Genomic DNA, 72089 nt, shown 5'->3' with positions numbered 1-72089 from the left:
CTTCCACCTGTACTAACTCTACTGATCCTTTGTCTGTTTGCTGACCCTATTCCTGCCTGCGGCCTGAACAGACATATATGCTGAAACTGATTATATTCCTGGGCTTAGTGGCTTATATGAACTGGGACTGCTATAGATGACACTATACTAAGCTAAATTCCCTGATCATTTGTATAGAGGTGATCATCACAGTAAATTGGTTTTGATACAGTTGATTGTTTTGTGTGATACACAGGATACAATGTCTGGTATATAATCAGTCTATGAGGTGAAAAGTCTCACACATGTGGTATTATCATACTCAGGAGGAGGAGCAGAATGTGTTTTGGCTTGTAATTCTATGTATGCCCATGTCATGTGAAATATCCTATTAAACTAACAACTTTGTGCAAAACAATTATTTTAATTTTCTTTCTGAATTTTTCAAAAATTTGTGACAAAATAGTGAAGTCTTCAAAGACTCACCATGTCTCTTAGAAAATACTTTGGTGTGTTTGCGTTCCAAAATGTGGTCATGTTTTGGGTGTTTCCACTGTCCTGGTGCTCCAGAGCCTCCAAAAATATGATCTACAAGCCCCTGGAACACCTGAAGGTGCTCCTTGGATTATGGGCCTCTTCATGTGGTTAGGCTATGAAAAAGTCTCACATATGTGGTATAACCTTACTCGGGAGGAGAACCAATATATGCTTTGGTCATAATTATAAGTATATGATGTGTGTTAAAAATATTGTATTAATTAAAAACTTTGTGTAAAAAATACATTTTCATTTACTTTCCTGCATTTTCCAAAAATGTGTGGCAAAAAAAATTAAATTTTCAAAAGACTCATTATGCCTTCAGAAAATACCTAGGAGTGTTTACTTTCCAAAATGGGGTGATTTTGTGGGTGGTTTCACTGTCCTGGTGTTCCAGGACCTCCAAAAATGTTATAGGTAGTCAGGAAATTAGATTTTTAATTTATGTGTAATTTATGTTCATGGAATGCCCAAGGCTGCTCCTTGAATAGTGGGCCACTCTACGCATCTAGATTGTGAAAAAGTCTTACGTAGTATCTCCATACTCAAAAGGCATACCAGAATGTGTTTTGGGGTGTAATTATAATTATGCTTATGCTGTGTGTGAGAAATAACTTGCTAAGATGATAGCTTTGTAAAACAAAATATTTCATTTCTTAATTTTCCAAAAAGTTGTGACAAAAAAATTACAACTTCAAAAAACTCACCATGCCTCCTACCAAGTATCTTGGACTGTCTACTTTCCAAAAAGGGGTTATTGTGGGTATTTGTACTGTCCTGCCATTTTAGGGCCTCAAGAAATGAGATTGGAAATGAGGCTGTCATTACAACAGGATTGATCAATTTTCAAAAATATATGTAGGCTCTACAACTTTCACACAGACCAACTATTTTATATGGACTGGGTTATTTTTGCCAAAGAAATGTAGCAGAATGTTTTTCTTTCAAAAAGTTTGGTATTTTTATCCTTTATATAGCAAAAAAAAAAACAGCAATGTTCTATTTGTCTCAAAATATTATAACAATTTAATTTGGGTACAGTGTTATATAACTGTAATTGTCATTTAAAGTGTGTCAACACTGAAGGCTGAAAAATGGCCTGGACAGGAAGGGGGTGAAATTGTCCGATCTTGATGTGATTAAAGGCTCACTGCATCTAAGACTGACATATCAATTTTACATAAGCTGAATTCAACACTGACTTCTTATATATAACAATCAGGAATTGGATAGATATCCTAGAACAGCCTTTTTCAACCAGTGTTCCTAAACAGATTCTTAGGGGTTCATTAGGAAGTGGCAGACTGATCTCCTTCTTGACAGTGCCTGTACACTGTAGTTCTGGCTCCAGCATCAATCAGCAGAGCTAGAGGCATGGGACCAGTAGAGTTTCTACTGCCAGTTGTCAGATAAGTAATCACTGACACCAATGATTTTCCCAGGCATCTGTAAAGGGAGGAGGTCTTTCCACAGATCCCAATATAAATGGGCACTCATGTAAGATTCATGATGATGTGTGATGATGATTCACTCATGTAAGAGGCATTCTTCTCACTGATCATCCCTGTAGAAGGGCATTATTTCCATTAACCACAAGTGTAAGGGGGGGGGGTATTCTCCACTGACCAACAATGTAAGGGGGTCCTTCTCCCACCAACTATCAATATGATGCCACCTTTCTCCATTGACCACCAATGTTAGCAAGCACCACTCTGGCCAATAATGTAAGGGAACACTTTTCCACTAAACACTGTAACGAAGCACTATTCTGACCACCAAAGTAAGGAGACACTAATTCACTATACACTAGAGTAAACGGTCAATGTGAAAGGATACTACAAATTCCACTAGAAGAAGAAGAAAAGGAATTAATTTTACACCCAAAGGTTTGAGTCGAATGAATATTTATTCCATTAAAATTATTCAACAAAAATCCATATATGCAGCCAACTTATTCTGGGGGTTTAAATATGACCCTCTTTTGTCAGAGCTTGATGTATGTGCTCAAATCAAAGGAGAATTCTGAAAGTTGAGAGGGTACCAAATATAGGTGAGCGGGGAACGTCATTGTTCACACACACTACCCGGCACACAGCGGAGAGAATGGAGGCGGCCGGGGACTCCTCGTGGCTGTAATTCGGGTCAGCTCGCTCAGGAGTATTTATTTGCAGAGCCCGTTTTTGTGATCCAGTTGCCTTACCCAGAGAAGGAAGTTATCCTGTAAGCAAGCAGCCTCTTCTACCTATCCCTTAAAGGGACCTCTGGTTACCTGGATCCAAGTAATTTGTTACCTGGCATTTGCTCACTACTACCCTGAGGGAGGACCACCTAAGCCTTGACCAGTCCTATATCTGATGAGGAAACCACTGGATGTGATACTTAATGCGTATAACTATTACGCATCTGGTGAGTGCGTAGTTCTGCCATTTTTCACGGAGCACCACCATCGAGTTTTAACCAGTCACCTTATAGTGACATAGACTGTCATTTATATCGAACTTTTATTATCAGTTTGTCGTCTAATACCTTCCTTTGTTTTGAATTATAATTTTAGCGCTGCACTGTTTTATCTATAATAACAACCAGCTGCTGAGAAGCATGTCTGTTAATAATATGCTAATATATGGTACCCTCTAAACCCCAAGAGTCCACCTTTGATTAGAACCCGTGTAAGGAAAACAGAACAGTCTAATCTCATCTATGGCTTTTCTTAGCCTCTAGAATGAGGCTGATTTACTAAGGGAGTTGAGAATATTCACACAATAAATTGAATATCCAGTCCAATTATCCAATCATGTGAAAAGCAAATTCCTATTTACTTAGCTCATCTGCAAATGATTGGATAAATGATGTGAATTTTCCCACAATTTATTATGGAAAAATTCTCAACAGTAAAAACAGCCCAATAATGTTTGTGTTCTCTTTATTCCATTTGGGGGTTCTTCTCCCCCTTCCTGTCTGAATGTACCTGCAAAATTTCAGCAAAAACATCATTAAGCAAGCCCACACACCACCAGTGTAAAGGGCATTCTTTTCACTGACCACAAATGAAAGGAGTTTTCTATTTCAAATTGCCAACAATGTGAGGGGCATATTGACTAAACCCCAATGAAATGGAGCAATGTTATAAGTGGGTGCTTTTCCACTCATCACCAATGCAAAGTGACGCTTCAATTTTCACTGTCTTTATTTACTGGCAAACATTATTATGCTTTCATTTTATGATTATTACTGAATATTTATTTGTATGTGGTGACAACATTAATGATCTATTACAATTATTATAATTATTCAAGGCTTAATTACCAATGTGATAAGTTGCTCATATAAAAGTTGTTAGCCTTGGTCTCCCATTGCTGAATATTGATAGTAGAAAATAATCAATTGTCAAAGCAGTTGTCTTGAAACATTGATTAAAATTGAAAATATGTATGTCTACAACAGACTTTCTCAACCAGGGTGTACAGACACCATGGGGTGCCTTGAGGTTTCTTTAGGGGTGCCTTGGAAAAATGTCTAAAAATTGCCCAAAACTTGTATACAAGCCAGTGGGTGGAACAAGCCTGCCTTTTAGTTACACAAAGACACAGGTTTTCATTGTGCACCATTATGACCTTTTAGCCCCCGGCATCCTGACAACCAATGACATCATCAGTTGATAAGGAGGATGTCAGCTGCCTGCACAGCATCCTAGTTTGACCCTCCTCTGCCCCCCCTCCATCAGTGCTGGGGTCACATTAGCTCAGTAATGGAGAAAAACTGAGGAGAAGAGAAACAATGGAATACTATTCAGTTTCAGTGTGAAAAAGTGTATTTGCTTTGGAAGGATAAATCACCTCTAATGTTGGGTGTCCTACATATGTGGATGCTTCTGCATTATATAAACCTATTAGAATAGTTTTTTACATTTTAGAATGGGGTGCCTCAAGACTGTCCATAATTTTAAAGGGTGCTTTGACTGAAAAAAGGTTGAGCAAGACTGGACTACAATATGTATGCTTTATAGAAAATATGCTAAAATAAAATATTTAAAGGTTTTAGGCTCTTAGCAGAACTAAAGGTATCTGGAAAATGTGTTGGCTTTGGCAAGTCTGTAACTATGTGTGATGGGGCCCCACAGTAAAACCTTAAATCGGTATTAAACCCAAAAGCAAAAATGTAATATATTTCAGTTTACCAATCATTAGATGTGGTGGCTGCATTCTTTTCTTTTTTAGGCCTTTTCCCCTCTGTTTTCGCATGGTGCTCTGGCCAGTAACACACCTCCTGGATGAAGGAGCACCTTTGGACAACAGAAATATCAGTCTGGGGGAGGGGAGTTTTAAATGTTCTAGCAGATTTAAATACACTAACAAATTAAAGCCAAACCCAAGCTAATGCTTTGTAAGAGGTTAAAGCAACAGTTTTTTTTCTTTTGGGGTAAGATTTTACATAAATACATTAAAGATGATAATTGTAAGCACCCCCTACTAGGTAAATAGTTTGTCTCACTTCTGTAACTGATACATTCTGCTGGAGAGCTGGTTCTTTTGAAAATCAACAGACTGGCTGGATCACAAGATAAAAATGGAAGAAAGAAAGACTAAATAATAAACAAATACATCCATCACATCTAAGAATTGGTAACATGTAATGTAATCATTGTTTGCTTTTGAGTTTAACACCACTTTAACACAGTATTAATGGATTATATTGCAACCTACCAGCTTTGTGACTGTGTGGTGACTGCATTAGGCTTCATTTTTTAGGTTTTATTTCTTATATTTTCACCTGGTGATCCTGTCAGCAATTCTTTTATTTTTCAAATTCCTTTAACAGACCAAGCTGGCCAAGTGTCACTTAGAGGGATGAGGCAAACCATTTAACACTGATAGGGGTGCTTACAATGGTCAGCTTTTTATTCCTTAATGCTAAGTCTTTATCTAAAAAAACAAACAAACAAAAAACAGTTGTTGTAACTGCATAAAACGTGTTAGTCAAGTCCATCTAAATCTGCTAGTGAATTTAACATTACCCTCTCCACAGATTGACAAAGCTGTTGGCCAAAGGTGTCTTTGTTGCTCTTCCACTCAATGTGGAGCCATCCTAAAACAGGAAGAGTTTTACTGGCCGGATCACCAGGTGAAAACAAATCCTAAAATAAAGAAAACGTATGTAGCCACCACATTGAGGCTGCATGCACACTGCAAATCAAAAATGCCTGTTTTACAGGGGCTTGACCTTTTTTTTCTACCATCATGCACATATAGGCATTTACAGTCTCTTAGAAGAAGGAGCGTTTAGAGGCAGAAAAAAAAATCACTTGTGCATTCTGAAGAGGAGCATTTAGGCTTAAAAAATGCACAAGTAGGCATAATTGCATGTGTTTATGCACATCTACACTTTAATACATTATAATGGCTAAATAAAGCAATAGTCTGACCAATGCATAAGCATCAAATGCATTAATGAACATTCCAAAACACGGCTTTTACCGCATTTTTTTAGCTGCTTTTCACCAAGACATTCTTTGGAGTACAGTTTACATGGAGCCTTATGGATTGGTAAGCTGAAAGTGATTTTATAATCTTCTGTTCAAAAATTACAAGTCAGAAGTTACAAAAACTGTAGCTGCTGACTTTGAGCCCTGGTTCACATGGTGCGGGCTGGTTGTGGATGAGGAAATCAAATAAATGGGCTGCTGTGTCCAAGGAAACACGGCCCACAATAGTGTGAACCAAGCCTTAATAATAGGACACTCACCTGTCCTAGGATTCAGCACTGTCCCCAAATGGACGGTTACTTCACTGGGCTTCAGTCCCCAGCAGCGGCATACTAATTATGGGCAGCTTGCAGCCTCACAGACAGTTGATCATTGCACATGCATGAGCCATGCTCCATCATCGGATTGGTCCCACAACTTTCTGGGATCTGTGAAGTGTTCCAGAAGGCTGTTGGGGAAGGATGGGGGGCCAAGGTGATCCAACCGGAAGTAAGGGAAAAAATGATGCCAATTGTTAAGGAGGAGGGGGGGGGGGAGGAGGAAGAGCAGAAAGTCCCCTTTTGGGTGAAGTTCCGCTTTAAGTATATAAAGGTTTTGGGTTTATAAACACTTTAGGGGTTCATTCACACCAGATGCGGTGAGAGTGTATTGGGTGGCTATTGCAGCACAGTCCCACTACATGACAAGGCAGAATGTCTTGTCACCTGTGTGCCCAATTTACACCATTGCACTGCAGTACTTTTTTCAATGCAGCGCAGTGCAAGGCAATCCACATCTCACACCGCATGATGGTCAATTGTATTTAATAAAAGATGCGTTTAAAAAAAAAGTGAACAGTACAGTGCGCTGAGATCAACGCATTTGCACTACAGGAATCCTGCTGAAGTGCTGCATTGTAATGCAGTGGCTGGTGTGAATTGGTCCTTCGAGCTACTGCCTCTCTAATCTTAATCCCAAAGTCAGTTCCTCTAGTAATGCAGAATACTTAAAATGGAGCTCCATGCAAAAGGGGAAGTTCCGCTTTAAGGATTGGTTCTCCTCGTCCTGTTAAGGATTGGCACCTTTGGGGAGCGGGGGGGAGCGGGTACCCAAAATTGGCAGGTACCCACTCCCACTTCCTCTGCGATTGCCTAGGCGATCAGAAGCAGAAGTTGTACTCTTCCCCGTAGTCTTATGAGACATGTGACAGGTCCCAGAAGACTACGGGACCATTCAAAAAGTGCAGTGCTACTCACACATGCACAGTGAGCACACGGCTGTGAAGCCGCAAGCTATCACAGCTGGGAGCCCACACTGAAGATGCCATTGCCGGTAACACAGGGCTGCCGGTGAAACGGGCTGTGGGGGGGACACCAAGGAATTGAGGGACGGGTAAGTGTCCATTTTTAAAAGTCAGCAGCTACCGTTTTTATAGCTGCTGACTTTTAATTTTTTTTTATTTTCACTGGAACTCCGCTTTAATATTTTTATAGAATAGATATATTACAAACAGAATCCCCTTATACAATTCCTTGTATCCAAGTGTATTTTCCAACTATTGCTTATTGCACTTGCTATTTTTTTTCTTAATAGTCAACATTCAACTATCTTCATTGACCTAAAATAGATTTTTTTCTGTTATGATATTAACCCTAAAATACATTTCATGTGAATTTTATGCAAAAGCCTTTTACATAAAGTAAACCATTTTTATGTTTTAGTTGCCCTTTAAGTAGATGCTTCAAAGTTAATTGCTGATAGTTATAGCGTTTGTTAAGCTAGCGTACATACAGCTATCAATAATCACATTCACTTTTTAGAAAACATGTAAATCCAATACTGTTTTAAGTAGTTTTCAATCGAAGAAATTTGTGAGATGTGCCCTGTAATCTTGATTAAGAGAGTTTAATTACATTTCTACTCCAGATTCCATAAAATGTACTTTATGATGTACAGATTGCTGATTTCCTGCAGAACATACAATTTGTATATTCTGTTGAGAAAGCAGAACTGCAAAATGTCCTTCGATTTGTGTTTGAACAGCAATCTATCTATTAACCTTGTCATAGGCTAGAACAGCTGTAAAATGAGGGAGAAGGACATGCATCCTCATTTTTATAACAGTCTTTGTTGAACTTTTACAAGAATATTAGGTGCTATGCTGTAACAGCCCATAACAGGAGAAAAATATGGAAACAGTGGTGCTCCTTGGATGTATGGAGGTATGACCATGTGTAACCTACACAAAATGTTAGGTGCTGTCCTTTGGACCTCTGAGTTAGATCCTTGAATGCCAACTATACTTTGGTTCCATCTGTTATCCTCCATGCTCGTTTGCATACTATATGCAATTTTTTTTCCCGGACCTAGTTGTGCTTCTCTTCATTTGGGTAAATTTATTTGTATCTAAATTTGTAAGCTTACTGTTCATGTATGCACACCATGCAATGCACTTTTTCTCATTTTTTTATGAAGTATATTTTTTATGTGGCACAGTTTATATGCTATATACTATGTATTATTGTTTTATCTTAAACAGTCATATTCTCACTGCACCCCTTGAACCCCTGAAGAAGTTTATGGGCAAAACCCCCTTCCTGAGACATTTACATACACATTTTGACATTCACTGTATCAGTTTGTATTATCTTAGAGAAAACATACCTTACAAGCTATGAATGGAAGGAAAAAGATCACCTCACTGGCAAGTAAGAAGAGGGGAGCATGAGATTGAGTGATTCCAGTGTCATCCAATACAAGTGAAAGGATCGACACCACTCAGTCGACCCCAGGAGTCCAACACTGAGGAATAGCCTCAGTCACTGCCCTGGCCACACCCTCTGACGTGTTACGCCCTGCCCACCGGGGCTTGGTCACAGAGGTACTGTAGTTTGTATTATTTTATTATACATGTAAGGAGGGTGGTACTTTCTTGAGGGTCTGTACAGCTAATGATAAATCATTTTAAACTGTGTGTTTTTGTTTAGGGGAACTTTGTTACCAAAAAACTTTTAATTAGATTTTTGTAAAACATTTTATGATTTTATATTAATGTGTTTGTGAAAATATCCCTTTTTCTTCTGTTCTCTCTACCTGGTTTTTCATATATCTAATGGAGATGTGATGATTGAGTTTATTAACTGGATCTATACCTTCTTATCACAGTCCTAATAAATACTTATTGTCTGTTGTTTTGCTTGTTTTTGTTCCTTCTGTCTTTTTTCTGTTGCTTTCTGTCTTCAGTCTTATCCTCCTTGCATTGCACCTCAGAAGTCTTTCTCTTCTTCATTTCCATTCTTAGGGTGTCTGCACTGTCTTGCAGGGTCCCCTGAAGACCCACTGTAGCCATCCTTGCATGTGCACTTTAGCATGAGACAGGGTGAGCATGCACTTTGTTATCAAGACACTGTCAAATGAGAATCAGGTATTCTCATAGTTGGCAGTCATGGGATGTCTACAGTGCTATACATGATGTTGTAGGTTGGCATGGTGGAAGTGAATATAAATTTTAAAAGATTGGAGGTTTTGATGCAACTTTAAGTTTAATTAAAGGAAGTATATATATATTTTACTGTATATGTAGAGTGGGTTTTTATTTTTTACCATGTTCCCATTAGGGAGAATTCCCCTTGCTGATGACAGGTTCCACGTGAGACAAAAGGTAAAGGAGGATCTCTCTAAAAGAGAAAAAGGCAACAGTAAAAACATGACGGTGAGTTCTCTATTTTATATAAAACTAAAGAAGTGCACATATTGTGTGAGATATTAGGGGACCTCCATCACCGGAATCCTTCTTGTTGCCTGCTAGTTACCTGGCTGTGTCTGACATAAAAATTTCTGAATCACAAACCAAAAAACCCCAAAACAGCATGCTGTAAAAAAGTGTCAGAAGTTAGAATGACTTATTTCTATACTTATTACAGAGGCTGTGAGAGATAATTAGTACATATTCTGATTAAGCCACAAACAATTCAATCACACAGGTCAGCAGACTGCACTTTCTACTTCGTTAGCCAATCAGCAGCTGTGGATTTAATTGTATATAATGTACCATATTCGAGGTGGGTTATGTTCTTTACAATGATGAGCTAATGGAGAAGAATGGCTAGACACACATTTTCTCTAGAAAAACATGGCTGTAGGCATGGAGCACTGATACATTTCTATTTCAGGAAGAGTCTTTTCATTGTACCATGTCTGTATAGCAAATAGTCTCATGAATTTTGGGTAAACCAAGGCTTTCAAGTACAAAACACTATTAGCCACTTCAGCTCCGGAAGGTTTTATCCTCTTCCTGACCAGGCTGTTTTCTGCTATTTAGCATGTTGCTACTTTAACTGGTAATTGCACCAAATGAAATTTATATAATTTTTTTCACACAAATAGACCTTTCTTTTGGAGGTATTTGATCACCACTGGGTTTTTATTTTATATCATATAACTGAAAAAAGACCAAAAATTTTGAAAAAAAACAACATTTTTTACTTTCTTCTATAAAACATATCCCAAAAAAAATCTAATTTCTTTGTGCAATATATCTTATATTGATTGGTTTGTGTGAAAGATATAGTATCTAAACACTATGGTATATATACTGGACTTTTTATTTAGTTTTTTATGCTTCTAATGGCAGTGATCAGTGACATTTAGTGGGACTGTGATAGTGCGGCGAAAATCTGACACTAATTGACGCTGAGGGGGAACTGATGAAGTGCCTCTTCCAGCTCCAATGACACTAATACAGTGATCAGTGCTAATAATATACACTGTCACAGTAATAATGACACAGGCTGGGAAGAGGTTAACATTTTAGGAGCAAACCAAGTGTTAAGTGTGTGCCTAACTATGTGAAAATGTGTGTAATGTGTGCTGCTTTTACTAAAGATTTCCTTGTTTTTTATTCCTGAAATTGTTCCCCCTGTACAGAGCCCTGTGTCGTTTGTCAGCATAGGGCTCTGGGCTGTGATTGGACACAGATGATCAGCAGATCCAGGCCATGAATCATTGGCCTGCTGACAGACTCCTGTTAAGTACAATTAAACCTGGAAACAGGCAGCGACGCACCAGTACACTGCTGTGCCTGTACAGGCTGCCTGTCCATAGTACATTGCAGGCAGGCAGTCTGGAAGTGGTTAAGCAAAAGCTATCCTAAAGGCTGGGTTCATACCACTGCACATTAGGAACACACACAAAATTGTATGCTTTCCTGACACACACAGAAACGTGCTGCCGTTTAGCAGATGTGCGGCAGTGCCAATTATTGTTATTGGCACTCCCATGCATCTACAAACACTAACGTTTTTCATGAACACCATGCAGTTTAGTGAATTGCATTTTTACAAATGAAACAAGGACTAACTTTCATTTATCACGTGTAGGGTAGCCCATTAGAATAAATGGGTTGCCCTATATTAGATGCAAAGGAACGCACGGAAAACATGTATCATGTGCTCGGTCACCTCTGTATGGTGTGAACCAAGTCTGAGTCTTCATCTATCCACATTCCAAACAACCAAGGAGGCTTACAATAACCTCCCACCTCATCACCTCTTGACCTGGCTGGGTTTGAGATTATCCTAGTGTCTGTAACTATATTGTTTCTCCCTGGGGGATTCATAGATATAACACAGTCTTACAAATATTGAATTCAGCCTAAGTCTATGACAAACTGGGGCAGTAGGCATTTTTGTGGATTGTCACTTAATTGAATAATTTTATAACATAGCACTCATAAATTCAGTTATAAAAAAATTACTTTACTGCAATAGTACTATAACAAGTATTGGCCTACGTTGGAAACTCAACACTACATTCAATAAGAGGAAAACACTATAGTACATCTAGAAGAAAATGCTTGAGTGATTCTTTTCTGCTTTTGCTGTGCTTTTTTTCCAAAATACCCTTGGCGTCCAATTTGGAAGGTTTTAACATTCCTTAAGGGACCAAGGTCAGCATATGGTTCAAAGTGTCCTACTTTCACCATATCTTACACCAAATTCCAATTACACAAAGTAAAGGGATTGAAAGGCTGTTTTACCTTGCAAGTGTCAAAATAATTCAACATCAAATTCATAAACCAGAGGATAGGGAATATTTTTGTCACAGGGGATAGGAGAATCATGACAATAGCAAGTTGTTTTTATATGCCAGGGCAAAAGATTAAAGAGCTGGGAATTATGTACGTAAGAGCATAATCTATGTTTTTTCATGCATGGATTTCCCAGTGTGTAGGCTTCCTCAAACTGTACCTGTTTGGCGTCAAGGTGTGAAATCAGAAGGCAGTGGGTATTTTTGTCTGCCAGTGTAATATCTCTTGATGTAACAAGAAGAATAACAGGGAAACAAAATAACAGAGAAAACATCAGAGAAGGTGTGATAAAAGGATCAGATTTGCTACATAGCTGTCACATTAACCTAACAATTAACACTATTTCTTAAGAAAGTCAATTCTGTTGGTTTGTATGTGTATTTTTTTGTTAGAAATGGCTCTGCAAAAGCATATTATTAATTTAGTGTTTATAACTATATATACAGTACAGTGTGTATAGTATAATATATATTTATATATCAGTAGTTACGTGCCCCCTTACATCGGCAGTCAATAAGAGGTCAATAGACCATAGATATTTACTGTACTTATTTGACAGGATAGGCTTTGCTGCTCTTATGCCACCTGCTCTGACTGAGAAAGAGATGTCAGTTCCAGTATTCCAAAACTATACACATACAGTCAAGCAAAGCTTTTTTATTACCCTGGACTGTCTGCACTCTGGCTAGGAGTCACTAGACCTCTTTTGTCGCACAGCTCTTCACACACCTTTTTCTTACCAGCACCTGGATGGGCACTTTCCCAAACCTGGGGAACAATAAAATACTTATCTGGGATATGTAGGCATGTGTATGTTTAATAGGTAGATTATTATTATTATACAGGATTTATATAGCACCAACAGTTTGCTCAGCGCTTTACAATATAAAGGGAGACAATACAGCAACAATACAGTTCAATACAAGAGGGATAGGAGGGCCCTGCTCCTCGGAGCTTACAATCTAGGAGGGAGGGGTTAGTTGTACAAAAGGTAATAACTGTGGGGGATGGACTGGTAGGAAGAGTAGAAGATTCCAGTATTAGCTGAGGGCAGAATAGGCTTCCGTGAAGAGAGAGGTTTTTAGAGATCGCCTAAAAGTAAGCAGAATCAGTGATAGTCTGATAAATTGGGGTAGAGTTCCAGAGGATGGGGGAAGCTCTGGAGAAGTCCTAGACGAGCATGGGAGGAGGAGACAAGGGAGCTAGAGAGCAGGAGGTCTTGTGAGGAGTGGAAAGTACAGTTTGGGTGATATTTGGAGACAAGATTGCTGATGTAATTTGGGACAGAGTTATAAATGGTTTTATATGTTATTGTTAATGTTTTGAATTTTATCCGTTGGGCAATAGGAAGCCAGTGGAGGGATTGGCAGAGAGGGGTGGCAGATACAGAATGGTTAGTGAGGTGGATGAGTCTGGCAGCAGCATTCATGAAGAGGGGATAGCCTGCGATGAGGTAGGCCAATGAGGAGGGAGTTACAATAGTCAAGGTGAGATATAACAAGGGAGTGAATAAGTTGCTGTATACTAACGGTCAAATTATCATATGATCTCTTTGAAAGCAGCATTTTTCATACGATTTTCTGATTGTGTGTACGAGGCTTAACTGAACTTGTGTAAAACTGGAGCAGAATCTTTTCTCAGGTTTGCAAAGGTATTGATTCACCTCTACCAAAACATTTTCAATGTCTGTTGATGAAGGGTGATGAAAAGTTAGGTCCTCTCATTTTCATCATAATTCCCAGGTTTATACCTTGAAAAAGAGGGAGTGCCCAGAAAAAAGGAAAATGTGGCACATGCAACACACCACAGCACACAGTAGGTGTGACTACACAGCACTTTATATAGAGTTTAAATCGTAGTCATGGTATACACTACACACATATGCCACAGTCCTTGTACCTATAAAATATCCACAAAAGGCACATAAACCTCCTGTTAATATATCATTTTTAAAAAACGTTTCCATTACATATTCCTCCTAGATTGTAAGCTCTAACGAGCAGGGCCCTCTGTTTCCTCTTGTACCTAATTGTATTGTAACTGTAATGTCTACCTTCATTTTGTAAAGCGCTGCACAAACTGTTGGCGCTATATAAATCCTGTATAATAATATGCTTTTCTGTTTGAGTCTACCTCAAAGAAGAACTTCATTCTAACACTTGGGGGCTACTTAGAAACCAGCAACTGTTGAAACAACAAACACTTTGATCAGGAATATGTAACGTACAGTATATCATACAGAATAAAGCGATTAGGAATATGTATTATTATACAGGATTTATAGGCATATCCCTTTGAAAACGTGTGTGCGCATGAAACACTTCAGTGAAGGAGCCTGCGCATTGGCGTCACACCACCGGGGCCGCACGGAGGTCCGACTGCCATCTTACAGATTTTCTCTGGCTCTTTTGTGAGCGAACTCCTTGGGATTTCTCATCACGGTTTGCATGCTGTTTGGTGTTGTGAGATGGGGAACAGCTCTCATTGTTTGAACACTGTTTGTGTGCAGTAAATTAAACGTTCTGGAGTGACATTCTGCGGTTTAATTACAAGATGTCACTGTTTTTCTAACACAGCCTCAGACTGCATAGATATTTCTATATTCAATAAGAGGTGGGGTTTTCACATGGAGTTTAGTGAACAGGAAGAGGAGACTGCAGCCATGTTTTGGACGATGCTGAATGAAAGGGCCGTGTGAGCTTAGAATCCGATGACATCCAGGTGTGAATGCATCCCTCAGTAACCAGAGCTGCGGCTAAGTGAAGCTGATCGTGTCCAAGACCCTGATCCTGTTCAGAGAAAGGAAGATTGCTGCCAGGAATGCTGATGAGAGCAGAAGAACAACGCAACATATACTGCGATATTGCATGCTTGTTGGAGAGACATTTGTTCTGTTCAGAGTCAGTGGATGCAAAGCAGACCCGGGTCAGTAAGATCGTGCACACACCTCATTTCAGTGTTGGCGCCTATAGACTGAGACCAGGCCTACAGTTAGTTAGTCAGGGTCTCTGTTTGTGTCAGGCCACAAGTGTTATTACTGATCATTGGAAGGACTCCATAACTTAAAGTGACATTTCACATTGGAGAGCTGATAAAATCCCACAAACTCAAGCCAGACTGGCGTTTTGCTCAGAAGGAATACTCAGGCACATGCTACAAGACCAGTTATGGGAGGGGGAATACTGTAGATTTGTGTAAGATTGTAAGCTGTTGTGCTGCACCACAGGCTAGCCCATATCGTACACCCATACACTGATTCCTGTTCTTTTAGGGTAATAACAGGTAAGGTGTGGCAGCTTAGTTGTGCCCGCCAGTAGGTAAATTACTACACTTTCTACCTTCATCCATCAGAAGGCGCCGTGCTGTGCAGCACAAGGGTCTCAGCCTTTGGGCTGAGTGTATGTAAATATATTGTATGTTCCCAGCATTTGTGGTTGTGTTTATTTGCCACATCTAAGTAAAATTCTGTTGTGGCAAAAGCTGGTGTTGGGGTTGCTTTCCTCGTTCATAACTTCACTGTAACCTGGGGAGCCCACCCAGGTATACGGCTTACAGTGTCATCATCCCTATCTGAGATCATCCTGGCCTTCATGGTCCTATGACTGATGGGTGTGCTGCCTGACTTACCTGGGGAAGAAATCAGCTGTTCATGCGCATTTTATATGCGCTTCTAGTGAGTACATATAAAGGAATACTTTTCACGGATTCACCAGCACTGAATGTCTCCTGTTCACGGATTTATTTTTCTGGACTTTTTTACAACTATTGTTCATTACAATAGTGTCAATATGTTCACTGTCAGTCACTATTCATTTTATATCACCCAACGCTGACCACTCAGTATCATGGATACCATCACCACACTTATCGGTGTATTAATTATTGCTTTATTCATGAACTCTCACACTTTAGACTTTGTAGCGCTGATCAGAACGCCTCACTGTGTCTGCTTTTTAATATTGCTGCTATTCGCTCTACTGCTGCTTCTATTTACCTTATCATCATTTTATATTTATTTATGTATATGCACATGTTTTAGAAGTATTTCATTTGATTCATTCATTACTTTAGTGCTGCACCTTTTATATTTCATTCACTAGTGAGGAGACCAAGGGCGGTCCTTTAGTGCCAGCAGCTTATACCTTTCTACACACCAATAGCGCTCACTGACACTCCATATACAGGATTTATATAGCGCCAACAGTTTGTGTAGCGCTTTACAAAATGTAGCCTAGTAACCCTACATTTCTGGTCAAAGGTAGAAAAATATGCCCAGCATCATTGGTCAGTGGGAATAAAAAATGCCCAGTATTATTGGTCACTGGGAGAAAAATGCCCAGTGCCATTGGTCAGTGGCAAAAAATGCCTTCTGTTATTGGTCTTTTGAAGGAAAAAATGTCCTGACATTAGTGGGAGAATAAATGTCACTAATGCCAGTGGTAAGTGTGAGGGAAAAATGCCCTGGCATTCATAGCAGGGGAAAATGCCACAGGGATAGTGCCATTGTGAGGAAGAGGTAATTTAGCATCATTGATAGAAAAAGGAACCCCTGGCATTGAGAACATAGATCATTCCCCTGAACATTTAGACACCAGATCAGTACCCCATTAACACCACTCTTTAGACCTCAGATAAGCCAAGACTAGATCAGCCGCAACTAAAATTGCCCTATTCAGGGCGCATGTGCGGCTGGCTCCGGGATGGACATGAACTGACAGGAGCTCGGTCCACCCGCTAGCTGTCACACTCCGACCCCGAGGCTCATAAACCGCTCTCTCGGTACAGCAGAGGGCAGAACCCGATCGCCACAATGCCCCGCCGCAGAAAAGCTCCAGGACAGCCAGGGAAGCTTACAAACTTCTTCCCTGCTGTCACAGCTCCCAGCCAAGATGGCGCCGGCAGCTCCTTAAACGGCCAAACCACCTGTCACAGCATATATGAGGGGAACCACAAAGCCCAGCATCTGGATCCCAGGCTCAGAAATCCTCTCTATCCAGGGGACCTGGGTGAGTCATCTCCCCCTTTATCACCCACCACCAGTAGTCCAGCCAAATCACGGCCCAGACTAGACACGGACCCCCTGCCTGACACTCAGTCTCTCCTTACGCAGATATTACCTCACACTCCTATGCCATCCTTGATAGATTCCTTCCCTGCTGCTGACTAGCCTATCACCGAAATATGCATGAAGAATATGCTTTTATCTCTGCGTCAAACTATACACAGTGACTTGACAGCATCAATTTCCCAGATCTCAAATGTGATACAGCAGCAAGACCACCGACTGCGCCACATTGAAAACAAAATGGGAGAAATGGTTGTAGCGCATGATGATTTGATTGACGCACACGCAGACCACAATGCTGATATTAAAAAAAATAAACCTCAAGTTAGAAGACCAATCCAGAGGCAATAATATTAAATTCAGAGGTATACCTGAAAATATTACCAACGACGCATTACTCCCCTATATCTATCAGTATATGAAACACCTCATTCCGTCACTCTCAGATATAGAGCTAGCCATTGATCGAGCTCACAGGATACCCAAACCATTGTTCCTCCCAGCTTCAATCCCCAGAAATGTTCTGGCACGCATCCACTTTTACTACATAAAAGAAAAATTAATGGCAGCAGCCAGGAACCCACCCCCACTCCCACCATCACATGCAAATGTCAAATTATTTGCTGATTTGTCCAAAGCCACTCTGCTCAATCGCAAAAAGCTGATTACTATCACTAAACCACGGAATAGGCTACCAATGGAGCTTTCCCACAAAACTGACTGTTAAACATCACGGTACAATCTACACAATTAAATCCCTAGAAGCGGGCATCGACCTCCTAAAGACCTGGAATATAATACCTGCAGAACCACAACAATCCACCTGAGCTAATACACAACAAATGGACGCTGAATGGTCCTAACTCACAACTCCCTCAATCCTTCTACACCACAATGTCTTGGGCACTATAATTTCGTCACTTCAAGCTAGCAAACGGCCCTTTACAGAATATTCTCATGTTACAAGAGGTTTTATGGTATGACCTCGTTTACGGTCAATACCTGTTCACACCCCCGTTATACAGTAGCAAGTTCCGCTACTCATATGAGTTGCATTTTAAGAAAGTTTTTCTTACCCCTTCTTACCTTTCCCGCACCACCAGTCGACCGATCAACTCCACTGTTCTAACGGAAATTTTACTACAGCAAGGAAAACAAAACTCACTCCAATGGCCAAACCATAAACGCACTGCCCAACAAACGGAAAGACATCAACCGCGACCACGACCTTTCAACTTTTCTCAACAAATATGGAAACAACTCTCCTACTCAAGTAACCCACATAATAACCTACAAAATGATTAATATATCTCTGAAATAACGGACCCTCAAGGTCGATACCACATCCTGATCTGCAAAATCAACAACATCCCCTATACGTTGGTTAACGTATACGGTCCCAACATCAACCAAATCCAATTTTACAACAGACTTCAATCAACTATATTTTCTCAAAAGCAAGGTAGACTTATTATTGGCGGAGACTTTAATGTTATTGGTAACCCACTTCTGGATTCCTCCACCAACAGGCACTCCTCCAAACAAAATTTCAACCGCTTTTTGCATGACCATGATCTCTACGATATCTGGCGATGTCAACATAGCACAGAAAAGGACTACACATACTACTCCCTTTCTCATCTGTCGTACTCCAGAATTGACTTCTTCGTCACAGATAAATGGACTCTTCAACACATAATTTCTTTTAACATTGGTACTATAACTTGGTCAGATCAAGCTCCAATCAGCATAACCTTAGACAGCAACCGACAATCCCCAATCCCTTGTCTCTTGAGACTGAACTCATCGATACTGAACAACCCTGATGATAAGAAACATTTACTAGAAGCACACAACATATTTTTTGAATGCAATGACACATCTGACATTTCTATAACACACTTTGGTCCACGTACAAGGCATACATGAGAGGTATCCTCATACAGTTAAACTTCCGCATTACTAAACAGCATACCCAACAAATTGACCTCATGACTTCCATAAATCTACAAGAAGAAATGAACAAAAAAAATCCAAATCCCTCCACTTCTACTTCCCTAGCTTCAGATAGAATTAAACTCCGAGCCTTTCTACTTTATAAATATGACCTTAACTTACAAAAAAGTAAAACAAAATTCTACTCCTTAGGTAATAAAGCTAACTCCTTTTTACCAAAATTAATCAAACAACGATGCCTAAAATCTAAAATTTCCTCCATTCAACATCCAACTACCCATACCTCTCTCACAAACCCGCAAGATATAGCTAATGCTTTGGCGACATACTATCAAAAACTTTACAATCTCAAAATGGACCCAAACACAACACAACCAACAACCGCTTCCATACAAAAATTTCTAAGTTCTGCGAAACTCCCCCAACTTACTCCAACACAACTCATATCTATATCCAAACCAATATCTCCTACGGAGATAGAAAAAGTCATCAAAACTTTACCGCACAATAAATCCCCAGGAAACGATGGTTTTACCAACAAATTTTACAAAATTTTTGCTCCTGACCTTTCACCACACTTGACCAAGCTCTTTAACCACGCTGCCTCTACAGGAGAATTCCCCAAAGAAATGTTACAATCTATAATCACTACAATTCCCAAACCAGGTAAAGACCCTCAAATTGTTCAAAACTATAGACCTATTTCACTACTTAACACGGATATAAAACTCTATGCTAAAATAATAGCCCAAAGACTCCTCCAATACCTCCCTATTCTAATACATCCTGACCAAGTAGGATTTATACCTGGTCGCCAAGCCCCAGACGATACTAGAAGACTCATATCCCTTATCCACAACTTAGAAACCACCAAACAGCCCTCCTTATTACTATCCCTGGATGCAGAAAAAGCATTCGACCGCATACATTGGCATTTCATGCAACTAACACTACAAAAATTTGGTACCACAGGATGGATGCTATCAGCTATTCTTTCTTTATACTCTAACCCATCAGCCAGGGTTCTAACGGATGGCACACTCTCAGACCCATTCAACATCTCAAACGGCACTAGACAAGGATGCCCCCTATCCCCCATAATATTTACTCTACTCATTGAACCTTTAGCCTCAATACTCAGAGGCGACTCCACATTTACAGGAATCACCCACCTGAAAACAAAACATAAAATCAGTTTATTCGTGGATGACATTATACTAATGATAACTAACCCACACAAATTGCTACAGATTATCCGCTCACATCTCCAATACTATTTGGAAGTTTCCTACTATTAACTCAGTGAAACAAAATCCTCTATCCTAAACCTCCATATACCTATCCAGACTCAAACAATACTTGCCAAACAATTCCCCTTCTCTTGGGAACAACACAATATCCCTTATCTAGGAATCAAGCACACTGCTATGACAGATCAGTTATATTCCTCGAACCACAAATCTCTACTTGATAACATACCAAGGGAACTCACTAACCTCTGCACAGCAACACTATCCAAACTGGGACGAGTATCAACCCTAAAAATGTATATACTACCCAAAATCCTTTACATATTCCGCACACTCCCCATCCCCATTCCCAATACTTTCTTCTCTAAACTACAAACAATCTTCTCCAAATTCCTCTGGAACTCCAAGAAACCTAGATGCACCACAAATCTCTTAATACGTCCTACATCCAGAGGAGGTGCAGGTCTCCCACACCTAAAATCATACTATATGGCCTCTCTTCTTGACCAACTTTATTTCTGGTGGCATCCAATTAAAGAAAAATCTTGGTCCATCATAGAAACACTCCCTCTCTTTCCTCTCATCCCACGCAACATACTTCTCCTACCAAAAATACTCCAATCCAAACTCTTACTTAAACACCCGTGTATCAAGGCCTACCTTCAAGCCTGGTATGATCTTCAATCGTCTGACTCTCTAGAAACCAAACTGATACCTACTCCACTTAATATATTACACCTCACTACACCCTCCCTAAACCTCCTACAATGGGACAAATGTGGTATATCACATATACAAGATCTATATACAGACCATAAACTAGATAATTTCCCGATTCTTCAAAAGAAATGTAACCTACCCACCACTGAATACTTCACCTACCTAAGAATAACTCACTCCTTACAAACAGTAAAAATCCCGCTCCTTTCAAAAATCTCCACTACCGCATACAATTTTTTCAACAAAACAAAATACCCAAAAAAAGGTATCTCAACTTTCTATATGCACACAATAAATACACAATTTACCCTGCAAACTACTTCAAACTAGCCAATTGGGAGAAAATTCTCTCACATCCAAAAACTTCACAAACCTGGGAAAAAACCTTTAAAATCACCTACAACGCATCTAGATGCAGTTCACATTGGGAATCGTATATGAAAATTTTACACCAATGGTACTTAACACCTACCAAACTCTCACTATACTACCCAGAACATTCCCACGCTTGCTGGAGACATTGTGGTGAAACAGGCTCCACATTCTACATATTATGGATGTGTAAATCTCTCAGATCCTATTGGAAAAAGGTCTTCCATTTAATCTCAACACTTACGGAAACTTCAGTAGCTCCGAACCCTGCCCTAGCCCTTCTCCACATTGGAATAGATGAATTCCCAAAAGATTCACGTACCGTCATTATCCATACTCTGGCGGCAACCAAGATCAATATTACCAAATTATGGAACACCACTAAAACCCCCTCTCTCACCTCATTGTTAACAGATCTTAACTTCCAATGTGATATGGAAATAAGATCAGCCCTGAATAACTCCACATATCACTCATTCAAATTTCAATGGTCTCGTCGGTTAAAAAATCCAAACTGCTCTGTAAAATCCTGATAAGCCAACTTTATGACATCTAGACCTTTATCCCTAGACTGGTGCACTCCCCCCCCTTCCCTTTCCTCCCCCCCTTTACTCCTCGCATTCCCATACTTTACCCCCTCAATGTAGCCTACCCACCTCAATTGTTTTGTCAAAAATACTTTTAATAAAAATTATTGAACATAAAATTGCCCTATTCAGATCCTAGATTAGCCCCTAGCTTGTATCATAACATATAGAATTCCTTAGCCATAGCTAATATCCAAGATAAACTAATACCTAAAAGTTATCACTTAAACAATACCATTATCATTCTCTATCTGTATGGATACATATTTAGCCAACCTTAATGCTACAAGCATCCTAATTCCAAAAACAGTTTTTAAATCACTATTCGTATAGCAAAGGGAAATTGTTTCAATATATCTATCCAGTGGTTGCATTTCAAACTATAAGTGATTGCAAAAGTTGGGACAAAACAACTTCCTATCACTACCTATCACAATGTGGTAACCCATAGCAACAGCCCAATCCAGATAAACTCAAAGTTTAAAAAAATTTTCAAAGTGTTTGCCTCCACTTTACAATTCCAGCTCAAACATCATGTTATCTTGGCACAAATAAATTTACCTACACATACTGTATAGATTTCGGAATTCATGTACATCCACATAATGTGGAACTTGTCTCACACATACCATAATCGTGTACATAGAATTTTATTATTTTATTAAATATAGTCACACCGTAAAAGACAGTCATTCCACTCTACTGGACAATATTCAGATAAAATAAACACTCATATTATGCTACCTGCATTCCAACCTCTTTCAGCTATTACATTCTGAGGAGAGCAAAACCTCTTCCTTCCAGAATATGCTGATGGTACATGCAATTTACATACCTAGTAAGCCAGTTATAGACTTGCTATATGACATCTGGTGACAGCAGAAAGGTTCCAAACAGTCGTGATATTTTCTTGTAAACTTAAGCTTAAGCCTAAAACACGCACCATAACTATACTAACCTAATGATATGCTGAGACCAGAGTGATCACATTTCACACTGTTATCTCTGTCTGAATAATGTTGCTGGTTCCTCTGCAAAAAATAAGGAATCAATTGAATACCCCAATCTGCCATTAGCCACTGCCACACGATGACAATCTATTAGTATCAAAGATACTAAAGAAATGGAGCTTAGACGAAACAGACAAAGATGATGCAATGCACCCAAATGGACAATGACAATGATCTGGATATTGAATTATGTATGTCTGTGAACCTCATTTCATAACACAGTCAAAATTTAAAAACCTGAGCAGGAACTTACTGTATGTTTAGATCTCCACAGATATTCCAGTTGTACTTGGTGTACTGAATGTACTTCACTAACAATTCCATGTTTTTGTATGTACCTTTCATGTGTGCAACATAATCAGCAGGTATACATTGCCATTGTGTAACAAGTCAGCCTTGAGTCTTAATACTAATGAATCAATAAAGAGACACGATTCTAGTGGGGACATGCTCACAACCCAAAGATGTGCAAAAAATCCTCAAAGTCAGTTCAGAAAATGTGGTTGTCAACCTCTGCAAAGAAATTAAATCATCTTGGCGACTTCGAAAGACAGATATATTTTTTACCTGGTGATAGCAAATGTCATCTTGAACTCAGTAGCTCTACGTTTGATTTTGACAAACCTACAGTATTTATACTTCAGTGTACCATAGTAACATCTGACAAAAAGATCTAAAAACACTGAAGCAGCAGACTTTGTGAATATTAATATTAGTATTTGTGTCATTCTCAAAACTTTTGGCCAGGGCTGTGTTGGCTCTGCTGCTTGGAATGCAGTTTGGATATACCAAGTACTGTTCTTTCATTTGTGAATGGGAAATGGGAAAGAGGTGGAAGAGAATCACTTTACATTACAAAAAATGGCCTCTGAAAGAGTTTTGCCTCTAGGATAAATAAATGTGGCACATGAACCATTTGTAAGTGAAAGCAATGAACAAGGAAGGTTAAGGTTTTCATTATTTAAGACAAATATTTCCAAGATTAACTGATGCCAAGATTAAAGAAACATTTTTGTTGGTCCACAGATCAGATACATCATCAATGACAAGCGGTTCGAAGATCTGTTAGTGGGGTCAGAAAAAATAACTTGGAAAGCATTCAAGGATGTTGAGAATTTTCTTGGCAACTACAGAGCACCAAACTACATTCAGCTGGTCGACAGACTTCTTACAGCATACAAGACCATGAAGTGCCATGCCATTGAAGATTCATTTTCTGCATTCGCACTTGGGCTTCGTTCCAAAAAATCTAGGTAGGCATCAGGACAACTGGAATCCATCAATAGTGACTGACTGACTAGTGCTTAGAGATGCCCTGGGCACTGAATAAAAATGAAAATCAGTAGCAAAACACTTTTATCCCTGTTGAACTCTTGCAGAGTGTCAGAAACAATATGCGATTTTATACATTATAGCTAGAGATGAGCGAAGTATTCAAAAATTCGATTCGGCTGATTCGGCGAATTCGAGGAATAAATTTGATTCGATGCGAATATATTCGCTGCGAATTTAACTTATAAAAAGGGTGTTTCTAGGCTTCAGAGAGCCTTTATATTAGTGCAGAACACTGTACCTTTAATTTAAATGCCCTTGGAGTCTGCTGGGGAAGAGAAATAATACTGTCAGTCAGTATGACATGCAGATGAGTGCCGTCGATCTTAGAATCACCGCACACTTCACTCATTTGGGCAGTCACGGGGCCAAAACCAGAGTGTGGAGCCACAGTGTGGCGGTGGAGGCAGCAGCAATGGGAGGCCATACAGCACCCTATGACAAAATGGAACCCACCAGCAGTGTGAGGAGACCTGAAAGTGGCACATGGCAGAGTGTGGCGATGGAGACAGCAGCAATGGGAGGCCGTACAGGGACCCATGAGACACTCTGGACCTGGCAGCAGCATGAGGAGGCGGTACGGGGGCCCATGGCAGATTACGGGCCTGGCAGCAGCAATGGGAGGCCCGTAATCTGCCAGCACCCTATGACAAAATGGAACCCACCAGCAGTGTGAGGAGACCTGAAAGTGGCACATGGCAGAGTGTGGCGATGGAGACAGCAGCAATGGGAGGCCGTACAGGGACCCATGAGACACTCTGGACCTGGCAGCAGCATGAGGAGGCGGTACAGGGGCCCATGACAGATTACGGGCCTGGCAGCAGCAATGGGAGGCCCGTAATCTGCCAGCACCCTATGACAAAATGGAACACACCAGCAGTGTGAGGAGACCTGAAAGTGGCACATGGCAGGGTGTGGCGATGGAGACAGCAGCAATGGGAGGCCGTACAGGGACCCATGAGAGACTCTGGACCTGGCAGCAGCATGAGGAGGCGGTACAGGGGCCCATGGCAGATTACGGGCCTTGCAGCAGCAATGGGAGGCCCGTAATCTGCCAGCACCCTATGACAAAATGGAACACACCAGCAGTGTGAGGAGACCTGAAAGTGGCACATGGCAGAGTGTGGCGATGGAGACAGCAGCAATGGGAGGCCGTACAGGGACCCATGAGAGACTCTGGACCTGGCAGCAGCATGAGGAGGCGGTACGGGGGCCCATGGCAGATTACGGGCCTGGCAGCAGCAATGGGAGGCCCGTAATCTGCCAGCACCCTATGACAAAATGGAACACACCAGCAGTGTGAGGAGACCTGAAAGTGGCACATGGCAGAGTGTGGCGATGGAGACAGCAGCAATGGGAGGCCGTACAGGGACCCATGAGACACTCTGGACCTGGCAGCAGCATGAGGAGGCGGTACGGGGGCCTATGACAGATTACGGGCTTGGCAGCAGCAATGGGAGGCCCGTAATCTGCCAGCACCCTATGACAAAATGGAACCCACCAGCAGTGTGAGGAGACCTGAAAGTGGCACATGGCAGAGTGTGGCGATGGAGACAGCAGCAATTGGAGGCCGTACAGGGACCCATGAGAGACTCTGGACCTGGCAGCAGCATGAGGAGGCAGTACAGGGGCCCATGGCAGATTACGGGCCTGGCAGCAGCAATGGGAGGCCCGTAATCTGCCAGCACCCTATGACAAAATGGAACCCACCAGCAGTGTGAGGAGACCTGAAAGTGGCACATGGCAGAGTGTGGCGATGGAGACAGCAGCAATGGGAGGCCGTACAGGGACCCATGAGAGACTCTGGACCTGGCAGCAGCATGAGGAGGCGGTACGGGGCCCATGTCAGATTACGGGCCTGGCAGCAGCAATGGGAGGCCCGTAATCTGCCAGCACCCTATGACAAAATGGAACCCACCAGCAGTGTGAGGAGACCTGAAAGTGGCACATGGCAGAGTGTGGCGATGGAGACAGCAGCAATGGGAGGCCGTACAGGGACCCATGAGAGACTCTGGACCTGGCAGCAGCATGAGGAGGCGGTACGGGGGCCCATGGCAGATTACGGGCCTGGCAGCAGCAATGGGAGGCCCGTAATCTGCCAGCACCCTATGACAAAATGGAACACACCAGCAGTGTGAGGAGACCTGAAAGTGGCACATGGCAGAGTGTGGCGATGGAGACAGCAGCAATGGGAGGCCGTACAGGGACCCATGACAGATTACAGGCCTGGCAGCAGCATGAGGAGGCGGTACGGGGGCCCATGGCAGATTACGGGCCTGGCAGCAGCAATGGGAGGCCCGTAATCTGCCAGCACCCTATGACAAAATGGAACACACCAGCAGTGTGAGGAGACCTGAAAGTGGCACATGGCAGAGTGTGGCGATGGAGACAGCAGCAATGGGAGGCCGTACAGGGACCCATGACAGATTACGGGCCTGGCAGCAGCATGAGGAGGCGGTACGGGGGCCCATGGCAGATTACGGGCCTGGCAGCAGCAATGGGAGGCCCGTAATCTGCCAGCACCCTATGACAAAATGGAACCCACCAGCAGTGTGAGGAGACCTGAAAGTGGCACATGGCAGAGTGTGGCGATGGAGACAGCAGCAATGGGAGGCCGTACAGGGACCCATGAGAGACTCTGGACCTGGCAGCAGCATGAGGAGGCGGTACGGGGGCCCATGGCAGATTACGGGCCTGGCAGCAGCAATGGGAGGCCCGTAATCTGCCAGCACCCTATGACAAAATGGAACCCACCAGCAGTGTGAGGAGACCTGAAAGTGGCACATGGCAGAGTGTGGCGATGGAGACAGCAGCAATGGAAGGCCGTACAGGGACCCATGAGACACTCTGGACCTGGCAGCAGCATGAGGAGGCGGTACGGGGGCCCATGGCAGATTACGGGCCTGGCAGCAGCAATGGGAGGCCCGTAATCTGCCAGCACCCTATGACAAAATGGAACCCACCAGCAGTGTGAGGAGACCTGAAAGTGGCACATGGCAGAGTGTGGCGATGGAGACAGCAGCAATGGAAGGCCGTACAGGGACCCATGAGACACTCTGGACCTGGCAGCAGCATGAGGAGGCGGTACGGGGGCCCATGGCAGATTACGGGCCTGGCAGCAGCAATGGGAGGCCCGTAATCTGCCAGCACCCTATGACAAAATGGAACACACCAGCAGTGTGAGGAGACCTGAAAGTGGCACATGGCAGAGTGTGGCGATGGAGACAGCAGCAATGGGAGGCCGTACAGGGACCCATGACAGATTACGGGCCTGGCAGCAGCATGAGGAGGCGGTACGGGGGCCCATGGCAGATTACGGGCCTGGCAGCAGCAATGGGAGGCCCGTAATCTGCCAGCACCCTATGACAAAATGGAACCCACCAGCAGTGTGAGGAGACCTGAAAGTGGCACATGGCAGAGTGTGGCGATGGAGACAGCAGCAATGGGAGGCCATACAGGGACCCATGAGAGACTCTGGACCTGGCAGCAGCATGAGGAGGCGGTACGGGGGCCCATGGCAGATTACGGGCCTGGCAGCAGCAATGGGAGGCCCGTAATCTGCCAGCACCCTATGACAAAATGGAACCCACCAGCAGTGTGAGGAGACCTGAAAGTGGCACATGGCAGAGTGTGGCGATGGAGACAGCAGCAATGGAAGGCCGTACAGGGACCCATGAGACACTCTGGACCTGGCAGCAGCATGAGGAGGCGGTACGGGGGCCCATGGCAGATTACGGGCCTGGCAGCAGCAATGGGAGGCCCGTAATCTGCCAGCACCCTATGACAAAATGGAACACACCAGCAGTGTGAGGAGACCTGAAAGTGGCACATGGCAGAGTGTGGCGATGGAGACAGCAGCAATGGGAGGCCGTACAGGGACCCATGACAGATTACGGGCCTGGCAGCAGCATGAGGAGGCGGTACGGGGGCCCATGGCAGATAACGGGCCTGGCAGCAGCAATGGGAGGCCCGTAATCTGCCAGCACCCTATGACAAAATGGAACACACCAGCAGTGTGAGGAGACCTGAAAGTGGCACATGGCAGAGTGTGGCGATGGAGACAGCAGCAATGGGAGGCCGTACAGGGACCCATGACACACTCTGGACATGGCCCAACATGGGCCCCCTGGCCACGCTTGACTTTCTGGCCACATAGTCGACATACGGCTACGTTTACTTCCTCGGGCGGCTTGACGAAAAATTGCCACACCGCCGAGTAGGAAACTTTGCCCCCGCTACTCCTCACTGGCTGACTGCTACTTCCTCCGTGCACACCGGCACCACTACTGGCCGTGGTGGTAGGCTGCAGTGGAGCTGGTGCTCTACTCCGTGGCCGTTTGCCTCCACTGACACTGCTGCGACCCTGCTGCCTCCTGGGCAACCCACCGACTGTTTTGCTCGCTGCCAAGCTGGCACCCTCTTCTCCTGATGATGCGGAAGCAATAGCCTGATGACGACGAGGCTGCCAAGTGCGATCAGCCTCATCATCATCAATTAGGGTCTCCGCCTCACTACTAGCCCCCTCGGCTGCGTGTGGGTCAGGAGACAGACCTGTCTCTAGACCGGCTACCGAGCCACTCTCCTCGCCAGTACTTCTTCACCTGGCTGCTGAAGAGGCGGATGTCTCCCCCCGTTCCTGACCGCCCTCTGTTAGCTCTTCCTCACTGTACAGTGGGGCTGAGCCCACAGCATGCGATACTTCGCTTGGTGAGGGAACACCAAAGGACAGGGGCAGGTAGAGGACACGTGATTTCAGTGGGCTTGCTCCCGGGCCATGCCAACTAACGGTTGTGTCTGACGTACCCACCGACCGTTGGCTGTAGGTGTCAGAGGTGACCTGAGAAGAGGAAGACGACCGAGCCAACCAATCGATGACGGCAGGGTTGTCGGTGGAGACACGACCGCTGGATGACATCGGGAGCACTGGCCTCTGGCTGCGACTAGTGCTGCCTCGACCCCTTCCTCTGCTGCCACGTCTGCTCGCTCCTAAAACATTGCCTCCTCTGCCACTCCTCTGCGTGTTGTCTGACATACTCTTTAATTCAATGATTCTGTGTCCCTGAGTAACAATTCTGTGTCCCTCAGTAACAATTCTGTGTCTGTCCCTGAGTAACAATTCTGTGTCCCTGAGTAACAATTCTGTGTCCCTGAGTAACAATTCTGTGTCCCTCAGTAACAATTCTGTGTCCCTCAGTAACAATTCTGTGTCTGTCCCTGAGTAACAATTCTGTGTTCCTGAGTAACAATTCTGTGTCCCTGAGTAACAATTCTGTGTCCCTCAGTAACAATTCTGTGTCCCTCAGTAACAATTCTGTGTCCCTCAGTAACAATTCTGTGTCTGTCCCTGAGTAACAATTCTGTGTCCCTGAGTAACAATTCTGTGTCCCTGAGTAACAATTCTGTGTCCCTCAGTAACAATTCTGTGTCCCTGAGTAACAATTCTGTGTCCTTCAGTAACAATTCTGTGTCCCTCAGTAACAATTCTGTGTCTGTCCCTGAGTAAAAATTCTGTGTCCCTGAGTAACAATTCTGTGTCCCTCAGTAACAATTCTGTGTCCCTCAGTAACAATTCTGTGTCCCTGAGTAACAATTCTGTGTCTGTCCCTGAGTAACAATTCTGTGTCCCTGAGTAACAATTCTGTGTCCCTCAGTAACAATTCTGTGTCCCTCAGTAACAATTCTGTGTCTGTCCCTGAGTAACAATTCTGTGTCCCTGAGTAACAATTCTGTGTCCCTTAGTAACAATTCTGTGTCCCTGAGTAACAATTCTGTGTCCCTGAGTAACAATTCTGTGTCCCTCAGTAACAATTCTGTGTCCCTCAGTAACAATTCTGTGTCCCTGAGTAACAATTCTGTGTCCCTGAGTAACAATTCTGTGTCCCTCAGTAACAATTCTGTGTCCCTGAGTAACAATTCTGTGTCCCTCAGTAACAATTCTGTGTCCCTGAGTAACAATTCTGTGTCTGTCCCTGAGTAACAATTCTGTGTCCCGCAGTAACAATTCTGTGTCCCTCAGTAACAATTCTGTGTCTGTCCCTGAGTAACAATTCTGTGTCCCTGAGTAACAATTCTGTGTCCCTGAGTAACAATTCTGTGTCCCTCAGTAACAATTCTGTAACCCTCAGTAACAATTCTGTGTCTGTCCCTGAGTAACAATTCTGTGTCCCTGAGTAACAATTCTGTGTCCCTCAGTAACAATTCTGTGTCCCTCAGCAACAATTCTGTGTCCCTCAGTAACAATTCTGTGTCTGTCCCTGAGTAACAATTCTGTGTCCCTGAGTAACAATTCTGTGTCCCTCAGTAACAATTCTGTGTCCCTCAGTAACAATTCTGTGTCTGTCCCTGAGTAACAATTCTGTGTCTGTCCCTGAGTAACAATTCTGTGTCTGTCCCTGAGTAACAATTCTGTGTCTGTCCCTGAGTAACAATTCTGTGTCCCTCAGTAACAATTCTGTGTCCCTCAGTAACAATTCTGTGTCCCTCAGTAACAATTCTGCGTCTGTCCCTGAGTAACAATTCTGTGTCTTTCCCTGAGTAACAATTCGGTGTCTGTCCCTGAGTAACAATTCTGTGTCCCTCAGTAACAATTCTGTGTCCCTCAGTAACAATTCTGTGTCTGTCCCTGAGTAACAATTCTGTGTCTGTCCCTGAGTAACAATTCTGTGTCTGTCCCTGAGTAACAATTCTGTGTCTGTCCCTGAGTAACAATTCTGTGTCCCTCAGTAACAATTCTGTGTCCCTCAGTAACAATTCTGTGTCCCTCAGTAACAATTCTTTGTCTGTCCCTGAGTAACAATTCTGTGTCTGTCCCTGAGTAACAATTCTGTGTCCCTAAGTAACAATTCTGTGTCCCTAAGTAACGGTTCTGTGTCCCTAAGTAATGGTTCTGTGTCCCTAAGTAACAATTCTGTGTCCCTGAGTAACAATTCTGTGTCCTTCAGTAACAATTCTGTGTCCCTCAGTAACAATTCTGTGTCTGTCCCTGAGTAAAAATTCTGTGTCCCTGAGTAACAATTCTGTGTCCCTCAGTAACAATTCTGTGTCCCTCAGTAACAATTCTGTGTCCCTGAGTAACAATTCTGTGTCTGTCCCTGAGTAACAATTCTGTGTCCCTCAGTAACAATTCTGTGTCCCTCAGTAACAATTCTGTGTCCCTCAGTAACAATTCTGTGTCTGTCCCTGAGTAACAATTCTGTGTCCCTGAGTAACAATTCTGTGTCCCTCAGTAACAATTCTGTGTCCCTGAGTAACAATTCTGTGTCCCTCAGTAACAATTCTGTGTCCCTCAGTAACAATTCTGTGTCCCTCAGTAACAATTCTGTGTCTGTCCCTGAGTAACAATTCTGTGTCCCTGAGTAACAATTCTGTGTCCCTCATTAACAATTCTGTGTCCCTGAGTAACAATTCTGTGCCCCTCAGTAACAATTCTGTGTCCCTGAGTAACAATTCTGTGTCTGTCCCTGAGTAACAATTCTGTGTCCCGCAGTAACAATTCTGTGTCCCTCAGTAACAATTCTGTGTCTGTCCCTGAGTAACAATTCTGTGTCCCTGAGTAACAATTCTGTGTCCCTGAGTAACAATTCTGTGTCCCTGAGTAACAATTCTGTGTCCCTCAGTAACAATTCTGTGTCTGTCCCTGAGTAACAATTCTGTGTCCCTGAGTAACAATTCTGTGTCCCTGAGTAACAATTCTGTGTCCCTCAGTAACAATTCTGTGTCCCTCAGCAACAATTCTGTGTCCCTCAGTAACAATTCTGTGTCTGTCCCTGAGTAACAATTCTGTGTCCCTGAGTAACAATTCTGTGTCCCTCAGTAACAATTCTGTGTCCCTCAGTAACAATTCTGTGTCTGTCCCTGAGTAACAATTCTGTGTCTGTCCCTGAGTAACAATTCTGTGTCTGTCCCTGAGTAACAATTCTGTGTCTGTCCCTGAGTAACAATTCTGTGTCCCTCAGTAACAATTCTGTGTCCCTCAGTAACAATTCTGTGTCCCTCAGTAACAATTCTGTGTCTGTCCCTGAGTAACAATTCTGTGTCTTTCCCTGAGTAACAATTCGGTGTCTGTCCCTGAGTAACAATTCTGTGTCCCTCAGTAACAATTCTGTGTCCCTCAGTAACAATTCTGTGTCTGTCCCTGAGTAACAATTCTGTGTCTGTCCCTGAGTAACAATTCTGTGTCTGTCCCTGAGTAACAATTCTGTGTCTGTCCCTGAGTAACAATTCTGTGTCCCTCAGTAACAATTCTGTGTCTGTCCCTGAGTAACAATTCTGTGTCTGTCCCTGAGTAACAATTCTGTGTCTGTCCCTGAGTAACAATTCTGTGTCTGTCCCTGAGTAACAATTCTGTGTCCCTCAGTAACAATTCTGTGTCCCTCAGTAACAATTCTGTGTCCCTCAGTAACAATTCTTTGTCTGTCCCTGAGTAACAATTCTGTGTCTGTCCCTGAGTAACAATTCTGTGTCCCTAAGTAACAATTCTGTGTCCCTAAGTAACGGTTCTGTGTCCCTAAGTAATGGTTCTGTGTCCCTAAGTAACGATTGTGTGTCCCTAAGTAACGGTTCTGTGTCCCTAAGTAACGGTTCTGTGTCCCTAAGTAACAGTTCTGTGTCCCTAAGTAACGATTCTGTGGCCCTAACTCTGTCCCTCAATACAGACAGGTCTGTCTCTCTTGAATGACTGGAGGCTAATGGAGAATTCTAAAATGGCCGCAATTTATAGCTCGACCATTACACAGTGCTGGCTGGCTGGCTGCTGATTGGCTAATGCGATCACATGTCATGAATGAATGCATTATGGGTCAGCGCGCCTTGTCTGCGCGCCTTCCCAGAGATCCCCGCTCCGTCGCCGCACATGTCGCCGCCATTTTTGGAAAAATTTCGATTCGCGCATCCGAAGTCTGCTAATTTTCGGATTTTCGAAAATTTTCCTAATATTCGAAACGAATTCCACTTCGCCAAGTTCGATTCGCTCATCTCTAATTATAGCCATTAAAATTTAATTTCATATTTCTGAAGATTCCTACTGTATATGATACAGTCAATCTGAAATTATATTTGTGTTCAGTTTGAAGGGGTCTATCATAGTCACCCATTATGCTTTGCAGGTCCCACACTAGTCAGTGGTTTGATACTAGCATTGGGTGCTGGAACGGGTGTTCCAAAACCCAGTGCCAGGATATAAGGTTGGTAAAATCCCAGGACTGTCCTGTGAAATTTGGAACAGTTGAGCTGTATGTTTTTTGTGGTGCCACTGGGACATAAAGTGAGGGGGTTCTCTCCAACAAGGTTACAGACAGCAATTGAAACACTTATTTTTAACCAGAGTGAGGAAAGTTTAGAACATCTGTCAGGTTTTATTGCATATTGTACCCTCTTTTGGTGCCTATTTAAAGATTGGAGACCTATTTGAAGGACCTATATTAAAACTATTATTTCTATCTTATACTCTGTCAGGGAGATTTCCCCCACTGTGTCCCTGTGACACCCATATAAGAAATGCACAGAAGGCGCAGATAACACTTAAAACATTGTCAGGGGTTCTAATCTTTCCTTGCTTTAATACAATGCATCTGTATCCCCATTGAAAATATTTATTGATCAGTTCCTGTCCTATTCTCATCCTCACCTGCTATAAATGAAATAAAATGTTGTGGCTGCATGCCCAGCTCACCAGCCAGCTATAGTCGTGACACTCTCGGGGAACCTCTCCTCCTTTAGCCCTTTTTCTCATCCCCCCTTTTTTTTTTTTACTCCCTTTCATCGTAACATGGGCCCTATACCCTGCTACTAACACTATGATCATGGCTGAGTCTGAGACTCGACACTTGGCTCTACCATGTTCTCCTGCTACTAAGGCCCCATCTTCTCTCTCAACTCTCCCATACTGTCTTTGTCTCTCCTAGGCCAACACATAATATGACCCATACCAAGGCTTCTTTAATGCCTCCTGGCCTGATGTTTCTTGAGTATCTGATGTTCTAGCCTAGTTAAACAGATCCTTGCTAATCTTCCGTATAATTCCTATGTTAATATGTAAGTTACACAGTTGATATTCCTACATAGCAATGCAATACTTAATATACTGTATCTTTTTATGAATCCTGCACACCTATGTAACCTGTGAACACTTAATGTAACATGAAGACCTGTCTTCACTTGTTCTGTACTATGCTTTCTGTTAAATAAATAAATAATTTGAACAAGAAAAAAAAAGTGGTGGCTGGAGTTGGGCTGTATTGCTATAAATATTATGTATTTAATGACCCAAGTTTTTGTTTTTAGTTTTTTGATAGAGTGGTGAAGGGTTAGAATCCCTTTAAGGCTTTGTTTTCTTTTTACTGCTATCTAGATTAACTCTGATTGTCCTGTTGGCCATTGTCAGGCACTACTGAGAACCAATGAAGTTGCTATTTTTACACGTTATGCTATGTGTGGGGGCACATCTTATGTATTATAAGGCCCCAGGCTTAGCAAAATGTAGAAATGTGGAACTTAAGTGATAATGACACATGAGGGCAATTTGAAGCTGTATGAGCAACAATACCTTAGCCTTTGCTTTTGTGCTTTTATAAGGTCATAGAACACCTTGTAGAGTTATGATATCCTTATGAACATCTACAAGTTTGTATTAGCACCCTATAAACAGAACATAGCATTGCAGTGATCATTTTTGTATTCAAACCTTTAAAACTCTGCCAAAGAGCAGAAACCACAAGATGTGGATCTTCTGTGCCCCTCTCTGATTTAGATTCATTTTGTTACTGCAGTCTGATTTTTCCCAATATCATTGCTAAACTTTGCCAACTTCCAGGGAACAGTAGCAGTTGGAACATGTTTTCTTTCCTGTTTTGATAAATGGGGAGCAAGGTAACGTATTATTTATTTATTACAGGTACTTATATAGTGCTGTCAATTTACGCAGCACTTTACATATATATTGTACATTCACATCAGTCCCTAACCCTCAGGGGGTGTACAATCTAAGGTCTTTAACTTACATTTATACATACACATACTAGGGACAATTTAGAAAAGATCCAGTTAACCTACCAGTATGTCTTTTGGAGAGTGGAAGGAAACTGGAGTACCTGTAGGAAACCCACACATGCAAACTCCAGGAAGGTGGTGCCATGGTTGGAATTTGAGCCAACAGCCCCAGTGCTGCCAGGCGGAAGTGCTAACCATTTAGCCACTGTGCTGCCCAGCAAGGAGGGAGTAAGGTAACATATGAAGTTTCGATTGCTGCTCCTTCTAGCTGAAAACAACTGGATTCTGTGATTGTTATTTCCTATCTTTTAGTTGAGCAAAGTGGAAAGTTCACTTCTAGTCTATTTACATTGTTTCCATTCAAGCCCTGATAAAGGGGAAATTTGTGGACCCACGAAATGCATTGACTACTTTTTGGATTATCCCCTTGAATTTTATTGGAATATTGTTGTAGCTGGACCTATTAACAATGTTGAGGTACTTTTCATTTTCCATTTTTGAAATATCCCCTATCTTCCATTCCTGCACTTGTATACATATCCACACACTTTATGTGAGCATCGCTTGTCAAGAGGGTTGACATATTAGGGTGGATACATTTTAAGAATAATATAACATTTCAAACAGTGTCAAGGCTCTCAAGCACCAAAATATTATCAGGCATAGTAACAAAGAACTTACCAGTGGAGTACACAGCCAATGAGTTCATGTACATCATCAACTTAAAGCATCTAAAAAAACCCAAGAAAACAACAACTTCAATACACTGTTTTCCTTTTCTAACACAATATACTGACATAGCAGGCACCATTTCAAACCTACGGTCAAGTCATGTGTCCACTGAATGAAGGTCAAGCCTAGAGCAGTGTGAGAGCCCTGGTGCCGCTAATAGATGACCTGATGGAAGAGGAGATCTCTCTAGGTTGCAAAGGCGTCAAAACCAAACTACATATTTTAATGCAGCCTTGATTTTTTTTGTTTAAGCTCTAAAATATGGCAAATTATACTGATTGTAATTTGTAATATATTTGATTTGAATAGATCAGTAATACTTACTATCAGACATCTTAAAATTCTTCTTCTATAATTGTTTGGTATCTAATCAGGGAATACTGTAATTAAAAATACTTGCACCTGTGTACGCATTGACCTTTTATGTAGAAACTTATACATACCCCATGAGAAACCTTGTTAGAATTCAATGCAGAGAAAATTAAATTTAGAGCCCCAGCCAGTTTGTTTGCAATATCATGTAAAAGAATTGATTTTCTTATTTTCATCTGACAGGCATTTTACAAAGAATGAGTTTAATTCTGCCATTTTATTAAACTCCCTGCTTAAGCGGCAGAAAAATAACTCTGCTTGCAGGGCAATAGTAAAGTATCTGTCTGATTGAATGACATATGTCAGCCTATGATGAATGACCCACAACTCCCTCTTCTGTCACTCAGGTAAAGGCCATTAATCTTCTTTGAGGGTCTAGTAGGTCAGACCGCCATGACAGCAAAATGTCTCCCCATGCCAATCGCATGCATATAACAATAGGAAATACTTATTGTGAGAACAACATTGAATTATCATAATTTATGATGACTTTCCTTCCCCCCAGCATTGCTTCATTCAGAAATCAAGGAAGGGATAAATATGATTAGACAGATGGAGTGTAGGCCCAGACTGCCAGCTACCGAACCCCCTGCAGTGCTTGATGAGGAATGGAGCATCCCTACAAACCAATCACAGAGCTGGCAGTTCAATTACAGTATAATAAAGGGACATTCATCATTCAATTAGGCACCTGTCAGGATTTTACAAAAGGGAAAACTTCGAACCTGAGACTCCGGGGGAAAGACATTACAATGAAGAAGCAGAGAAATAAATGAAAAAAGGACAAAGTCATTTACAGATGTGGGTAGGCATAACAGTCACATGGAAGAATGTGGAGCAGAAGCAACATAGAGATTCTATAAAATGTCACTATTCTTTAAGGTAAAGCTTATACAGTCCACCATTGACTAATCAGCTTATATATATGTATATATATATATATATCAGGGGCGGACTGACAACTCTTGGGGCCATCTGGGCAATAAGGGATCATGGGGCCCCTGTGTCCTTGCCCAAACTCAAAAAAGCCTATGAAAAAGGTACCAGGGGCATCTCATGGGGCCCCCTACTGACCCTGGGCCCTCAGGCAGTTTCAAAATGGTCAGTCCGCCCCTGTTATATATATATATATATATATATATATATATATATATATATAAATTATATTGCCAAAAGTATTGGGACACCTGCCTTTACATTTTTATGAACTTTAATGGCGTCCCAGTCTTAGTCTGTAAGGAGCTGGCCCACCCTTTGCAGCTATAACAGCTTCAACTCTTCTGGGAAGGCTGTCCACAAGGTTTAGGAGTGTGTCTATGGGAATGTTTGGCTTTTCTTCCAGAAGCGCTTTTGTGAGGTCAGGCACTGATGTTGGACGAGAAGGTCTGGATCACAGTCTCTGCTCCAATTCATCCCAAAGGTGTTCTGTCTGGTTGAGGTCAGGACTCTGTGCAGGCCAGTCAAGTTCCTCCACCCCAAACTCACTCATCCAGGTCTTTATGGACCTTGCTTTGTGCACTGGTGCGCAGTCATGTTAGAACAGGAAGGGGCCATCCCCAAACTGTTTCCACAAAGTTGTGAGAATGAAATTGTCCAAATTGTCTTTGTATGCTGACCCCTTAAGAGTTCCCTTCACTGGAACTAAGGGGCCAAGCCCAACCCCTGAAAAACAACCCCACACCATAAACCCTCCCTCCACCAAACTTTACACTTGGCACAAGGCAGTCAGGCAAGTACCGTTCTCCTGGCAACTGCCATATCCAGACACATCCATCAGATTGCCAGACAGAGAAGCATGATTCATCACTCTAGAGAACATGTCTCCACTGCTCTAGAGTCCAGTGGCAGCGTGCTTTACACCACTGCATCCGATGCTTTTGCATTGCACTTGGTGATGTAAGGCTTGGATGCTGCTGATTGGCCATGGAAACCCATTCCATGAATCTCTCTATGCAGTGTTGTTGTGCTAATCTGAAGATCACATGAAGTTTTAGGTCTTTAGCTATTGATGTGGGTCAAGTGTGGGACAAGTGACTGCTGGGACCCTCTTCCACTGTCACATAGACCTGGACACTGCTCATTTCAAGGAGGCATTTTTCATTATGCTAAACATACCCCATTATTTTGGAAGAGGGGGGGATAATGTTCTCACAAAGAAGTGGGTGGTCACATGACAGCTCAGATGAATGAACAGACTCAACTATATTAGCTGTACAGGCCTAGCATTTTCCTCCATACTTCACCTGACGGAAGGGTATCAAGTCAGTGGAAGAGTAAGCTGGGAGAATAAGATGGAGATGAAGATAGTGCTGGGATCCTATAAGAGGGGAGCAATGTGTGATGATCTATGTTTAGCAGGAACTGCTCTTAGTGCATATTATTGGGTCATTGGCATCATATGGTAAAATTACCCCATGCTCATGAGCATAAATAGATACATTATGACAGAATAGTTACACAGATGATAGATAGATAGATAGATAGATAGATAGATAGATTTAGATTTTGGAGGTTCTTCAGCCAAGGAAAGGTGAAAGTCTTAAGTCCATCATTTTCAAAATCTATTTTAACCGCCTGCCACCTTCCCGCCAGCAATGTACTGTGAATGGGTGACAGCTAAAGTCAAAGCGGCATACGGGTACGTCATTCTTGCTGTACTAACACAGGAGTCAGTGCTCCCCACTCGTGACCACTGTGTCCACGCGGAATGAAGATCCCAGTGAACGGGACTTGGTGCTCATGTGATCAGTATGTGAACACATGATCACAATGTTAGCAAAGCTGTTATGAATCAGTCTGATTCATAACAGCTTTGCTTCTCTCCTGGCGTGCTGTGATTGGCCCACACCTCTCATATGGTACATGGGGAAAATTACAGCATCATGTACCATGTGATCAGCTCTAGTACATCACAGATCACTATTATTTTGAACTGTCATGAACTTAACTCATTCATGATAGTTCAAAGCAACCTTTGCATTGCAGGCACTACATTTTACACGCACATGTTAGATTAGCACCCTTTGATCGCCCCTATTAACCCTTTAATCACCCATTACCCAGCCAGAGTCAGTATATAGAATTTTTCATTGATCATTGTATTACTGTCACTAGCGACATCAGATAGCATCAGGGTCTGTAAGCTCCCCTCCCAGCCAGGGTCAGCTAGTGTTAGATTGCCCGTACACTATCGCACTCACGCTATAGGTCACTGATCATCGACATTACTAGTATAGTGTTTGTACAGATCAATATATTGATCACGAACAGAACTATACTAGTGCCTCCTTTGTATAGTGTCCCCAAAAACGCAGTGTTAGCAGGATCAGCCCCATTCGCTGCCAGCACTAGCGTTTAGCCCTTCCAATGTTTTTCATGGAAGATTTGTATCAATTGACTGTGGGCCAAAGCAATTTATACACACAATAATACATCGCTGCACCCCAATTTCAGCTCTTGCCAGACAATTCTCATGGAAACCCTCAACATGGGCATTACAAAAAAGAATGAATTGTGGTCATATTGGTCCACAGACCAGATTCATCATATTCCCATGTTCTCTGCTGTTACATATATGTCCAACAAGGACTGGAGTGGTTATAGCGGGATCATGCCTGCAGCTACAGGCATCATCCCAGTGTTGTTCTTTTCATCAGGTGGTTGGCTGTCATGTAAAAGCAATGCACTATTTTAAAGCATGACATGTTTAATATCTATTTACTCAGCATAACATCATCTTTTATTGTTTATCAAACAATTGGGCAATATATTGTGTTTCTGTGCATTTAGATTAAAAAAAGTGTATTTTTCCCCCAAAAATTAGCAATTGCAAAAATTGCCACGCAAATACTGTGTGACATAAAAAATTGCACACCGACAATTTTATTCTCTAGGGCCATTGCTTAAAACATATATATATATATATATATATATATATATATAATATGTTTGGGGGTTCAAAGCAATTTTCTATCAAAAATGATTTTTTATGTAAACAATAAGTGTCAGAAAAGGCTTGCTCTTCAAGTGGGTGATGTCTGGCATAAGCTTCTAATGTTGTTCCTGAAATGGCAGTATAGTAGAAGCACCCACCCATCCCAAATTGTCCCTTTTTAGAATGTAGACACTGCAAGGTATTTGCTAAGGGGCATGGTGAGTATTTTGTAAATCTCATTTGTTGCCACAAGTTTTTTAAAAATGTGGAGAAAGAAAACAAAAATTTATTTTTCCTTTTCTCTATTTCGTTTTCAAAACCCTGTGACAAAAATGATATCTGAAAAATACTCACCATGCCTCCTATCAAATGCCTTGGGGTGTCTACTTTCCAAAAAGGGGTCAATTTGGCGGGGGGGGGGGGTTGGGGTTTGTACTACACTAGCATTTTAGGTCCTCTGCAACTGAAAATGAGGAAGTGATATGAGACAATATGTCCTTTGAAAGTCTGAAGGTGGTCATTGGATTTTGGGCACCTGTATGTGACTAGGCTGCCAAAAAGATTTTCACATGTGGTATCCCCATACTCGGGAGAAGTAGCACAATGTGTTTTGGGGTGTTATTCCACGTATAGCCATGGCATATGTGAGCAATATATCATTTCAAACACAACTTTGTGAAAAAAAAGTAATTTTCCAAAAATTCCTAAAAATCTTCCATGGACTCAGCATGCCTTTCAGCAAATTCCTTAGGGTGTCTACATCCCAAAAAAGGGTCATTTTTGGGGGGGGTTGTACTGCCCTGGCAATTTAGTATCTCAAGAAAGCTGCGTAAATTCCAATATATATATATATATATATATATATGTACTGTATATATATATACAGAAAGCACATACAGGAAAAATAAAAACACTGAATTTTAAGAGAGCTAATTTTGCAAGGCTCAGAGCTGCTCTCCAAGACTTAGACTAGGAGGAAATATTGGCATATTGGCATCAATGATCACAACACAGAAATGGGAGTTCTTCAAAAAGACTGTATGTGAACACACTGCAAAATACATTCCCATAGGCAACAAGTTTAAAACGCTAAAAATCAAACCTATATGGCTTACAGCCACAGTTAAAAAAGCATAGATAATAAGAAAAGCGCTTTTATTAAATATTAAAATGAAGGAACACTATCATCGTATAAACATTACAAAGAATATAACAGAATATGCAAAAAGGAAATAAAGGCCGCAAAAATTGAAAACGAACGACAGATTGCAAAAGATAGCAGGACCAACCCCAAAAAATTCTTTAACCGCTTGCCGCCCTGCCACTGTATATATACGTGTGCAGGGCGGCAGTGGAGCGCAAAACCACATTTTAAAACGGGCTCCGCGCTCCCGACACTTTCGCGGGTAGGGGGCGCGTGCGCAAGCTCCCGCCGAGCCACGGGTGACACGATTCGATCCCGGAGGGATCAATCATTAGATTTCAGCCAGCGATTTCTGGCTGAAATCAGATGATCGGTCCCTGTCCTATCCTGTCCTGTGTTGACATTTACACAGGCAGGATATGATGTCATTCTTCTCTGCCTGGACACATTCCGTTCCAGACAGAGAAGAAGAAACAGTAAAAGTGAGTAAAACAGCACACTGACAGTTAGAACACTCTAGAGGACACATTTAACCCCTTGATCGCCCCCCCAGTTAACCCCTTCACTGCCCTGTCACCAGTGTCACTGATCAGTGAAGCGATTTTTACTGATCACTGTATCAGTGTCGCTGGCGACTTCCGATAGAGTTAGTGCCCCTCCCAGATAGCGCCAGTTTGCCCGCCAGTACACCAGTAATCCCGTTTAACCCCTTGATCGCCCCCCCCAGTTAACCCCTTCACTGCCCTGTCACCAGTGTCACTGATCAGTGAACCGATTTTTACTGATCACTGTATCAGTGTCGCTGGCGACTTCCGATAGTGTTAGCGCCCCTCCCAGATAGCGCCAGATTGCCCGCCAGTACACCAGTAATCCCATTTAACCCCTTGATCGCCCCCCCCCCAGTTAACCTCTTCACTGCCCTGTCACCAGTGTCACTGATCAGTGAACCGATTTTTACTGATCACTGTATCAGTGTCGCTGGCGACTTCCGATAGTGTTAGCGCCCCTCCCAGATAGCGCCAGATTGCCCGCCAGTACACCAGTAATCCCATTTAACCCCTTGATCACCCCCCCCCAGTTAACCTCTTCACTGCCCTGTCACCAGTGTCACTGATCAGTGAACCAATTTTTACTGATCACTGTATCAGTGTCGCTGGCGACTTCCGATAGTGTTAGCGCCCCTCCCAGATAGCGCCAGATTGCCCGCCAGTACACCAGTAATCCCGTTTAACCCCTTGATCGCCCCCCCCAGTTAACCCCTTCACTGCCCTGTCACCAGTGTCACTGATCAGTGAATCGATTTTTACTGATCACTGTATCAGTGTCGCTGGCGACTTCAGATAGTGTTAGCACCCCTCCCAGATAGCGCCAGATTGCCCGCCAGTACACCAGTAATCCCATTTAACCCCTTGATCACCCCCCCCCAGTTAACCCCTTCACTGCCCTGTCACCAGTGTCACTGATCAGTGAACCAATTTTTACTGATCACTGTATCAGTGTTGCTGGCGACTTCCGATAGTGTTAGCGCCCCTCCCAGATAGCGCCAGATTGCCTGCTAATACACCAATAATCCTGTGTAACCCCTTAATCTCCACCCACCAGTTAACCCCTTCACTGCTCTGTCACCAGTGTCACTGATCAGTGAACCGATTTTTACTGATCACTGTATCAGTGTCGCTGGCGACTTCCGATAGTGTTAGCGCCCCTCCCAGATAGCGCCAGTTTGCCCGCTAGTGCACCAGAAATCCCATTTAACCCCTTGATCGCCCCCCTCACCCCCCCAGTTAACCCCTTCACTGCCCTGTCACCAGTGTCATTGATTACAGTGAACAGATTTTTACTGATCACTGTATTAGTGTCACTGGTGACTTCCGATAGTGTTAGCGCCCCTCCCAGATAGCGCCAGTTTGCCCGCTAATGCACGGGATTTTTTTTTATCAAAAACATGTAGCAGAATACATTTTGGCTTAAATGTATGACTAACTTTGAGTTTACAATATATTTTTTATAGCTGAAAGTAGAAAATATTGTTTTTTTTTCAAAATTTTTGTGGTTTTTTTTATTATAGCGCAAAAAATAAAAAGCGCACAGGTGATCAAATACCACCAAAAGAAAGCTCTATTTGTGTGAAAAAAAGGACGTAAATTTCGTGTGGAGTACAGCATTGCATGACCGCGCAATTATCATTTGAATTAGTGCAGCGCTGTATAGCAAAAAAAGGCATAAATTACAGTATCTATACCATAGTTTGTAGACGCTATAACTTTCACACAAAGCAATCAATATACACTTATTGGGATTTTTTTTACCAAAAACATGTAGCAGAATACATTTTGGCTTAAATTTATGACTAACTTTGAGTTTACGATATACTTTTTATAGCTGAAAGTAGAAAATATTGTTTTTTTTCAAAATTTTTGTGGTTTTTTTTGTTTATAGCGCAAAAAATAAAAAGCGCACAGGTGATCAAATACCACCAAAAGAAAGCTCTATTTGTGTGAAAAAAAGGACGTAAATTTCGTTTGGGTACAGCATTGCATGACCGCGCAATTATCATTTGAATTAGTGCAGCGCTGTATAGCAAAAAAAGGCATAAATTACAGTATCTATACCATAGTTTGTAGACGCTATAACTTTCACACAAAGCAATCAATATACACTTATTGGGATTTTTTTACCAAAAACATGTAGCAGAATACATTTTGGCTTAAATTTATGACTAACTTTGAGTTTACGATATATTTTTTATAGCTGAAAGTAGAAAATATTGTTTTTTTTTTCAAAATTTTCGTGGTTTTTTTGTTTATAGCGCAAAAAATAAAAAGCGCACAGGTGATAAAATACCACCAAAAGAAAGCATGACCGCGCAATTATCATTTGAATTAGTGCAGTGCCAAACAGCAAAAAAAGGCCTGGTCATTAAGGGGGGTAAATCCTCAGGTGCTCAAGTGGTTAATGATATGATCCAAAAATATTTAGACAGAATAAAGGTGAATAAAGCACCAAGACAGGATGGCATACACCCAAGGGTCCTTAAAGAATTGAGCTCTGTCGTTTAAAAGCCATTGTTTCTAATTTTTAGGGACTCTTTAATGACTGGCATAGTACCACTGGATTGGCGTAAGGCCAATTTGGTGCCAATATTTAAAAAGGGGTCACATTTTTTACCAAGTAATTATAGACCTCTTAGTTTCACTTCTATAGTTGGGAAGATACTGCAGAGTTTAATGAAAGACCACATAGATGAGTTCTAGCTGGCTAAGTTCTTGGGGGCTAAGAATATGCATGCATCATTCATACATACTGGGGGGGGGGTACAATTGGGGGAATCAATGGTGGAAAAGGATCTGGGAGTTCTGGTAAATCACAACCTTAATAATGGCATGCAATGCCAAGCTGCGGTTTCTAAAGCAAGCAAAATCCTCTCTTGAATTAGAAGAGGTATAGATTCCAGAGAGAGATATACAGCTGTGTTCAAAATAATAGCAGTCAGACATCACTAACCGGATCAATCACTGTTTTTGGTAGAAATAATATTTCTACATGGCAAATAATTTACTAGCAGGTGTAGTAGAGTAATAGAAATCCAACAGACCCAACAGTCATGACATGCATGCTGCTGATTCTGTGTAATTGAATCACAAATTGAAAGGGGCATGTTCAAAACAATAGCAGTGTGGAGTTCTATTAGTGAGGTCATTCATTCTTTGAAAAACATGTGGCAATTATTGCCCTTATTTAAGGAAGGAAGGCAGCAAATGTTGTACATGCTGGTTACAGTGCATTTCTCTCTTAAATTCTGAGGAAAATGGGTCGTTCCAGACATTGTTCAGAAGAACAGCGTACCTTGATTAAAAAGTTGATTGGAGAGGGGAAAACATATAAAAAAGTGCAGAAAATGATAGGCTGCTCAGCTAAAATGATCGCAAATGCTTTAAAATGGCAACCAAAACCTGAAAGACGTAGAAGAAAGCGAAAAACTACCATTCGAATGGGTAGAAGAATAGCCAAAATGGCAAGGATTCAGCCAACAAACAGCTCCAGAAAGATCAAAGAAGGTCTAAAGTTACCTGTGAGTACTGTTACAATTAGAAGACACCTATGTGAAGCCAAGCTATCTGCAAGAAGCCCCCACAAAGTCCCACTGTTGAAAAAAAGACATGTGCTGAAGAGATTACAATTTGCCAAAGAGCACATTGACTGGCCTAAAGAGAAATGGCGCAACATTTTGTGGACTGATGAAAGTAAGATTGTTCTTTTTGGGTCTAGTGGCCAGAGACAGTTTGTCAGATGACCCCCAAACACTGAATTCAAGCCACAGTACACTGTGAAGACAGTGAAGCATGGTTGCACAAGCATCATGATATGGGGATGTTTCTCATACTACGGTGTTGGGCCTATTTATCGCATACCAGGGATCATGGATCAGTTTGAATACATCAGAATACTTGAAGAGGTCATGCTGCCTTATGCTGAAGAGGAAATGCCCTTGAAATGGGTGTTCCAACAAGACAACGACCCCAAACACACCAGTAAACGTGCAACATCTTGGCTCCAGACCAACAAGATTGACGTTATGGAGTGGCCAGCCCAATCCCCGGATCTTAATCCAATAGAAAACTTGTGGGGTGACATCAAAAATGCAGTTTCTGAGGCAAAACCAAGAAATAGAGAAGAACTGTGGAATGTAGCCCAGTCATCCTGGGCTGGAATACCTGTTCATAGGTGCCAGAAGTTGGTGACTCCATGCAACACAGATGTACAGCAGTTCTCAGAAACAGTGCTTATAAAACGAAATATTAACTAAGTGATTCAAAGGAAAGCAAAATCTTCAAACATTTTTCAGTTTATATAGTGAATGTTTGAGTTTGTAAAGAAGAATACAAACACTGCTATTCTTTTGAACAGTCTAATGTTCACTTTTCTTCAATTTTGTTAGAGGAACAACACAAATTTGATATATTTTTCTTCATGTTTTGATTTGGAATAGAATGTGTAGTGTTCCCAATGCATTTGTGTGTATGGAAATAAAAGCTATTAGAAGTATTTTGAGCTTTATTCACTTTTTTCAACACAGCTATTATTTTGAACACAACTGTATAATTTTACCCCTATACAGGTCATTAGTAACGCCTCATCTGGAATATGCAGTTCAGTTTTGGAACATTGCAGAACTGGAGAAAGTACAGAGAAGGGCAACTAAACTGATAAGAGGCATGGAGGAGCTCAACTATGAGGAAAGATTAGAGGAACTGAATTTATTCTCTCTTGAGAAGAGAAGATTAAGGGGGGATATGATCAACATGTATAAATACATCAGTGGTTTATATAGTGAACTCGATGTAGAGCTCCTAACCTTGAGGTCATCACAGAGGACAAGGGGGCACTCTTTACGTCTGGAGGAAAAGAAATTTAATCTTCAAACATGGAAAGGTTTCTTCACAGTGAGTGGAATAGACTCCATCAAGAGTTGGTTCTGGCCAGCTCAGTGGATTGCTTTAAAAAAGGCCTGGATTGTTTCTTAGATACATAGAATATAATTGGATACTAACATTTAAAGGTAAAGTTGATCCAGGGAATATCCGAATCCCTCTCGGAGATCAGGAAGGAATTTTTTTTCCCCGCAGGAGCAAACTGGATCATGCTTTGCTGGTTTTTTTTGCCTTCCTCTGGATCAACTGTAGGTATAGGATTAGAACTTTTTTTTTTTATTAATGGTTGAAATGGATGGCCTTTTGTTTTTTTTCAGCCAGACTAACTATGTAACTATATATATACCATAGTTTGTAGACGCTATAACTGTCACACAAACCAATTAATATACACGTATTGGGATTTTTTTTTACCAAAGACATGTAGCAGAATACATTTTGGCCTAAATTTATGACTAACTTTGAGTTTATTGAATATTTTTTATAACCGAAAGTAGAAAATATCTTTTTCCACAATTTTCGGTCTTTTTTTTAATATCACAAGAAATTAAAAACACAGTAGTGATCAAATACCACCAAAAGCTCTATTTGTGTGAAAAAAGGACAAACATTTAGTTTGGGTACAGCATTGCATGACTACGCAATTACCAGTTGAAATAAATACCGCAGTGCTGAAAAATGGCCTAGTCAGGAAGGGGGGTAAATCTTCTGGAGGGCAAGTGGTCAATGACAGCCATTCTATATAAGATTGATTCTGATGTCAGTGGAAGAGGAAGCTGGGAAAACAAAATATGGTGCTGAATCCTAGAAGAGGGGAGTAATGTGCAACTATCTACACTTGAAACACTAATTGAGGATAAAATGAGCCTCAAGGTCCTTTGTCTTACCAATATGTAGAGTATATCATACCATGCACGGGACACAAAAAGAAGAGGAGCTGCTGATATGCTATGCTTGGCAGCCACTGCTCTTAGTATATATCTTAGTATATGTATTGCTGTATACCTTGGTATATTAGTAATGCTAGTAATGCTAGTCTATCATGAACGCTGCTGCCAGACTCATCCACCTTACTAACCGTTCTGTATCTGCCACCCCTCTCTGCCAATCCCTCCACTGGCTCCCAGTTGCCCAACGGATAAAATTCAAAACACTAACAATGACATATAAAGCCATCCACAACACTGCCCCAATTTACATATCCGATCTTATCTCTAAATATCACCCAAACCGTACTCTCCGCTCCTCGCAAGACCTCCTACTCTCTAGCTCCCTTATCTCCTCCTCCCATGCTCATCTCCAAGACTTCTCCAGGGTGTCACCCATCCTCTGGAACTCCCTACCCCAATCTATCAGACTATCACCCACTCTACTTTCCTTTAGGCGATCATTGAAAACCTATCTCTTCAGGAATATCCTCTACGCTTCCAACCACTCCATCCACCACAGTTTTACCTATTGTACCACTCACCCCTCCCTCCTAGATTGTAAGCCCTGAGGAGCAGGGCCCTCAACTCCCTCTTGTATTGAACTGTATTGTTACTGTATTGTCTCCCACTATAATGTAAAGCACTGAGCAAACCATTGGTGCTATATAAATCCTGTATAATAATAATAATGCTATTAACATTATAAAGGTTTAGGATTTTAGGAGCTTACTTTATGACTACAAATCCCACTTTCATAATTATAACTCTACCTACTACAAAAAAATAAATAACTTGGAGCTATATACCTAAAATATCTCAGAATTTGGAGAAATGTTAAGAGTAACACAAAATGTATTTTTATTGAAAAACATTTTGAAATAAATAATTCATAGGCTGTGGTTTTCATTAAAATTGCCATCTATGTTCATTAAACACCCTTCCAGGCTTGTCTTAAGAAGGTGCCCCCTGTGTTTTGATTAGGAACCATGTGGTTTTCCTAGATGTCAAAACTTGGAAGTCTTTAGTTGTCTTAACAGCCTTCTAAGCTGGAAAATCTTTCGAGCTTCATACTCTGAAAATGAGCCGTATTCCCTCTCTACTCATCACTGGCCTCTAACCATGACAGCCAGCCCTAGTAAATAATATATCAAGATAAATGATAATTGCTCTGTTTAAAATGTTTCTTAATGAGCATCATCAATTAAAAATTAATATTGCAACGACTGTATCCATAGCATTTATGCAGCAAACAAAGCAGCAGGTATCAGATTATAGATATGAGAAACCATTTTTTTAACCTATATAAGCAAAACAAAACAAGCAAAAAGCCATTTCTCTTTCCTTTTCAAATGCTGTCTCTTTGATTTTTTGATGCAACCCTGTTGGTCTTAAATAATTTATATCAGCTAAATCTACACTGGATTCTAACCTTTTTGACAAACTAATTATTTCAACATTATATCTTGGTAACTTGAATGGTGCTTTACCATGTAAGCAAAAATATTCCTCCTCCCATCTAGGGTAAATTGGTGCTGCACTATTATTTTAAGCAACAGGCCTGATGGGGTCCCTCTCCAGTTTTAAAGCGATATTAAACCCAGAAGCAAACATTTATTATATTCCAATTCTTAGATGTGATGGTTACATTTATATTATTTTAGTCATTCTTTCCTTTATTTTCATCTGGTGATCCAGCCAGTAAATCTGTTGTTTTTCAAAAGAACAAGCTCTCTTTCAGATGTATCAGTTTGCAGGGATGAGACAAACAATTTATCACTGGCAGGGAAGCTTACAATAATCATCTTTTATTTATTCATGTAAAACCTTTATCATAAAAGGAAAAAAATGGATTGCTTTAACTGATTATAAATTGTGAACTGGAGTTTGGCCCTAAATATGTGTATTTAAATTGGATAGTACATATAATACTGCCTTCCCCCCAGACTGATAATGCTGCTGTCTTCTGTGCCCCCTGTGCTCATTCATCCAGAGTGTGGGCATACAGGAGGTGTGTTACTGGCCAGATCTCCTAGTGAAAACAGGGGGGGAAGAGCCTAAAAAAAAAAGAAAACTAATGCAGCCACCATGTCCAATGATTGGTAAGCTGCAATAAATTACATTTTTTGGTTTTGGCTTTAATACTGTTTTAAAGTTACCTGTGTGTACACATTTGGGGTTCACTCTGAAGAGGATATTAATGTGGATGATGTAGTTTGAATTTTCTTTATTCATGAGGAATGGAAGTTGAACTCTGCAAGGGAATTTTTGCATTTGCGTGAATTAGCACTAGTAAAATAATGTCAAACCTCTGCACGTGCATTCAAGTGCTTTAACCACTTTAATATTGGGCACTTTTACTCATTTCCTGCCCAGGCCAATTTTCAGCTTTCAGAGCTGTTGCACTTTGAATGACAAATGCGCAGTCATGCAACATTGTACCCATATGAAATTTTTTTTATCATTTTTCACACAAATAGAGCTTTCTTTTGGTGGTATTATATCACCACTGAGTTTTTTTTTATTTTTTGCAAAATAAAACAAAAAAAAACCTGAAAATTTTTGAAAAAAATGCGCTTTTCTTTGTTTCTGTTATAAAAGTTTGCAGATAAATAACATTTCTTCATAAATTTAGATCAAAATGTATTCTGCTACATTTCTTTGGTGAAAATAATAATATTAATTGAATTTATATATTTTTTTCAAATGTTTCTATTATTTTTTTAAATTTTTATTACATTTTTCTTTTTTTACTACCTTACTTTTTCAGCACACTGTGACCAAAGCAAAACAATGTTACCATAGTAACATTGAACTACTCTGGGCAAGTGATCAGGATTTTTTATGATGATTACATGATGAATGATAACATTATGTTTGCTAATACCAATGTATTTCATTGATATTTGCAATCATTGTTACTGAATGAAACTGATTCATTCAGTCTGTTGTTGTGATTAGCTGTGATTGGACAAAGCTGATCACATGATACAGATGGGCTGTGATTGGCCCTGCCTGTATCATGTGACTGCTTTGACCAGTCACAGCTAACAACATAATTGTATACAATGGATGGCATGACAGGAAGCCATCCATTGTATACAATTGACATTTGATATGCTGTGATTGTTCACAGCGGTCACATGACACTGGCAATGGGCCGGTGCAGTGATATGTCATTGGCTGTGACCTGTGGATTGCACTGCTGCGCGGCCCTGCGGCCGCGTGAGCGGCTTGTTTTGACAGGACATCATATGACGCTCAGTCACAACGAGGAGTGTCCCGCCCGGCCGTCAAACTGCTATAGGCCGAGCGGTAAGGTGTTAAAATGCATAGGTATGGATGAGACCATTATGTGCTATATGGAGATTATGTTACTTCTTTAGTGATTTCCAAATGAAAAACCTATAGCCTTCTCCAAAAGCTAAGTTCCATACCTGTAATGAATAGTCCTTGATTGCTAACTAGTTCTCGCATGGCCTATAGTAAATTGATGGCCGGGTGGGCCTTTTGTCCTTCCGAGTGGACGTCATATGATGTCTCGCCGCTCCTGTGTGCCCCCGTACATCGCTGATCAGGGAAAAAAGCCAAGAAAAATTGGCTCTTTCCAATTTTACCTGGCTGTTCCTGGCTTCTTCTCCACACACACCAATCTTGTGTGAGGAGAAGACCCTGGAACAGTGAGTTTCTGCTCTACGGCTACTGTTTTGTGCACCACACTGCTCTGACTGTCCTCCAAATAACAGAGTACCTGTCACGGCCACCGATTAATGTACCTGTCACAACTCATCAGTGTAACTGTCACAGCAGCCATCAGCATACTTGTCACAACAGCCATCAGGGTACCTGTTACAGCTCATCAGTGTACATGTCAGAGCAGCCATCAGTGTACCTGTCACAGCTCATCAGTGTACATGTCAGAGCAGCCATCAGTGTACCTGTCACAGCCCATCAGTGTAACTGGCAGTGCATCCATCAGTGCAGCAGTGTAACTCTCAGTGCATCCATCAGCACAGCCCATCGGTGTAACTGTCACAGGAGCCATCATTAGTGCAGCCGTCACAGAGCCACCATCACTGCTGCCCATCAGCAGTGTACCCATCAGAGCCACCCAACAGCAGTTTATCTGTCATACAGCCACCATGTCCAAAAAATTGTATACTAGTGAGGAGGCATATAGATCCTCATTATGAGGAGCTCTCAGCATCCAATTCCAATTCAGAATACGAACCAATAGAAAGTAGTGGATCTGTGACCGAACTGGAGGAGGAAGCAGTCCCCCCTAAAAGAATAAGATGCTCTGGAGACCAGACAACCACCAGCAGTGCCACACTTTTTAACAGCACTAGACCCCTGGATGAAAAGCCCAGTACCAACACTGGAATATCATGCCAGAGCACAAGAATCAAGGCCCAAAGAGCTGCACGACCAGGAGTGCAGGACAATGCTGACAATTTTGTTGAAAATGATTTTTTAAATGTATTTATTTTCCTAATAATCTTCTTCAATACATTGTGGACCAGACTAATCTTTCTGCCCAGCAATATATTGATAACAGCCCCAACTCATGCTAGAGCCTGTCCTTTTGAATGGAGACTAACAGTGGAGGAGTATATATTGTTTTTGGGCCTTGATGAATGAATTACTGGTCCACACACCCCATCCAAAACATGACCATTTATTCAGTTGTAATGTCCAGATCATGCTTTGACATGATAATGAACTTCCTGCATTTCAGCGATAATTCATAGTGCCCTCCCTGTGATCATCCTGGCTATAGCAAACTATAAAATTAGCCTCCTAATTATTTTTTTTTCTAAGAGATTTGCAGAACTTTATGTCCCTGAGCAAAATATCTGTGTGGACAAATCTCTTGTCCACTTTACTGGCTGGCTGGGAATCAAGCAATAAAGGAGCTTTGTGAAAAAGCCACAGGATATGTGCATGGTTTCCGCATGTACGAAGGCAAAGACTCCCAGATCCAGCCCCTTGATTGCCCAACCTACATCGGCACAAGAGGAAAAATTGTCTGGGACCTGGCATTCCCATTGTTCCAAAAGGGGTATCACATCTACCTAGACAATTATTACACAAGTCTGCCACTTTTCCACCACCTGTACCGTGAGAAAACCTTGGCCTGCAGTACCACCCAATCAAACGGGAAGGGCTTCCCATAAAGTCTAGTGACCACAAGGCTACAAAGGGGGAATATGAAAGTCTGACCTTGAAGTGGAGGGATAAGAGAGATGTCCACCATCCACAATGACACCTCGGTGGAAATTCACGGAAGATGCAGTCCCATTTGAAAGCCAGAGTGTAGCCATGAATAACGATCAATTTATCGGGGGGGGGGGGGGATTTAAATGATCATATGTAAAGTCCCTCTTCTGATATAAAATAGTTGCAGTTTACTTTCCATTTGGCCATTTATAAAACACTTACTGTTCTTGTTGAAGGGGAATAATAAAAGCAAGTGCAGTTGCAGTTAATGCTACATAAATGGCTCCCTACTCAACACAATGTTGATTTACGATATACAGAACACCTATTCCACTTCAAATACTGGAGCTCTCAATTCCAGATCTTTCCACTAAGCCATGGAAGTCTGCAGGCATACCTACAATTAAAGATCTATATAAAGAAATCATCCTCAAATGCTTCGGAGACATTGTCATAGAATGTGGCTTACCAATCACTGGATATTACAGTTATATCTGAATTGCACACCTTTTACATATTGATATATGATTCCTGACCAACAAATGTCTATTCCCATAACAATGATCTATTCCCATAACAATAGCTAAGTGGTTACCATTTCCACTTGGCAGCACTGTGGTCATTGGTTCGAACCCCAACCATGGCACTACTTGTCTGTAGTTTGCATGTTCTCTTTGTGCCTATGTGGGTTTTCTCTGGGTACTCAATTTTCCTCCCACACTCTAAAGACATGTTAGTAGGTTATAAGTACCTGTATTAAATAAAAAAGAATAATACTATTATTGGCTCCTGTCTAAATTGGCAAAAGTATGTGTAAGAACGTGAGTTAGGGACCTTAGAATGTACACTCCTTGAGGGTTAGGGACTGATGTGAATGTACAATAAATGTAAAGCGCTGTGTAAATTGACAGTGATATATATGTACCTGTAATAAATAAATAACAAAACATGTTTTACTAAAAATGCTACAATTATCCAAAGGGAACTGGGCCTTTCAGCTTCATTCAAAGACTTCCAATGGCTCTCAGCTCTTAAATGCTTTTACAGAGTCACCAGCTGCATCAAGCACTGGGAACTTACTCAAGACGTTACTCAACAATGGTACTTAACCCCATATCAGCTCATGAAATTCTATCATTTGCAGTCTCTTATATGCTGGAAAGGATATGGAAAGGATGTGGCTCTATAGATACATTGATACATATGTTATGGCATTGTAAAAACATGAACAGCTTCTGGAGGGAAATATTTCAAATTATCTCCGAGGTCACAGGCATACTCACTTCTGTACTGTAGTTATCCATATCTTATTAGCAGCCAGAACCACCATCACTAGACATTGGAAACAAAACCTCTCTCCTAATTCCTCCAAAACTGTTGAAATTGTCAAAACAAATTATATTTATGAAAAAATTTTAGCTATCTGATGTGACAAACTCCCAACCTTTCATAACTCATGGAAATCTTGGGCTCAGTGAGCTACTCAAGGCTGAGTTATTCATACACTACTGTATGGTCCCTATGTGCTGTATTCTCTTGTTTAATGTACTATCTCCCCAGTTCAACTAATTGTAATTATTGTCTTGTATTTCTATGCCTTAAGGCATTGTTTTTACTTTGTTATATGCATAACTCAATAAACATTTAATGAGATAAAAAAAAACATTTACCATTTACATAGATGTTATATGTGAATTATATTATATGTACAGTATATTACTTCACCATGGTGGGTACAGCCCACTGCCCTCCAATTGACATTGTCTACCTGTACAAAATTGAGGGTATTCTGACACCAGAACACATTGCTTAACAACACGTGCTAGAGCCCTGTGAAAACATAAACATATAACAAGGATCAGAAAGATAAAAATCCTTTTTTTTAACCACTTGACCTCCAGAAGACTTACCCCCCCCCCCCACCCCCCTTCATGACAAGGACATTTTTTGCTATATAGCAATGGGTTAAATTAACTGACAATTGCGCAATCATGCAATACTGTGCATAACTTAAATTTATGGCATTTTTTTCCCACAAATAGAGCTTTGGTGGTATTCGATCACCACTGGGTTTTTATTTTTTGCTCTATAAACAAAAAAAGACCAACAATTTTGAAAGAAAAAAATTTTTTTACTTTCTGCTATAAAACACATCCAATAAAATAAAAAAAAAATTCTTCATAAATTTAGGCCAATATGTATTCTGCTACATAGGTTTGGTAAAAAAAAACCCCAATAAGTGTATATTGATTGGTTTGCGCAAAAGTTATAGCATATAAAAATTATGGGATATGTGCTGGAATTTTATTTATTTATTTTATACTAGTAATGGTGGCGATCAGCGATTTATAGCAGGACTTTGTGGGAACTAGTGACACTAATACAGTGATCAGTGCTAAAAACATACGCTGTCATTGTACCAATGAAACTGGCTTGGAAGGGATTATACATCTAGGGCAATCAAAATGTTAACTGTGTGCCTAACAAGTTTTTTTTGTTTACTTTTAAGTGTTTTTACTAAGGGATGTGCTAGATCTTATTCCCTGCTTTGCAGGGTAACAAAATCCAGCATATCCCCGCTGAGAGGATGGAGCTTTGCTTTTTTACATTTGCAGAGCTTGGTCCAGTGTGTCTCTTTGCCGATTGATTGGTCCATTGATCGACTTCTGCTGTGACTAATCACCCCCTACCCAGAAGTGCAGAATCACGTATATATGTGATTCTGCACAGAAAGGCCACCCTGTAGCAGTAAAATTGCTATAGAGTGGTCGGCAAGTGGTTAAGCTTCAAATACTGAATGTGCTTAAAAACTGTTAAAAATATAAAATATATGTATTTTACTGCACTTTGGAGGTTAGAGCATGCTGAACTACAGTGAATTTAGAAAAGAAGGCAGAATGTAAAAAAACTATGGCAGCGACAGTTCCAAAATGCACAGTCAAACATACGAAAAAGGGGGACGTCATTAATTCCAAGCAAAGGCTGATAAGGTCAGGAAATATGAACATATTTCTTATCAGCTTAGTATTTTTTAAACATGCTAAAACAAGCAGCACCTGAAAATATGAGAATGGAAACTTTAGGATAAAATACTTGCTGTGTCTATGCCTGTACTGTAGGTATGATACAATGAAGATTTGCAGAATTTAAGCTAATTATTTTATTTGTTCTACGTAGGGGCTTAGTGTTTTGGGATAGGACCTAGGATGGGGACAAGGTGTTCTATGGCTGGTGCTTATGGTACTACAATCTACTCATGATATACATACTTAAAAAGACTTTAAAAATGGTCAATCTCTGTAAAATGCAAAATGCAGCACACAGAACCTGGAACAGGTTTTTTTTTATGTTTAGATGTTGCTGTAAACTGTAAGCTGCAAAGGATTCTCAGCTACTTTGCCAAGTAACAAATACACTATGGAGCTGCTTCAATAAAATGAACAACAATGAAGACATGAGTAATGATAAAAAAATAGATAAATAATAAGATTTAAAAAAAAAATTTAAGATAAAAAATAAGCTCAATAATGGAGTTGTTTCTTACAGTAGTCAATCAGAATTCTTATAGTTTTTTTCCCATAAAATGACAAGTGAAGCCTAATTGGTTAAAACAGCTGTGCTTTTGTAAATATGGCATGGTCAAGTTTGGGCCATACCTTTGTTTTATAAATGGGGCCCTTAGAGTGGAGTACATTAAACATTGCATAAACGTGGACAGCATATAGAGATCCTATTCACAGATGATTTAATACATTTGAGAAAGAGATTACAATGCCTCCAACTCTTGAATTGTAGCAAGACGAATGTACCTGGTTCTGGTTCAAGGGATATTCGCTCATCAGCTAGAGGAAGTTTAAAAATTGTGAATGCTCCCCAGACCCCATTGGAGTAGCATTTTTAAAACTTGTTCACACAGAGAGGATTTGACAGGCAGTGAGGAGGCCTTGTATAGCTCCACTTGCTTTAACACAAGTATTGCATGAAGTTGCAGGATGCTTGCAGAGAGGCCCCAATGACTTGAATGGGTCTTTGGGAGTGATGGGAGTATAATTCCTTTCATACCAAAGCATGTTTACACCCCTGGTCTCTGCCTCTTTAGTTAAAAGGAGGTAGTGGCTGGGGGGGCTGAAAAACTGTGGCTTAGTCACAAGGTTTTATGCCCCTCGGTCTCTAGTGGGAACATTATACATGCACAAGCCCTTCAAAAAAAAAGCATATGGGATGCCTGACTGGCAAAATTGTATCATGTATTAAAGCTAAAGTGACATTGTAAACAAATAGCTGGGGATTCCCTTCAACATGTATACCACACCCTTATCCAGGATAATAGGCTGGTAAGGATTGTAGGAGGAAGACAATGCAAAAAAGAAAAAAAGAAAAAACTGCAGGGGACTCCATAATCCTAACCAGACCATAATTAAAGCATTCAGCCTCTCTGGTAATGAATGGGGGGGGAGCATCGAGCATGCACCCCCCCCCCCGAACCATATCAAGCGACATGCCCTGAACATGGGGAAGGTACCTTGCCAGAGGTAGGCCCCTGGCAGAGCACCTTGTCCCCATGTTGATGAGGACAGGGGCCTGATACTCACATCCTTGGTCTGGAAGATTGTTTGTGGGGAGAACTTATTGGAATCTGGAAGCCCCATTTAAATTAAGGGGGGCCCACACATATCTTTTCTGTACATGAAAAAATAAAAACAGTAAAATTTTCTTCCACACTTTTCCCTTCCACATAACTTTCTATTAATGTGCTTTGATACAGCACTTTGGTAACATCCAACTTCTTTTGCAATTACCTTTGAGGCTTTCCCTCCTTATGGAGGGTGTCAATGATGGTTTTCTACACAACTGCCAGGTCAGCAGTCTTTCCCATGATTGTGATTCCTACTGAACCAGACTGAGAGACCATTTAAAGGCTCAGGAGCCCTTTGCAGGTGTTATGGCTTAATTAGCTGATTAGAGTGGGACACTTTGAGCCTAGAATATTGCACCTTTTCACAATATTCTAATTTTCTGAGATTGTGGATTTGGGGTTTTCATGAGCTGTAAGCCATAATTGTGACGATCGCGGCGTCAGACCCCAACCCTTCTCACCAAACTCGTGACCGAAGGACTAGCCAACCTGTCACGTGCGTAACAATGCCACGCCCAGCTGCACCCTGCACAAAGATTTTCCAGCTAATGGACCACAAACTGTGTGCCGGAAGCCTGGGAGCAATTGTTACTGGGTCAGGTTAATTACGCAATTAACCCTTCACACTGCCACCACCTCCTTTTTGTACACAGAAAGAGGAAAATTGGCAATATCAGCAATAACACTATGATGTTTGAACAATCGTCGGTATACCACTGTCACTGCAATGCAATAAAAATAAAAAGGGTGCAATAAAAATATTTACAGAAAAAGATGTAGCCAATATATATATATAAATATACAGAGAACAATAGCACAGCAAAGAGATAACAGAAAGAAGTTTAGAGGGATAAAGTAGTTGCCATCAGCCTTGGGTTAAGCAGATCAGGTTTCAGAGCCAAAAGGGTCTTATCAAAGTTAGTTCCGATGTTAAAAGGGAGATTCTTCAAATTCAACTCAGCTTACCTTAACTTCAAGCATCACAGCCTTTATCTAGGAACTCAGCAGGGTGTCTCCCTGAAGCAGAGAACTAATCGCCTCATTTGGGCGGGTGTGGCAGTCGGATACCCAAGCTATGACCAAAAATCCCTCCTAGCTTATATTATGGTTCATAACTTACCCTGGATACATATAACATTCTATCCACGAGTAGATTAATACGCAGAATCTTCTGCTGAATGTCTACATATGAAATATGAGATTCCTGCTTGGATGGTTAAGGAGATATAATTTTCTGCTCTCCTGTATATGCCAGCTAGGGGGTGTAATATACCAGGCGACTTGTCTTAAAGTGAGCCGTCTGAATATGTGCTCCATGTTTATGTAATTATGTCCTATTTGAAGATATAAAATTATATGGAAAAGTGAGTTTTTAAATGTAAGTCTGTTTTTACGACTACCTGGAATGTCTTTGAAGCTCCCTGAGGGCTGGGTTTATGGTTTTATGATCCCTTCTCCAGCAAGAGTCTTGCAGACATAGGGGCACCAGCTAGTGAGGTTTATAGCCATGACGCCCTCCCAAAGAGTTTGCTGCCTGTGATCTCAGTCATCATCCAGACCACATGTCACTCAACAGAGAGGGAGGGGGGATATTGGAGGAATCTGATTTGGGAGAGAGAGATACAAAATGGAGGGGTTTGGAGCAAAATGGATGACAGTGTCCATCTCTGTGTGCATGATTGCTACAATAATCACAATTACGACAAATCATGGCTTGAACTATCTTGCTTTGCATGTAATGAGTCTATCTCATATATTAGTTTCACCTTTTAAGTTGCATTACTGAAATAAATGAACTTTTGCACGATATTCTAATTTTTTGAGTTTCACCTGTATAATGGATTCAGCAGTGAGTGGAATCACACATTGTATTATATTTTATTCTCTTATGTAGTACATCATTTGTCGCCCTGAAGGAGCTTACAGCATGATGTCTCTATCACAGTCAACACAAACCCACATACACTGTAGCCAGTTCTGGTAGCAGGCTAGCATTCAAATAACCTAGCAGAAAATTCTGGATTGTGGGCGGAAACCTGAATACCCAAAGGAAACCCATGAAAATATAAAGGCAAAAAAGCTCTATGAAGATTGTGCCTGATCTTACATAATGGCCTTGTTTACAGAGTTATTGAGAATTCTTATGTTGTAAAAGACAAAATGCATTCCAAGTGTTAATTTTGAAGGTTAAAATTGTCAGTAACCAATTGACTCCTTATACTGCAAAGGGCTAATTTCAGGCTATGTTCAGGTGCATACTGTATATGAGTATATTCATATTGCTTGCATTAAATATACTGTATATATATATATATATATATATATATATATATATACATATATATATATTATTTTTTTTTAATGATGTGATAATGATAACAGAGTTACCTTAATTTGTGTGTTCTGTCTTTAAGGAAATCACATCCTACTTTTTTTTGTTGCTTTTGTCTCTAGAACAGGTATGTCCATTGGAGGACTCTGATATCAACTGTATAATTTAGAATTTCTCATCACTTTCTGTCCAAGTGACTATCTAAGAGAAGTAGAGAGAGTTATTTTCCACAGTGGGAATTCTTCCCTATGTAGCACTACCGGCTTAATGGTTGCTAAGGAGTTTGGTCCCCCTATAGTCCTGCATAGCCAGGCAGCCTGAATTCTCCATACAAGCTTACATTTAGAGTCAGAAATCAGTCCTTGAGCTTTGTTTTTGAGGTTTATTAAGGGGATTTAGAACTGTGATAAGCTAAGGTTCATATAAGATGCCCAAGGGAACTGACAAATGAGGACAAACTTCCTGGAACTATTCACAAGCTTTCTCTGCAGCACAGTCTCTGTTGGAGAGCTAGCCAGTGTCTCCTTAGTGTACCACCCCAAACCCTAGATTAACTTCTCCTCTTCACTCAGCAATCTGGAGTTATCCCTGAGCAGGGGATCCAGTTCCTGTTCCTTTAAATAGGTGAACAGTCACAAGCAGGGTGCTAATCTGGTTTACCACCAGAGTGCTCCTTCCCCTATCTACCAAGGGGGTGTAGGTGTACTCAGTCAGATCCTCTCTTGTATCGTTTGTGGGTTGGCTGCTGCTATTAGGCCTATCAGTTGGGATGTTCCTTCCCTGCCATACAGGTGGTCCTCTCTCAGGGGGCCAGTGAGTTCCAAGCTTTCCTCCTTTCCTGGTCCAGGCCTGCAGGTAGGCTCCTCACAGCCTCCTCACTGCAGCCTTACTCTCCCTCCAACTCTCCTACAACTGAGCAGACTCCGACACTTTTAAGGGTGTCCAGCCCCTTGCCAACCCCTTGCTGGGAATTGGCTAGGACCCCTCAAGAGTGCAGTCAGCCACTCCTCAGATCCACCCACTGTCCCTAAGGCCTTCCTCCAAAAGCCCCAGAGCAGAGAGAAATTTCAGAGGGGCTGGCCTGCAGAGTCTCTCAGCGCTGACCACAATTTTACCCCTCTCTTGTTACTACACCTCGGTTGCTGCTCAGCCCCTGTGTAACCATTGGAGTCTAGCCCCTAGCTAAACTAGGAGGGTGCTACACCTAATTTTGTTTTTAAAAAAATGGCTTTTGAGTACGGTTGCACTGATACCGATACCTGTCTTGGTATTGGTGCCAATACTAAGCATTTGCATGAGTACTTGTACTCATGCAAATCCTCCTATACCTAAAACATTTGCAGCATACAAAATGAACGGGCTCAAATCACGCTGTGAAGAATCGCATGTGATTTGAACAGGAATGCGGTGTGATTCATGTCTGAATCACATGCGGTTTCCTGCACTGCAAGAAAGGAGAGGAAGGGGGAGGGAGAGGCGCCAAGCCACCAATAGTGTAGCAATGTTTATTCATAAAACAAGCTCAGTGGCCCAATGTTCAGTTCCCATTATAGCCACTGAAGAAAGTGCTGTGAAGCCGAAGCAGGAAACCAGGAACAGGAAGATGTCATGGGAGACTCAGTCTGTCAAAGGAGCTGTCAGATGTCCAGGATGCTGTGGCCAATCAGAAGGTTGATGAAAGAGCTGTAGTTTGGTCTCCAAAATGTATTCTGATTGGCCACAGCTTACTGGACATCTGAACACATGCGATTCTTTGGTGTGCAATTTGAGCCTGTTCATTTTGTATGGGCTCGAATTTGTACCACAAAGGTATTGTTGGTATTGGCGAGTATTGGTACTCATACTCACCGGTAAACAACAGGTATTGGTGCATCCCTACTTTAGATATAAGTTAAACAAGACCTGAATGATGGCTTTGACCATACTTAAGAAACTTAGAGTGATTTTCTAAGTGCCAAGTCAGAGAAATGTCCGGTGACTCATTGCTGTCAGGTGCAAGGAGCTCATTCCAGCCCACTGGATCATGCAAGTAACAACAGGTAGGACGGCGCACACCAGGGAACTGCCTGGCTTTAAGATAGTAAAAAGCACCTTCAGCCTAACTCCTTGTAGGCCATGCCCACTGATGCATTTCACCCCGCCCACAGTCCTTAGTCACAGAGTCTTTAGACCTCCATGATTAAGCACCGTGGTGGGGCGAAATGCGTCAGTGGGGTGTGGCCTATGGGAGTTAGGCTGCAGCTGGCATATTCTATCTTACAGCTGGGCTGTTCCCTGGTGTGTGTTGTCCTACCTGTTGTTATTTGCCTGAATGATCACTTTGTTATTAAGACCACTGTTGAAATTCCTTTTTGTTTTCCAGACAGGCTTAGTTACTGTAGATACTATCAATTATACACACACAAACACTGTACAGTAGGCAATCTATCAGTTATAAAAAAATATGATCATCTTTCTTTAAAGTAATTTTGGAAAAAGCCATCCAAATAAAACAAACATGTAAATTCAGGTGATAATATCTACCAGCTGATTTTGTTTTCCTCATTATGAAACAGTGCAGTTATGAAAGGTTTTCCGTTTTATTGTAATGATCTGGCAATACTATCTCATCAAAGAATACAAAGAATATAAAAATTATAGTATTGGATGCAAGGTTTGCAACCAACTTTGGCAAGTGATACATTCCCATTGTTTAATATGTGCATCTTTTCATTCATATGAACAGGGTAAGGACTTGATATTAAAGTGGAAAAATAAACCACACACTAGCAATTAAGAATTGATGTTTGAGGTTTATTGATGTTTACTGTGTACTTGTGTGCAAAGGTTCATTTACAATACAGTATTGCGCATCTGTTTTTTTTTCTTTTTTTTAACTCTAATATAATTCAGCTTTTTTTAATTGTTTGGAAAGCTTTGATGCTCGTTGCTCACAATACACATCAGAGTATCACAGTTATAAGTGCACAGTCCCTATCCCCTTCATGTTTTTTAAACTACTCTTGGACAATATTGAAGAGGGAACTCATGGGATATAGCTGATTAGATTCTGGCAGAAAGGACCAAACATCTGCTTCAAACCAAAGACATCTGCATATTTCACATTTATTTTTCATAATTTGCAGAAGCAACCTGCCAAAATTTAGCAAGGGAGAATAAACTAGCAGATAATTAGCTAAAGTTAGCTTGCTTTAGAAGTATTAGATTGAAGAAAGCAGCTCACCTGGGAGAACATGAAGGAATATGTGCAACTTTGGTTTGCTTTTGTAAATTGAATTTTAGGCATGGAGTACCAGGCCAAAAAAACTCATTCTAATACACCCTGGCAGATAATGTAGTTGCCAGTAGTAGAAAAACAATTTAAGCACAAATTATTCTGTTTGTAAGTATGGCAAGCAAATCAAAGATCCATCAAATGTAGGCTATGTGTTTTGATCCTCTGCAACTTTATATGCCTTTATTTTTTATTTGTGATGTCATTTAATTTTCCATTTAAAGTGCATCTGTGTCTAGACTATGGAAATAAAAAAATTTGTATTCTTAACAAAAAGTAAAATAACTTTAGAACAATAGGTCCCTGACCTCTCTAGCTGTTTTCATTGTGAAATTATGCAATCTCAAACATCTTCAAAGATCCCAACAAAGGTTCTATAGTCAGGTTTAGTTCTTTTTTAAGGCCCCATGCACTCAGGATCGCTGTTAGAAGGATCCTACTTAAATCATGTCTATACACTGAAGGCATGAACTGTTTCTGTTAATATTTACATGCATACAGCATAAACGTACTCTGTTAACTGCTGCTGCTTCTGAGAGTCTACACATGTATCACTGTGTAGTCAGCAGCACCTGCACTGCTGTTTATTAATATTATTATTAATATTATACAGGATTTATATAGCACCAACAGTTTGGGCAGAACTTTACAAAATAAAGGGAGACAGTACAATTACAATACATTTCAGTACAAAAGGAATAGGAGGGACCTGCTTGTGGAGCTTGCAATCTTTTATACTATTGGTAGACCCTTGCTGCCTGTTGTCTTTAGTTGCTAGAAAATAGACTTGGTTGCTAGAACCCAGGTGGCCTCTGTTGTCCAGCACTCTTGGTTGATAGAATGCCAGCAGCCCCTGACTTCTAGCATCTTTGCTTGCTAGGATGCAAGCAGCCCCTTGCTAGAGAAATAAAATATACCCATGCTCAAATCACAATAGCTTATACATATATATAACCCATCAGGTGCTAAAGGGGTGTGACCACATGTTAACATTAAAAATTCTGGATGAACCTTCTGCATACTACTATACACCCTTACACATTTCTAGCAAACTTTGCATAAAAACAGGGATTTTTATTTCACAAACATTGAAATACATGTTGAAGCTGACCAAAGTAATCCAACTTTGGCCAGTCCCGACTCTTGCTCTGCAAATTTCAAATGCTCCAGTGGTCATAGTTGCATTATGGGACAGATAGACACAAGTTGTGGGGGAGCTACAGGTGCAGGTTTGGTCACAGACCTGGACTAGGCAACAGAAATAAGATATACCTGTGCTCAAATCCCAGTAGTTTATACATATACTGTATGTAACCCATCAGGTGCTAAAGGGATGTGGCCACATATAATACTAAAAATTCTGGATGAACCCTCTGTGCAGTTGGCCAGCTTAAACATGTATTGCAATGTATGTGATATAAAAAGAAATACTTGTTTTTATGCAACGTTTGCTAGAAAGGGTGTATAATAGTGTGCAGGAAAAAAGTTCTTGTTTTTAAATTATGGGAGCATATTTCTTTAGTTACTATGTGACCAAAGACACATATTATAATGGGTTGTAAGGAAGAAATGTAGAATAGTAGTATTGAGTATGGCAAGAATAATGCTAATTTATTTAAGATTTAGTTTAATTAAAAACATAGGATGTCTTTTTGCTGGGTATCTCCATAAATGTTTATTTTACGTGCACACTGTACTATCTAGTCAAACAGCACGGCAGTGTCCATATGCTTCAAGGTAGGGCTGCTGATAAGGCAGTACCTCCTGTACCAGGCCACCTGTACCCCAAACAGCAGAAAAGTAATTCCTCCATTTAGAAGTATCTTATAGAATCTTTAATTTCTGTCACTGGCTAATGTAGATTTGGTAAGCCAGGCAGACAGCTACATTAGGTATCTTTGGCCTTTCTTATAGGATAGTTGTGTCCATATGCGCAATTTACTAAGTCAGACTTTTCTTCAGCCTACGCTTCCTCCCCAAGCAAAGGGCCTGGGAGACAATGGAACTATTAGCTACACCCTTCCAGGACAGCAGGCATAGGAAGCAAGGGGCTTAAGACTTAAATCCTCCTCAGATTGAAGACCTGGGAGGCAAGGTACTGGACCCTGGCCAAAAACATCCTCTGCGGGTAAATCCTAGAACCCATCTAGAAGGTCTCTCCATATATGAATTCCTTTCCTTAGCTTGCATCACTGCAGTCATTGGCCAGGGAAAAATAAATATTCATAACTCAATACATTGCACCTTCTTGCTTTACCCACTAGACAGCACTCAACAGTAGTAGGCAGAATCAAACAATATCCTCTGGCTTCGGGAAAACCATACAAAACTAATAATATAAACAAAGCTCAGACTGGCTATAGCCTAGCTGAAAACACTAAATCCAGACTAGAGAAACTTCAGCTTAAAGTGGTTGCAAACCCTTACATATACCCAGTGACTAGTCTCAGATGACATACAGAGATGAAACAAATACTCCCACATAACTTGTACATGTTTTTCTGCAGCCATCTCTCCCCTACATTAGTTCAAAGTACAGAAATTATACAGCTTGTCTGCTTCCAGAGGCACACACTGCACAGCTCAGAAAGGAGGTCTGAATGAAATCAAAGATTGAAGAATGAAAGAACTGAGTGGAGGGAATGGACACACCCTCCTGCACACAGCACACAGGGAAACATGCACAGCTGAGGCTATCAATTGCAGGATGTGTGCTAGAGTTCCCCTGGCCCACCCCCCTCCATCTCTTGGAGTCAGGAAAACCTTTCTACAGTGAGTCATGCAGATAGCAGAGGAACTAGAGAGCAGAGAGAAATTACACTCAGTGCTTTGGATCAAGACAAGTACAAACTATAGAAAGATATGTTTTGTCTATTTTTCACTTCAGAGGTTTACAACCACTTTAAGGCAGGGTCACTACAATATTATATTTACAGATTAGTATATCTTGCTTGTTTTTTTAAGGAGAACACCGTTGTAAAGAAAACGTGTGACACTGCACTTTTACATCCTTTGCTTGCCACGGAAAGCATTTGAAATTAATATTAAAAAATACCCTGAGATATATTGTGTCTGGGTCCACCCACTTTGCCTTTAAAAAAGTTGAAAACTGGCTCAAGTTACTTTTACTTTTTTTTTTTTTTTTTTAAGAAAATGTTTTTCTTATATTGTATTCTTCTTTTCTTCCTTCTACTACACAACAAATCTATATTAGAAAAAGACATTTTTAAGAGCCTAAATTCACACAAATTTAGTAACTTTTGTCACTCTAAGATGTCATAGATAGCTAAAACAAACATATTTTTACTGTTGGCATTGAGTTTTGACAATGTGAATGTTCAGATAAAGTCTGTTTATTCCCTGGATACAAAAGTCCTTGTACTTCTCTATTCTTTCCATCTTTCTTCATGCCCCTGACGATTTATCAATCAAAAAATGTGTAGGTCTCAAGAGGACAGCAAAAAGCAAGGTAACTCAAAATGCACTCATGTTTCTCTTGGTCTGAATTCATCCCTAACTGTCTGATTGGAATATGGGTCATAAAACTCTATGCACAGGGCAACATTTCATAGAAGACTAGCACTTTCGGATCTGTTAGTAACTTGACTGTAAATATTTTCCTTTTTAGTAAAAAAAAGCCCATTAAATTTTTGGACAAAAATGTATTCTATCTTCATAAATAGAGATGATTGAATTGATTCATGGTTTGATGCAGATTGGGCAGATCTCATTGTGTCCAGATATATTAGGACTTGACCAGTTCTCTTTATTATGAGCCTCAAATTGACTATTTACAATGAAAAAAAATTATAAAACATATTGTACATAATGCTCTGCTTGCCTTTTTACTATTCCTGATGTCCCAAATCTCCTTTTTTCCTGTTTTAGAAGTAGGAGTCTTACTCTCACTCCCAGAAAATGCAGCTTAATTTTCAATAACATTATAGAAATGAAAAATATAATAAGCAGTGTGAGACTACATTGTACTGATCACAGCAGGATCTGTGACCTAGGATTTTAAGGAAAATGATCACACCAGTGGAGTCTTTAGGGGACAAAATATATTGACAGAGCAAACCATATGACTTGAAGACATATATTGACAAATGTGTCTTGTGCTCTCAAGGACATAAAATATCCTCATTAGAATTTCTAGATTTTTTAGGTGACAGTTGGACCTCCCCACCTAAATTCTGACTGGGTTGGAATTATTCAGACAGCTTTCTATTGTTCTCCACATTTTGGTGCTGGATGGTTAAATGGGTTTGCGCTTTATTTGGAGCCAAAGACTTTCCATTTTTATCCTTATGACAAGAGTGAACAGGTAAGTGCTACTAACATACCAAATTAGTGTCTACTTTCTAGAAAATTACTTCAAAACCCCACTCCCACCTTACATATATCCATATACATACATATATCCATTATATAGCCAAAAACTTGTGGCCACCTGGCCATCACATCTATCTAAGCTTGTTGGACATCCCAGTTTAAAGTCATAGGCATCAAAATGGAGTTGCCTCACTTTTATGGCAATCAGACAGAAGGGGGTTTATTTACTAAAGCTGGAGAGTCCAAAATCAGACTCCCTTCTGCATAGAAACCAATCAGCTTCCAGGTTTCATTGCCAAAGCTTCATTGAACAAGCTGAGGTTAGAAGCTGATTGGTTTCTATGCAGAAGGGAGTCTGATTTTGGACTCTCCAGCTTTAGTAAATAAACCCCAAGGAGTCTGTGGGAATTTGTGCCCTTTCAGGAAAAAGTTTATGTGATGTCAGGTACTGATGCATTAACCCAAAGGTGTTAAACAAGGTTGAAGTCAATGCTCTGTGCAGGCCACCTGAGCTTTTACAGACCAAGTCTTTTCAAACCATGTCCTTGAGAACCTGGCTTTGTGCACAGGAGCAAAGTCATGCTGAAACAGAAAAGCACTTTCCCCAAACTGTTGGCACATTTGTCTAAAATCTCTTTGTATGCTGTAGCTGAACATTTATTTTTCACTTGAAACACATGAAACATTTTGGCCATATAGGTAGGTTTGATGGTAAGGTCTCCACATGTGTATAGGTATGAGCTGTTGATTTGATCCTAACCCAGGTTCAGATTGAATTTTCCTAGCTGAGAGGTTTAACAAATGTCCAAACTAAATTGGTGTTTGGCTGAATTGAACTTGGCAGTGGGAAGTGTTATATATAGCAGGGACAATACAACCTCTGCTAAAGGTGACATAGCTGCCCCTATGCCTGGATGTATGGCAGCTGCAGCTCCTGTTGTCCTACAACCATGGCTATCCCCACCTGGTCTATTCAGCTGTGAATTCTCAGGTGTCAGCAGAATGTAAATTATAAGTGTATTGTGTAAGAATACCAATATCCATACCAGATCCTTAAGGCCCGGTATGGATTTTAAGGAGGACCACACACAAAACAAATATGAGGTCACCTCAAAATCCACAATAGATCCTGATAAAAAACATGCAACCTGGTTAGCAAAAAAAGGGTGGGGATAAGTGTGTGACCAGCTTCCTGAACCATGCCAGGCCACATGACCTCAACATGGGGGGGGGGGTACATTGCCAGGAGGAAACCCATGGCAAAACACTCTGCTCCCATGTTGATGAGGATAAGGGCCCCATGGCCCTGGAGTCTATGAACAGAGAGTCTATGAACATACTCTGTAAGCCCTCTTTAACAAAACGGGGGACTCCACATATCAAACCGCTTCCCCCTCCATTGTGAATAAGTAAGGGAAACATAGTATGCCTACTCACTCACAAAAAAAGTGAAAAGTAATTAACAGACTGATATGGTTTTTGGCAAGCCCTTTATTTAAAAAAAGGTTCCACAAGTAACTCAATCATCAATCACATTGTCCAGTATGCTAAATGTAAACAAAGGGGTGACATCTACCAGGTGACATCATAGACCCAACTTAGACATGACCTGATTTGGTCAGTGATGTCACAAAGACAAAGGATCAGTCACATCATAAAAGATTCTGATAAGCTCCCCACTTGCAGACTGTCAAAAACCCCAGGCCAGGGTTTAGGGGAGGAGGCCCTTGTCCTAATCAATATGGGGAGAAGCTGTGTTGTGGGTACATGGCCTTGGATATTTCATGAGGGGGTGCACACTCTTCCTGGTGTGGGTTTTAGTGGGTCCTATGCTTTTTTTTTCTTTTTTTGAGTTTTGTTTTCACTTTTTTGAGGTTGAGGTTCCCCCTTAAAATCTATACCAGACCCAAAGGGTCCCTATCTGTTTTTTTTTGCATGGGGTCCGGTAAGGATGAAGACCATTCCTGGTAGTTAGTTTACAAACAGAAGGGAAAGAAACTATTATTTACCTGCAATTTTTTCTTTGTGAATGTCAGTTTTGCTGTAGTAGGTTGTAGACATTGTACAGATGCACCACTTCACAGTCAGGATCAGGACATCCCCAGGCATGTTACTTAAACAAATTCTGCATGTTAGTGTTGCCCTTAAATCATGATTAAAATTGCTGCTTCCTGCCAAATGGAATTTTTAAAAAAAAAATTTCTTTGGTACATGTTCTATAGTTCCAACCCTTCATGTCATTTGTTTGACAATCCCTAGCCTATTAGCCTAGAAAATAGCCATTAATGTTTTTTTTGCAGTCAACTCCTATTGACTTCAGTGGGATTTGGATTCCCACTTAAACGTCAGTGATGTTTTGCAAACTCGCCACGAACAAAACCCAAGTATGTTCTGTTCATCCCTAATAGTGCATATCCCCACCATCCCATGAGATCTTCTCCTAACATTAACTATTTGACGTTCTAATGATTAAGCTTGTTAGAATCTTCTACCCTTGCCCACTTCAAAACTAATTACACAAACACCTAGTGAATGCGAAAAATGAGTACAAATGCTGCCCTAACTAATAATTAGAGTTAGCTGAAAAGTAGAAAAAAGGACAATTTAAAATAGTCCTAATGGCAATTTTCTGGCAGTAGTACTGTTAAGAACTACCCGCAACTAATTAGCTTAGGGTAGTAAACTGAGTAGATTAGGAAACTGGCAGTAATTAAAACCAAGTCTGATCTGGAGTACAGAGGTATGGCGTTACTCAGAGTGGGGCATGGTTGTGCTGGGAAGCTATCATGAATGTGAGAGCTTCATGCACAGGGCTCTATTCCAAGCCTCTATCCCAAGCCTCATTTAGCTGTCGGCCAGGAAATTCCTTGCCCAGTAGCTAAATGGGGCAAAGGGGCATTGTCAATAAAAAGTTACGTGGACCTGATGGGGTGATGAACTAATCTGAAAAGTCCCCATCAGGCTTCACCCATCCCTAATCCAAAACTCCTTAGCAATGGGCCTTGACACTCCAACTTCACTGGTCTGTGGCAGGTACACAAATCAGGCACAAGTCTGACAATTCCAGTTCTGCGCCCCGACGAAATTCTAAAGAGTGTCTTCAACATCTTTTAAGAATTCTCCTGACTACTTCCTTATTCTAGAGGAACATAAACAGCTGAAGTTTGAATACTGTCAGACTCTACATCTGTACCTCAAACATTTATTTCACATAAAATATCTTTCAGATTTATTTTAGGCAAACTTTACTTTCTGCTATTGTTTTACTTAAATAGAAATCCACCTATAAAATGTGTTTTATATATATATATATATATATATATAATATATATATATATATATATATACTGTATATATATATATATACCATTCAATAGACTCAACAAACATAAATCTACTGTTGACCTGATAATTAACTGTACTGAATCTTAATACATTGTGTACTAACCAATATTAAAATGTTTTTTATCCTTTTGGTGAATCAGAAGACTACACAGTCTGATGATCAGAATGACAGTCCCTTAGTCTTGACTCTGAATGACAGATGAAGGGTGACGGAAAGTCTTTCTACATGACTCCTGTGGTTACTTCTGAGTCCCACTGTAAGTAATAACAGCTACGTTCTTTAAAGTGTGCACAATGACAGGAGTGAAATGATGGTATCCATTAGATACAGAACATTGTATTTTTTCAAAGGACATGGTACATCAGGAATTGAACGTTATGCCCTTACAGTAAGTTAATTGTAGAAAAGGAAAAAGAGGCTAAAAATGTCACAAGGGATTCTATCCAAGGAGAACTGGACAGGCTACGCAATATATACTCAACAGAGAATCCCTATAACAATCTCAATAGATTCATCTACTGAGGGGATTATGTAAGTTTCATTGTGACCTTAAATACGAGTTCACAAGAAACAAGAAAAGTTAAAGAAAAATAAAGCCAACATACAAATCAACAATAAACTAAGAGATAAATTCCAGGTTTTGATTTTGTTCCATAGTTACATTGTAATTATGCATATTTCATACCTGTGGAAGCTGAGAATCACTATAGTAGTCACTATTATTAAATAATTAGAAATAAGCATGCAGTGCTCTCTAAAGCTCCAAATATCAACTGTGTGTGCATAAATCATAAATTAAGTTCATATAGCGAACATCCATGAATGACAATATTATCCAAATTCATGAATATGCAGTCTATTCAATTTCAATATTTGAAAAGTCATAATCTTATTTCTGTAATATTAGTAGTAATGTTATTTTCCTCCATGCAGTGCTCTACTAACTATACATTATACACAGACACCTTTTTACAAATACACTCACCTCTTAACCATTTCAATACCGGGCACTTTACCGCCTTCCTGAACCAGGCCAATTTTCATGTTTCAGCACTCTCACACTTTC

Source organism: Staurois parvus, unplaced genomic scaffold (genome assembly GCF_062004578.1).
Source record: "Staurois parvus isolate SC_StPar_1 unplaced genomic scaffold, SC_StPar_1.0 ptg000898l, whole genome shotgun sequence".
In the NCBI taxonomy this organism is placed as follows: Eukaryota; Metazoa; Chordata; class Amphibia; order Anura; family Ranidae; genus Staurois; species Staurois parvus.
Note: the sequence above shows the minus strand (reverse complement) of the source record.